This window comes from Agelaius phoeniceus, chromosome 34, assembly GCF_051311805.1.
Source record: "Agelaius phoeniceus isolate bAgePho1 chromosome 34, bAgePho1.hap1, whole genome shotgun sequence".
NCBI lineage: Eukaryota > Metazoa > Chordata > Aves > Passeriformes > Icteridae > Agelaius > Agelaius phoeniceus.
This window is the reverse complement of record NC_135298.1, coordinates 2,928,845-2,999,667: the sequence shown is the minus strand read 5'-3', so window position 1 is coordinate 2,999,667 and position 70,823 is coordinate 2,928,845. Positions and strand designations below refer to the sequence as shown.

The 70,823-nt window shown below is 50.0% G+C and overlaps 1 protein-coding gene and 1 long non-coding RNA gene across 2 annotated transcripts; one reads left to right on the top strand and one right to left on the bottom strand.

The window, feature by feature from the left end:
- Positions 1–40,538: 40,538 nt before the first annotated feature.
- On the top strand, positions 40,539–41,368 carry LOC143696372 (uncharacterized). Its single transcript, XR_013185816.1, has 3 exons — positions 40,539–40,701; positions 40,917–40,995; positions 41,182–41,368. It is a non-coding gene; the product is annotated as an uncharacterized LOC143696372 (long non-coding RNA).
- Positions 41,369–47,625: 6,257 nt separating this feature from the next.
- Positions 47,626–68,635, bottom strand: LOC143696361 (synaptonemal complex protein 1-like). The gene is given in 29 exon segments (XM_077192505.1): positions 47,626–48,970; positions 49,406–49,480; positions 50,386–50,480; positions 51,146–51,254; positions 51,831–51,947; positions 52,808–52,870; positions 53,536–53,600; positions 53,913–53,973; positions 54,437–54,518; positions 55,168–55,238; positions 55,495–55,612; positions 56,095–56,198; positions 56,555–56,587; positions 56,590–56,642; positions 57,234–57,314; positions 58,234–58,301; positions 58,748–58,932; positions 59,068–59,162; positions 59,683–59,768; positions 59,770–59,789; positions 60,204–60,277; positions 60,845–60,914; positions 61,304–61,362; positions 62,701–62,774; positions 62,941–63,008; positions 63,403–63,567; positions 66,530–66,576; positions 66,739–66,825; positions 68,495–68,635. Coding segments are annotated over 29 exon segments (2,400 nt in total). The 5' UTR covers positions 68,592–68,635; the 3' UTR covers positions 47,626–48,892.
- Positions 68,636–70,823: the final 2,188 nt, after the last annotated feature.

Genomic DNA, 70,823 nt, shown 5'->3' with positions numbered 1-70,823 from the left:
TGGGAGCTTCACCCCAGCATGCAAACCTGTCCTGGAGCATCTCTGAGTGATAAGATCCATGGGCAAAGGCAGAGGTGTTGTGACACTGAAAATGCTGCTGGGTTGGTGGGATGAGCAACGTGTGTCCTTGGCTACAGAAGTGGAGCTGGGCTCTGCTGGATCCATCTGCTCTCACAGTACCTGGGCGTTTGTAAGAGAAACATGGGAGTGTGAACATCCTCCAGCTGAGAAAAGTGAAAGCCCAGAGGAACTGCAAACAGAATGAAGTGACAGATCATCTGCCCCCAGTCTGCACTCATTATCTTGCCTCAGGAAAATCACTCTGTTCTACCAGAGGGCAGCAGAAATGCTCAGGGTTTCTGATATCCAGGAATACCAGGAAGTCCATGGAAGGAGCTTAAAAAGAAAACATCAGAACTCTGAAACACAAGAGCATGTCTGTGTGTGTTACAAAGGAGGGTGTGTGGGAAATGGCTTTGATTTTGGTTACAGGTATCTCCTCTAACCCTTCACTGTCCTTTTCTCCATGAACAGGTGCCCATGTGCAGCCACAGCAAATGTCCAACAGCAGCTGCATCAGCCACTTCCGCCTGCTGGCATTGGCAGAGCCGGGGCAGCTGCAGCTCCTGCACTTCTGCCTCTTGCTGGGCATCTCCCTGGCTGCCCTCCTGGGCAACGGCCTCATCATCAGCGCCGTAGCCTGCGGCCACCACCTGCACACGCCCATGTTCTTCTTCCTGCTCAGCCTGGCCCTCCCTGACCTGGGCTCCATCTGCACCACTGTGCCCAGAGCCATGCACAATTCCCTCTGGGACACCAGCACCATCTCCTACACTGGATGTGCTGCACAGGTCTTTTTCTTTTTGTTCTTTATCACAGCAGAGCTTTCATTCCTGACCCTCACGTGCTCCGACTGCTACGTGTCCATCTGCAAAGCCCTGCACCACGGGACCCTGCTGGGCAGCAGAGCTTGTGCCCACATGGCAGCAGCTGCCTGGGCCAGGGGCTTTCTCACTGCTCTGCTGCACATGGCCAATACATTTTGCCTGCCCCTGTGCCATGGCAATGCCCTGGGCCAGTTCTTCTGTGAAATCCCCCAGATCCTCAAACTTCCAACCCCAGGGACCTTGGGCTTCTTGCTGTTTGTGCCTGTTTATTATTTGGCTGTTCTGTGTTCCTTGTTTTCTCCTATGTGCAGACCTTCAGGCCATGCTGAGGATCCCCTCAGAGCAGGGACAGCACAAAGCCTTTTCCACCTGCCTCCCTCCCCTGGCTGTACCTCTGTTTATCAGTACTGCAGTGTTTGCCTGTTGTTGCAGGCTCCCAGCCAGGTCATAATTAGCATTGTCTCCATGATTGCAGAAGGCTGATCCATGGCTTTATTCTACTATATTATATCATATCCTACTGTACTTATTAAGGAACTCCTCCCCTTACAGACAGTGCGATACAGCTTTGCCCTAATTGCTCAATCCCTGCAAACACCATGCAGTGGCCAGGCAGAGCTGTCAGCAAAGGAAGGGCCCAGCCAGGTGGGGCAGCCGGGGGATGCCGACAGCCTGCAGGGACAGAGGCCAGGGCAGGGACACCGTGGGACAGCCTGGGCTGCACAGGGCACAGGGATGGGCAGCAGCTGCAAGACAGCCCTGCCAGAGCCAGCTTGGGCAGCACTTTGGCCATGGCTGCTGGGCCTGGGGCCAGGAGGGGACAAGTGACCCTTGCAGGCCTGGGGCCTCATGGCCTCCTTGTCCCTGCTCAGCAGCCTGGCAGGGGCCGCCCCACGCTCCTGCCCCTGGCATTGCACATCCCCACATTCCAGTGCCCATCCTGGGAAGAGCCCTGAGCAAGGAGGGAGGGACAGGATCTGCCTGGCCAGGCCCTGGGGCTCAGGCCTTGGCCCTTTGCATTCCTGAAACACATCCAGGTGTGCTCAGCATCAGAGACTCCTTTGCCTTGTTTGTGCCCACCTGGCATCACCGCCTGCAGTGTTCTGCTCTAGCTGGAACCTGGGGACACTTTCTCAGTTGTGTCCCTGACAGGGATCTCTTCAAAGTACAAGAAACTTCAGTGTTTATATAGAACTGAGTTCTTGAGTGTTTTGTGACATCACTGAGGGGATGGTGATATCACAGAACGGGCTGTGACATCACAGAGCTGGCTATGACATCACAGAGCAGGATATGAGGCCATAGAGCAGAGTCTGCCATCACAGAGGATGGCTCAATGGCATCAGAGAGTGGGTTGTGACATCACCTGGTGGCTAGTTGACATCATAGAGCAGGCTGTGACATCACAGAACAGACTGTGACATCACAGGGTGACTTTGTGACATCAGTCTTCTGTGACATCACAGCATAGCTGTATGACATCACAAGGTGACAGAGTTGGCTGTGTGACATCACGGGGGCAGTGTGACATCAGAGGGTTTGTATGACATCACAGGTGCTGTGTGAGGTCTCTGGGGAGGTCACTCTGCCCCGGCCCCCTCACAGTTCTCCCCAGAGCAGTCCAACCCTGCTCCTGCACAGCGGGGTCCCCTGTCCCCCGGGTCCCCCCGCCCCCGGCCCCACAGCCTCCCCCAGAGGATGTTCCACGAGATCGACCCCAGAGCCTGACACGGGGACGGGGGGCCAGGGCCCTGGGGGTGGCACAGGGGGACAGGGACCCCCCGGCAGCCTCCCCGTGTCCCCCAGGGCCAGAGCCTGGGCCAGGGCTCCTTCACCCTGCTACCAGCGAGGCCTTGAGAGCACTGAAAAAATCCCCAGCAAGGGAGCAGCAAAAACCAGATTTAATCTTAAGGGACAGCACCACAGAGTTCCTTGGCAAGAGTCACTCTGCTCCTTACTGGACACTTCAGGCACACCAGGGAAACAAAGCAACCAGAAAACCAAACAGAATCCAGGCAATCAAACCAGAAATTAACCGAGAACTGTCCCTGTGTGTGTGTGTGTGACACAAGGACAGTGAGGACAAGGATAAAAGGAATACGGCGTAAAAGCTTAACAGAGCTCAAACTTAACAGGACTTAACTTTAACTGATACTTTCAACCTCACAATTTAGCAAAAGAGCAGAGCGTAACAGCATTTAACCTAATTTAAATCTATGACTTTGCAATTTAACAGAGGAATAACGCTTTACAATATTTAACTTAGCTTATAATTATATTAAAGGTAACAACTTAGCAACTAAGAACAACTCTTAGCAGCAGGTAACTTCACTTAGACCTTGTGATTTAAGCTTCCCTACAGGCCTGACTGACTCAGCTATCCAAGGCACTCCAAGCCCTCAGAGAGCAGCATTTCTGCCACATTTCCCCAGCACAGGCACTCCTGTGTGCACACAGCCACAAAGAGTCAGTGCAAGGCACCTGGGAGCAATTCCCCAGAGGGCAGGGAATGCTCACTGCTGATGCTTTGGCATCTCCCCAGCAGGCAAAGGGTTGAGCCTGGAGGAGTGGGGGGATCGGCCCAGGCTCTGTGCTTGTTCAGGATCCCCGAGTGCAGCAAACGGGAGAGTTCCCGGCTGGGAGAGGCCCCGCTCAGAGGGAGTCGCTGGCCCAGGAGAGCTCCAAGGGCTCCTTTTGGAGCGCTGTTTGCAGGGCCCCAAGAGAGGGGCTTCAGTCCCAGCAATGGCTCATCCTGGCCGCACTGGGCACCAACAGCTTTCTTTGGCAGGGTGAGAACAGGGATCTTGTGCCACTGAGGGAACAAAACCAGTTCCCAGGGCTGCTGCTAAAGGAACCAGGAGCTGGTTGGGCAGCAGCAGTGCCTGGAGCAGACAGTGTTTGTGATGAGCTGCAGAGGAGCTGAGCCCAGGGGCTGTTGGCCAAGGCCGAGGCCCAAGGAGCATTTCTCAGCTGGCAGGGCGGCCTGAGAAGGGCAGGGGGGAATGCACCAGCACAGGGCCATGGAACCAAGGGACCATTGTGACACTGTGGGGCCCTGTGACACCAAGGCACCATTGTGACACTGTGGAGCCCTGTGACACCAATGGACCATTGTGACACTGTGGGGCCTCAAGGAACCAAGGGACCATTGTGACACGGGTGGGCCTAATGGAACCAAGGGGACGGTACTGACATTGTGTGGCTCCATGGAATGTAGGGATCATTGTGACACTGAGAGGCCTCATCGAACCAAGGGTCCATTGTGACATTGCAAGGCCTCATGGCACCATGGAGACCATTATGACACTTTGGGGTGTCATGGAACCAAGGGGCCATTGTGACACTGCAAGACTCCATGGAAGCAAAGGTTCATTGGGACATTGCAAGGCCTCATGGAACCATGAAAAGACAATTAAGACACTTTACAGCCTCATGGAACCAAGGGGCCATAGTGACACTGAGAGGCACCATGGAATCATGGAGACCATTGTGCCCCTGGGGGTCCCCACAGAACCAAGAGGACCATTGTGATATTGTGGGGCCTTGTGAAACCAAGAGGCCTTTGTGACACTGCAGGGCTGCATGGAACCAAAGGTCCATTGTGACACTGCAGGGCCTCATTTCATCAGTGGTCCATTGTGACACTGGGCAACCAAAGGAGACCATTGTGACACTGCAGGGCTGCATGGAACCAAAGCTCCAGGATGACACAGAGTGGCCTCCTGTCATCAATGGTCCATTGTGACACTGTGGAGCCAGAGGAGACCATTGTGACACAGCAAAGCCCCTGGGTCCAAAGGTCCATTGTGACATTGCAGGGCTCATGGAACAGAGGAGTCACACGACATTGTGGGGCCTGGGGAACCACGGAGACCATTGTGACACTGCAAGGCCTCATGGAATCCTTGGGACCATTGTGACACTGCAGGGCCTTATGACACCTGGGGGCCACTGTGACATTGTGGGACCCCATCGAACCTGGGGGCCAGTGTGACACTGCAGGTCTTCTTGTAATCAAGGGGCCACTGTGACACTGCTGGAACCCATGGAATCAAGTCACCATTATGACACTGCGGGGCCCCATGGGTCCAAGGCACCATTGTGACACTCTGGAGCCCCATAAAACCAAGGGAACACAGAACAGCTCTGGCTGGTTTGGCCTCCCATGGGCTGCCTGACTGGTCCAAGGGACCTTTGCATGTAGAGGGTCACTTCTCATCTGCTCCTGAAACACTGGGGGTCTGTCCTTTCCTTCCCAATAGATATGAACTGTCCTTCTGCTCCAGGCAGCCATGGCCAGAATTGGGATTTCACCTCCAAATTTCCTTCAGCCCAGGGATTGTTCCCATAGGAATATTGCCAGGACAAGTCTGTCTAGCAGTGGTTTCACAATGGTCACCTCTCATCTGTCTCCAAAACACTGGGGGAGGCTCCATGCTGTTCTTCCCATGGGAAAGAACTGTCCTGTTTCTCCAGGTGCCCATGGCCGAGATTGGGTTTCCACCTCCAAAATTCCCTAAATCCAAAATCTGCTATTACTGACAAGTCTGGCTGGCCTTGGCCTACTGAGGCTCTCACCTGCCTTCCAAACCGTGGAGCTCTGTGCTTTCCTTCCTATGGAAAAGAACTGTCCTTCTCAGCCAGGTGCCCATGGCCCCAATTGGGATTTCACCTCCAACACTGCCTGTTGTGACAGACTGGAGGAGATTGTTGGCTCCAAACATTTTGTGTGGGGGGGAGGAAGGGGCAGGTCCGGCCTTGCTCTGCCCTGTAAGCCCAGCCCTGCCCTGCCCTGTGACCCCAATGCCCCCAGGGGCCTCCAGTGGGTTTACGGTTTCTACCTGAACCGCGGCACACTGAACCCCCAGCACCGCCGTCCGAGCCTGGGCACTGGGGCCCTCTTGGCTCTACTCAGTGCTGCTGCTGTACTCGGGGCACCCCAAACCCTGGTAGGGACCCGTGTCCCCCCACTCCAGGGATTGTGCGCGACTCACACTGCCCCGATCCTCCCCGCAGCCGGAGCTCCGTTTGGGGTTTGCGTGCCAACTCACCAATTCGTCTGGCACCCTCAGCACGCCCTGAGGGCGCCTACCAAGCCTGAAGGGGGAAGGCCGACCCCTTGCGTGCCACTCACATTTCTATTCCTCCCACGCCCGGAGGGGGGCCCACCTTATCCCCCTGGGAGGCGTCTCACTCACTCAGGCTTCTCCTGCTTCCCTCCGTTTCTGGCCGGTCCCCTCGCAGGAGTCCGGAACCGCGGTACTCGGAGGCCCACAGCTGCTTCGGGGCTCCGAGCTGCCGGGCCCCGTCTCACACACACTTCTTTCGCTTGCCTCATACTCCTGACACCGCCTTTACTTACCCATGCTCCTCCACACTCTTTGCTCCTAGGCTGCTGCCGACCGCCCCAGATAGGGCCAGATATCCCGCAGGCCCTCAGTCCTCTTCGGGTGTGGCCTGTCCCGGACCAGTCCCCAAGACTGTTATGAATGGCCCGTGAGCAGCTCTTTAGTGATTTCAGCTTTACTGGAAACAGTCTAGGCAGGGGACCCATGGGGTGTGCGCACACCACCGCTCCTCCCCAGACGGCGTGGAGGAGGAGGAGGTCAGCTCCGTCCTCCAGCAGAGTTGGGTCTGCTTTCCTCACAAGAGTCTCTGAGTAGACACCTGTTGGTTTCAGGTTCATAATATTTATACTGCTCGTGTCTCGCTCTGGTTAGGTTGATGAAAGCAAAAAGTTGTGACCAGGGTCTTTGACATTGTCTTATGTTCTCTTTGTTTAGAGGTGGTATTTTGATTCTGTATTTGCATGGTGGTTGGTTGTTCTAGGGGTTTTTGTTATGTAATCCTTTTCTTCTAAGTCTTATTTTCATATTTGAGAGTTTCATATTTGCTTATTAGCTGACATAATCATCTTCTTTATGGTCTCGGGTGGTTTGCTATTTTAGATGAGAGTGGGAGCACTGGGGGTAACACCCAACAGTAAGGGGATTTACATGATTATAAAAACCTTAAAAAAAAAATTAAATCTAACACCGGCACTTTACATAACTAGAAATCATTAAACAAACAATCTATACCTATCATTGGAACTTTCTATTAACTCCTTTAACAATGTATTCTCTACAACACTCTGGGAGGTTGTGGAACCAAGGGGATCATTGTGGCACTGTTGGGGCCCATGGAACCAAGGGGCCAGTGTGCAAACAAGAGGCCATTGTGAGCCTGTGGGGTGTAACAGCCCAGAACACTGAAATGCTGCAGGTAACCAACTCCTTTACTCGAGTTTGGTGCACAGGAGGAACACCAGCCAGATATTCTCAAGAGGTCAAAATGACACAAAATTCTACTGGCAAAGTGCAAAAACACAAGAAACTTTGGAAGAAGATTTAATGCAACATCCAATTACACAGAAAACACTTATCATAGCAGTGACTTCATTAACTTAGCTCATTTAACCGAGAAATTATTGAACACGTAAGCTGCTGAGGTACCCAAAAAATGTTGCATATAAAGAGCATTAGAAGGAGAAGAGAGAGAGACAGAAAGACAGAAGCTCTATAGAAAGACACACATATGACTATCAGTTCCTAGGGTTCCAGTGTGGGTGAGACACAAACCCCAGGAGAAGGCAGAGTCCATACCAGGGGCTGACCTTGTGCTCCATGTTTTTAAGCCCCCGGGCCTTTGTGGGCCTCCCCCCAGGTGGGATTTCTGATGGCTCAGGCAATCAGGGCTGGGTTAGCACTGTCCCCACTGTGTGACTGATTGACAGCTCATCCCACGGTGTCTCAGGACATTGATCTCATCCAGCCTCTGACAGTGACCATGGTGACACCGCGGAACCTCATGGAACCATGGGTCGGTTGTGACCAGGTGGGTCCAAGGACACCACGGTGACACTGGGGAACCTCATGGGAACAAGTGGCCATTGTGACGCTGTGGGTCCCCATGGAACCAAGGGAACATGGAACAGGCTGATGCCTTCAGTTTTAGCTGTCATATCTCCAGATTCTGTACTGCATTAGTCTGTAACTCTGGACTTCATACAAAGTGTTAGCAAGTTCTCTTCACAGTGTAGTCAGACAAAACAATCCTTTTCCAGCCCCAGAACCAGATGCTGTTGCAGCTTCAGGCCCAAAAAGGGCACACAATAGCAAATTGAGGAGAGCAAACTGGGAGGATGGGACTGCATCACCTGAGGCTGGAATTGGACATTTAACCCCAATATTTAAATGGACCAAACCTTATAAAAGTGGGAAAACTCCTGACCAGTCATCCATTTTGAGTGCAGCCTTGGCTGGGCTCTTGTCCTGCTCAAGGGGAATCCTTAGAAGGCCTTTTAATAAATCCCTACTTTATTCCTTTAACTCTGCTCAGCCTCTGTTCCAGGGAGCCTCTCCAGGCATCAAGCTGATCAGTGCCCAGAGAGCAAAGGATTGCTCAGGAAGTCTCCCTCACCCTCGCACAGTCCCATCTGACCAGGGCAAAAATCCAGTGGGGAGGAGAACATTATCCTGGGCCCTGGAAGGTGTGTTCTGCCTTTGCTTTGCACTTCCTTTCCTTGGACATTTGTGACATCTCCTTTGAGGAACTGAGGCTCATGGAGTTGCCACCAAATCTCCCATGGGGCTCCTCAGAGTGCACAAAGCCCAAAGGAGCTGCACCTCGACCAGAATTAGCTTCAAGAATTAGTTTTGTCAGGAGTGGAATTAATGAAAAAGATTTCAATGAGCAATTACCTCAAATTATTTTTTTCCCCCATTTTCAAGATTTTCTCTCCTTAATTTTCTTTTCATAAGAAGCAAGATAACATTATTTTCTAATTGATATTGAAGCAGGGTGTTCCCTAAGGAAGTCTTGATTGGTAGGAAAGGTCTTCCTTGAGGTCAGGCACTGCCTCTATGGATAAAACTTTGCTTCTCACATTTTCAATATTGCCATTTCTCTGCTGGGCCTCCGGGCACCTGCATCCCTTTTCACTTTCTAGAAGGCAATGAGCTGCGTCTCAGCTGCTTTTATTTTTTGGGACAGGAATGATGTTTTCTGTGGTGGTGAAACAGCAGCCAAAGCCTGACAAACTGAATCCTGACCTGAGCCGACAGAAGCCATGAGAAAGCTGACAACTCTTTGTGAGAACAGAGTTGTGCAGCAGTGAAAAACAACTTGTTTTTCCTGAGAAAGAGCTCTAGGACTGTGCAAAACAACCGACTTTCCCTGAAAAAGAGCTCTAGGACTGTGATAAACGCTAGCCACCCGCATAAACTGTTTTTTCACTCTTAGATAGAAAAATGCAAACTATCTCTCACAAACAACTTTTCCTGCACTTACACACCAGGGGTTTGAGTGACCAATCAATCACCTGTGGGTAAACAATCTCCAAACACATTCTGCACATCAGCACAAGACAGGAGAAGCAAATGAGATAAGCATTGCTTTCCTTTTCCTCTGAGGCTTCTCAGCTTCCCAGGAGAAAAATCGTGGGCGGAGGGATTTTTTCAGAGAATGTGAATGCCCCAGTGTTAGAGATGAGTAATGAGATGGTTGGCTCTCCCAATTAAAGGGTGAACATGATCAGTATGTTAAGAGAAGTTGTACAGATGTAGAGTTCTGTTACTGCAATGTGTCCCCCCCCGCCCAGCATTGTTATCCCAGGATGATCTTGGTAGTGCGGGCATTTGGGGAGGGGCAGATTGTTCCTAAGAGGCACGGCTTAGCAACAGCTGAGCTCCAATCCAGTTCCAGGAAAGCAGTCTGCACCAATGGACAGCGACCAAGAGTCAAGAGACAGCCTTTGGGAGGAGCTAGGGCTGCCTGTTGCAACAGCAAGGATATAAAAGGGAGAGCAGCCCTTGTGTGGATGAGCCAGCCACGTGGTTACCAGCCACAAAGTGGGGGAGGCTCCCAGCACTGTCACTTTTTCCTTATTTAGTCCCTTTGTTGTAAGTTTTGTTAAGTTTTTAATAGACCTTTCAAAATTTTGAGACGTGAACAGTCATTTCTCACAGGGAGAAAAGGTTTTAAAAGAAAGGGGTTTTTTTTAATTATTTTTTTTCTTTAAAACCCAGGCCATGCCGACTTCTCTCACAGTGAACCACAGCCTTTCTCACCACCTGCACAGCCACCCCCTACTCAACCCATTCCCCCTGGACTCTGCACAACTCCCAACACACCATTTGTCTGGGGGAAGCACAGACTGTGTCAAGGCAGCAGAGCCCAGACCTGGCCTGACTTCCCCGGGTCACTGGAAAGGAGGAAATCCAGACCCACGGACACACACACAGACACAGAGCAAAGCTTTGCTCAAAGGGTTTATTGACTATTGATTGATTATTCTTCAGAGGAAATGGCCCAGGGCTCAAAGGGTTCAGGGGGTTCCTGCAGGGATGATCATCTCCTCATGCCACTGGAGAGGAAAAAGGACACTGGTCCTTGCAAGCCTAAAAGACAAAGCCCAGAAGGTGACCCCTGGAGCCCACTGGGCCATGGCTGGGCTTTGTCCCCAGCCCTGTCCCTGCAGGCACGGCTCACCTAGGCATCCAGAGAGGCAGCCAGGCGCTTCTGCCGCAGGAGAGCCCGCAGCTCTTCAGCCACAGGGGGCTGGGGACAAAGGCAGCGTTAGAGACACACTGGGGGCACTGGGCTGCACTGGGAGGCAGGGGAGAGCAGGGGCGCCTTGGGGAAGGGGCTGTGGGGGCAATGGGGTGCAGGAGCTGCTGTGCTGCTGCCCAGAAGCACTGGGCTCCTGGCCAAGAGGCACAGCTGGGGCAGGGGCTGCGTCCTGGCTCATCCAGGGGCTCCTGGGCTGACAGGGATGGGAATGCAGCAGGGCCCTGGGCAAAGGCTTCCCTGGGGAGCAGCCCTGGGGCAGGGCATTGTCTGGGCTGTCAGGAGGGGTGCACTGGGCTCTGCTGGGACAGACTGGGATGGCCTGGGCTGTGCTGGCCAGGCAAGGGGAGGCTCTGACAGCGGCAGAACTCGTGGTACCCACCAGAGGCGTCTCCAGGACCGCAACATTGTCTAAATCCAACTGCAGAGAGACCAGGAGACCTCGCTGGTCACTGGGATGTCCCCGGTGCCAGCAAGGAATGGGGGGACACCACTGCCCCCCAATGCCCTGAGGGGATGCCCTCCCATGCCAGCAGCCCACTCACCTCCCGCAGATCATCTTGGGTTCCCTCCAGGAGTGCCTGGAAAGGAGAACAAAGGCTGGGTCTGGACCGGACCTTGTGGGGCTGGGGGGGACACGGGTGCAGGGAGCAGGGCGCAGGCAGAGGGATGGGAATTCAGGGCCTCCAAGGAGATCTGTTTGAAGTGAGGGGAGGCCTAAAGACACTGATCTGGGGTCACTTGAGGGCCCAGGGGACAGGGCTGGGGCTGTGGAAGGAACAGGGTGTGAGGTACAGGGGGGGAGAAAGGAATTGAGGTGTAGGGACATGGGAGTGCAAGGGAGGGGCTTGGTGGGGACAGAAGAATGAGGACAGGTGGGGACAAAACCAACGGGACTGGGAGATCATTGGAGTATGGGGAGTGAGTCAGGGAATTCTATAGGAGGACCCTGCTGCAGTGGCCAGGAAGAAAGGCAAAGGATTTAGGGGGGACATGGAAGCAAAGGGCTCAGGAATGGTCAGTGGGAGGGCGTTTGGGGACTGTGAATAGGACACAGAGTAGGGACCAAAAGGGTGGGAAGGGAGGCCAGAAAGGAGGGCAGGATGGGGGGACAGCGTTTGGCTGGTGCCTCACCTTGGCCTGTGCCGGGGGGCACAGCAGGATGGAGAAGAGCAGGGCCACGCTGAGCACAGCCACCTTCATCTTCCTCTGGCTCTGGGCAGCGCTGCCTGAGGCTGCAGCAGGTGAGGAGCACCTTTATCCCTGCCGGGACTCCTCCCTGCACCCTCCCTGCCAGCCCCCAGGCCAAAGCCCGGCTTGGCACAGCCCCCAGCCCTGGCCACAAGCCCAGCCCTGGCACAAAGTCCACCCCACCCCACCTGTGGCACGGATCCAGCCCCCTTGCCCGGCATCCCTCCAGCTTCCTGCACGGGGCAGCTGCCCCTGGAAGGGCCCAGGCACCTGGGGGGCCAAGGGGGGCAGGCAGGGAGCCAAAGGCACCTGGGGACCCTGTGGGGACAGCCCCCAGTCCAACACAATCCATCCTCCAACAGCCCCCAGTGCCAGATCCCCCATCTCCTGCTGCCCCTCCCCTCCCAGAGTTTCCCTGGGGGACACCCCAGAGCTGAGCCCGGCCCCAAACCCAACATGTGGGAGAACAAGGGGAACAAGGGACATGGGATCAGGTGGCTGATTGGCATCTCAGTCACTGCAGACACTGGGGAGCACTGGGCAATGCTGAGCACCTGCAGACAAGGCTGAGGCCTGGGGAATGCCTCAGGAGTGACAATTCCCACATCCACCCAACCCGATAGCCCTTTCCCTGCAGATGCCAAACCCCACCAAGCTCCATGCCCACAGCCCTGTCCGAGGGGAATATGCCCTGCCCTGCCCCTCATCCTGTCACACCTGCAGCCACCGAGCCCTCCCAGAGCACCTGGGTCATGGCCCTGGCTCTGGGCCCAGGCCAGCACTGGCCCTGAGCAGGATGTGCCCATCCCAGGCACATGGGGAAGTGGGCACCTGTCCCCAGGCAGCCACTCGGAGCTAATTGGGGTAACAGAGGTGCCCTGTGAGGAGGAGGAGGGGTGTTGGTGCCCTGCCAGCCTCTCTGACAAGCCCTGTTTACCCAGGCCCTGAGGCACCAGGAGCACATTCAGACATCTTGGGCTTCCAGGAAGGAAAATCCACACTGAAGTGGTTCCTGAGAGCTGTCCATGGCTGTGATTCCTGTTTGACATTCCAGGGCATTAGTGAAGGGTTCTGCACATCTCTTTCCCCAGGGACAATGTGCATCCATCAGAGAAGTGTTATGGCCCAGCTGGGAAAACATTTCACGCCACTGCCTTGATTGTTTGCTCTGGAACTCACCCAAGGAGGCGCAGGGCCCATGGGGGAAAATTTTCCTCAGGGGTTTTGCTGCTTTGTGCCCTTGGACGAGAGACCAGAGTGTCCTCGTGGGGGATTCTTGACCAGATGGACAAGAGCTGTGATGTCATTGGTTTTCTGAGGTCACCTTGGAGACAAATGGAGGAAGTGTCTGCAGGACCCTCAACAGTGAATGAATGGATGAAGGAGATTCTCACTGTCCTGACCCACTATCCAGCAAAACCACAGCCAAGGGAAGCGGCCTGGTGGAATCAGGGGGGAAGGAGACCTTGTTGAGCCTGGTGCACACTGGGCACTGTGGGGTGATCTCCTGCTGGTGTCCCAGCTGTCAGTGCAATACCACTGCTCTGATAAGACTGGGTCCTTAAGAAACAAAAGAAGTGATCAAGCTCAGGGGAGGAGGGGATCTGGTCGCACTTCTCTTCTCTGGCAGTTTCTCTCCCAGGGGGGACATTACATGAGAATTGGGATGCGGTAAAGGACAGGGCTGAGGGCAGCTGCTCCCTCTCTCTCTGGGCTTCGCAGGAGGACGCTGGGAGCTGCTGCCTGGGAAAAGGAATTGGTTGCTGCGGGTGGCCAGAGCAGCTTCCCCAGGCAGGCGCTGTCAGGCGCCTGCAGCACCGAAAGCGTCTCCACTTGGGGCTGCCTTGACAACTGCCCCAGCCCAGCAGACGCCTGAGCCCGGATGGTGCAATCAAAGCCTCACCAGAGGGACGAGAGGACTCCTCGCAGAGCAGATCCAGCCGGGTTTATCAAGGGAAAATCCAAGGGCCCAGCTGAAGTGAGGGGGAAGAGGGAAACAGGAGCAAGCAGGAACACAACCTCTGCTGAAGGGAACCAGAGGCAAAGAGCCAGGAGCAGGGCAGGGGCCAGGGTATATAACTGGAGGAAGGCAGGAGGGCTCAGGGTACAAATTATCCAATGGGGAAGGGAGTCAGGGCTGGAGTTAAGGTGGGGTGACACGGGACGCACCAATGGGGGAGCAGAGTGGGAGGGGTCTCTCAGGGAAAGCCAATGGAGGAACGGGGAGTACAGAACATTCTGGAACTGGGGGACGAGCAGCAGTCAATTCATAAAAGCACATTCACATTAACAAGCAAAGAACCATGGGGAATTGCACCAGTCTCTCACCTTAACTTAAACAGTGGTGTTCTCCAATGACATCCCAGGTTCGTCTTCTCCATGCCAATGTCTCACATCTCCCCCTTTTTTATTTATTAAATAAACATTTCCCAGTCTTTTGTGAATTCTTTTCTTAAAACACATCAGTGCTGCTCAAACGATAACAACTATGAGAAGGACGCACAATAAACTTTTAAGAATGGGGGCACCCACACAGGGAGGCTCCAATGCATGAGCGTTTTGTCCATCATGTCCACAACTTTATTTTCAGTAAGAAGAGTCTTCATTTGCTCTTGCATTTGTTTGATGGTGGCCTGGATCGATGTGCTTTTCCATGACAGGTTAAAACAACAAAGTCCTTTGAAATCTTCACAACCATGGCCATGGGAGAGCAGCAGGAAGTCGATGGCCGCTCTGTTCTGAAGGGTGGCATGTCTGGTGGTTTCCTCGTCTGCTAGAAGGTCTGATAAGGCAGCGGATGTAGCCTTGGTCTGCTTACTAAGCCAGCACTCCAGGTGAGAAAGCTCACCGAGGGCCTTCGAGCTGCAACCCATGCTACAAAGATGGAAACAGTGACCCTCTTCATCTTGCCCGAATTATAAAGTTGGCCATCACAATTTTGATTGAATTGGGAGTACGATCTTTTCTGGGGCGCCAATTGAGTTTCTTGTTTCCAATTTTTAATTTGGGTAGTGTTTGGGGTGAGGGTAGTAAGCTGGCCAAGACTGCAGGGGCCCCCTTTGATCTTCGAGGGGATCCCTGCCCACACCCTGTCACCACAGATGAGAAACACTCCCTTGGGAAGCACTCTGGGAAACGGAGAGGACTTAGATAATGTTTTGGCAGTATAATTGCACCAGTCAACATCATTGTATCTCTTATCATTTGGTGATATATCTTTTCTCACTATCATCTGTGGTTTAGATTTCTCATGCCAATTTTGTTGGGGTGGCTTGTCGAAAAAGTTGACACAAGAAGTCGCTTTGAGGAGCCTGGTAGGTCTAGTTCTTGGAGGTCCTGTGGTGCATGGGGTAAGATCTTCATCCACTCGTCCCAGGTGTCTACCAGGGTGGGCTTCTTACCTGCACAGGCATATTCATTTGGTGACAGGGGGATTCCCACCAGACATGTAGACAGCGGGTCTTTTGCAGCTCCCATGGCCGTGCAAAAGTTATCCTGCTTGAGAGATTTCCCCAGTGTGACCCATAGGTTTTCTGTTGGTTGTGGCACGACCCATCCAACCGCTGTTTGGATGCACAGGAGCACAGTGACGGTGGCAGCAGCTGTTAAGGTATTTCGGGGTGTCCTGGGATTGGCCATCTGGTCCTCCAGTGAGTCAGGTATCGACTGTTCGAGCACTGATAGAAACATGAATGGTCAAGTTAGTTGTCACTGTAATTTTCTTCGTTTTGTCCCTATCGAAGGGAGGGCGAGGGATTGGCAATTGGGGCAGGTGGAGACAATTGCCTTGGCTTGGTCTCTGGAAATCTTAAATTGACCTACTAAAGCAGGAGCATTCTGAGGGAAGAATGCATGGCTTAGACGAGCCTGTTGAAAGACATGTGGTGCAGCGGGGGAAACGTGGGTGGCACTTGCTGCCATTGCTAACAAGTCTGCTCTCCGCTTGCCCTCAGTGATGTATCTTGGCAGCTCTGTGTGCGACCGGACGTGCAGGATGTGATAAGGTTGCTCTCTGTGGGAGATGAACCAAATTAATTCAGAGAGCAAGCTGTAGAATTTTTTATTTTGGACTTCCTTGATCAGGGCATGCTCTGCCCGCTCTGCTATCCCGGTGACATATGCAGAACCTGTGACTGAATTGAAGGGTTGTTGGAATGTTTGAAATGCCCTCACAGCTGCAGCAAGTTCTGCAGTCTGGGGGGAACCTTCAACAACCTGGATATCAGACTCCTACTTCTGAGTGCCCGGGTCCCTCCAGGTGAACACTGACTGGTGAGATTTGCCTGGACCATCAGTGAACTCTGTCATAGCATTTTTGAGTGGAGTTTTACTTTTATCTGATTTTGGGGCTAAATGCAGTGAATCTTTAAAAAGTCTGTGTTTAGGATAATGAATTGAAGTTTTTCCAGGATAGCTGTCTAATGGAATTTGCAGATGTTCATCTGTTTGTAATAGAGAATCCAGTTGTTCCAAAGTATAAGGGAGGTAAATGCACACCGGATCACAAGCTGTGAGGGTCTGGAGGTGATGTCGGCCTTTAATAATAAGTTTGGCTACAAGTTCTGGTGGGGTGGTAACTGTTTGAAGTGGTTGGTGTGGCAGAAAAAGCCACTCGGTGATGATGAGTGGGGTTTTTGAAGTATCATCCCACTGAAAGAGCAGCACATGGAAGTTTGGGCACTTACCAAAAATACCGAGGCTGAGGGGAAGGGACCGGTCTGTCCGATGTGCCTGGCGGTGTTTGATGGCGCTGGCGACTCTCTCCAAAGCCTCCCAGGCTTCTGGCGTTAGCGAGCGTGGGGAAGCCAGGTCGCCGTCTCCTCGTAGAAGGTCGAAGAGCGGTGCCAGTTCTTCTGTGGTGAGGCCCAGGAGAGGTCGGATCCACGTGATGACGCCGCACAGCTGTTGCGTGTCTCTTAATGTCTGGGGGTGCTCGTTGATGGACAGAGTTTGAGGCACGATGGTCCTTCCTGTGATTAAAAACCCGAGGTACTTCCATGGGCTCCATAGCTGGATTTTTTCCTGAGCTATCTGAAACCCCGCGCTTTCGACAGCTGTGACAGTCTTGGAAAGTTCTGCGTCTGAGTAAGACTTGGTGGAAGCACAGATTAGTACGTCGTCCATGTAATGTAGGTGTGAGACTCTGTCCAAAGTTTCTCTCATCTGCCTCACAATCGTCATTGGGGACCACTGAAGAAAAGCCCCTTGTCTGAAGTTTCTGGCCCTGGTGGAGAAAGTTACATGCCAAGGGCCCCGAGACCTGAGCACAGCTGCTGGCATTGCTAAGCTATTGTTCACAGGTGTGTTTGCTGTATGCTACACTGAACCCAATGAAAGGAAGAAGGGGCCCCTTGCCTTTTTGCAACAATAGCCTTGGAAGTTGTCCCACCTCTCAGCCTGGCTGGACTTCTCCTGAGTTTTGGGTGGTCCCCCACAGAAGACCCCTCACTTGTCTTACAATGGCCGTGACAGACAGACTGAGATGTACAAGGCCTCTCCATCCATGACCGAGACATGAAATCCCTATGTGAAAAGGCCCCCCCACACTCTTTCCAAGGACTGGGACTGAGACCCCTAACCTGGGGGAGGTGTGTGGGGGAGGCAAGCTAACCAAAGCAAGATGGATGTTGCAGGTGCGAGCAGTGGACCAAGAAGACAATGGCTCTCACCCACTGCAGAGAACATGGACTGTGTGTACCCTTCTCTAAATACCATTTTTTCCCCCAAAAATACAATAGACTACCTTTGATTCGGTTTCAAGTTTTACCCCTTCCCCCATCAACAAAAAGAGGACAATAAGAGTTCAGATGAACTGCAACCCTGAGATCTCCCCAGACGTGACCTGGTGAACTCCATTGGCTGGACATCAAAGGACTGCGCCTTTTCTATGTTTGGTAGCTCTATACCTTCCTTCCTCTTCCTCCCTCTTTTTCCCTTTTCCCCAATTCCTCCCCAATGCATTTTCTTGTGGTTATTCAATAAAGGTACATTTGTTTTGATTATCACTGCAACCCCCTGTACTGTGTCGGTGTTTTTTGCACTCTGAGATCAACCCATGAACCATCACGAAACCCGTTCGTAAGGATGGATTGTGACACTTGCATACATACTATAGAAACCTTCTATCAAACCTTAAAAATTCTCTACAAATTCATTTCCAACATTACTGGGTCTGGCACCGCCCAGATCTGGTGTTTGCTGCCACCTCCAGTGCCCAGATCTGGAAATTCCCTTGTTCTGGCAGAGCCAAGACCCGCAATTTTCTGGTAAAGAAAGCCAAAATCTGGCAATTACCCACTGATGGCACCGGCAATTCCAAGATCTGGTGTTTGCTGCCAGCGCCCGTACCCCAGTCTGGACATACTCGGTTCCAACACAGCCCAAGTGCAGCAGTTTTTTGGAAAAAGAAGACAAAACGCAGCAATTTCCTGGTGCCAAGACTGTCACCACTCAGACCTGGTGTTTGATGGCACTGCCCATGCCCAGATCTGAACATTTCCCTGTGCCACCACAGCCCAAGTCCAGCAATTTGCTGGCAAAGAAAGCCAAAACCAGGCAAATACCTGGTGCCTACACTACTCCGATCTCGTGTGTGCTGACACCGCCAGTGCCCCGATCCGGAATGTTTCAGATGCCAGCACAGCACAATTCCAGCAGTTTGCTGGCACAGAAAGGTCACATTTGGCAATTTTCCAGTGCCAGCACATTCCCCACCAAGATCTGGTGTGCGCTGGCACTGCCAGTGCCCACATCTGGCAATTTCCCAGTGCTGGCACAACCCAAATGCAGCAATTTTCTGGCAAAGAAAGCCCAAACCCGGCAGCTTCCCGGTGCTGCCACCAGCACCACTGTCTCTGTCTCTCTGGGAGCCTCTCAGGAACCCTGGGCCAGTCCCGAGTCGGCAGACACCGGGGGCAGCCCCGACACGGCCGACAGCGGGGAGACACTCTCTGTGCCCCGAGGGTACTGAGGGCACCTGGGCTGGCCGCCTTTGCAGCACAAGAGACACCAGAGACAGCGGTAGAAGAGAAAGGGCCCACTCTTAGCAGGGGTTAATCCAAGGTTTTATTCCAGGTGTCCCAAAGGAGCCCCTACACCTCAGGGGCCTCCTGCCCAGAGCCCGGGAGATGTGCCAAGGGTACATTTAAAGGGAGGTGGAAACCCAAAGTAGAGAACATTTGACTAACCAAGAAGTGACCCTAAGGGATGGGTACTGGGGGATGGACATTTAGGACAGCGTATGGGGCAAGGCTTGGGGGGCTGACCCCTGGCCTCTGGCTCATCACTCGACATCCTGGACCGAAGCTTCTAGAGGGAGGGGATGGGATGCTGAGTGATTGACAGAGAGCCAGGGTGGGGATTTGGGGATGATCTCAGCAAGGGCAAAGGATTACACAGGGAAAGGGAGGGGGGTACCATCTGGGATGAACCATTTGGGAAAAATACGGGGATACAAAACCAAAACTATCACAAAGTATATAAAAACACACTACAACACACCACCCAGATCTGGTGCTTGCTGCACAAGTGCCCAGATCCGGAAATTTCCCAGTGCTGGCACAGCCCAAGTCCAGCAATTTGCTGGTACAGAAAACCAAAATCCGGCAATTTCCTGATGCCAATACAGGCGCCCAGACCTGGTGTTTGCTGCCACTGCCAGTGCTCACATCTGGATATTTCCCCGTTCTGGCAGAGCCAAGTCCAGCAATTTTCTGGCAAAGAAAGCCAAACTCTGGCAATTCCCTGCTACCGTCATTGGCAAAGCCAAGATCCGGTGTTTGCTGGAACCACCAGTGCCCAGATGCGGGAATTTCCCGGTGCCGGCACAGCCCGAGTCGAGGAATTTTCTGGTAAAGAAAGCCAAAACCTTGCAAATACCTGGTGCTGGCCCCACCCAGATCTGGTGTTTGCTGGCACTGCCAGTGCTCAGATCCAGCAGTTTCCCAGTGGCAGCACAGCCCAAGTCCAGCAGTTTGCTGGCACAGAAAGACAAAACGTGGCAATTTTCTGGTGTCAGCACCGGCACCACCGAGATCTGCGGGGAGCTTGCACCACCAGTGCCCAGATCTGGCAATTTCCCTGTGCCAGCACAGCCCAAATGCAGCAATTGTCTGGCAAAGAAAGCCAAAACCCGGCACCACCCAGATCTGGTGTGTTGGGGATGGTTTAAAAGAAGAAGGAGACCTCAGCTTAAGGCTGTGGGAAAACCCTCTTTAGCTGGGGTCAGCAGGAGCTCCCGCCCATAATCCTCTTGTTCAATTATGCAGATTGTTACTAGAAAGTTCTGAGTTCTCTTTGCTACCGTTTATTACATTTTACTGCAAAAATTGTAATATTCATAATCCTTCCTTCCTCTTGGATCCTTCCCTCAGATCCCACCTTAACCCCTCTCCATATATAAATGGATAAATATCCCTGCTGGACCCTGGGCCCAGGCTTTTTTCTGCTTTGCTCTGTGTACTGTGCACGCCGTCCTGTTTGTTGTGTCTGCCTGCATTAAAGTTCTGTTTCCAGACAAGCAGATGAAAGCAGTCTCTGTCTGTAAAGTGGCCAGAGCTGGTTCTCAGGGAAACCACTGGCCAATGGTCCGGACGAGGACCAGAAGGTTTCACTGGTGTTTGCTGGCACCGCCAGTGCCCAGATCTGGAAATTTCCCTATTCTGACACAGCCCAAGGGCAGCAATTTGCTGGCACAGAATTCCAAAACCCGGAAACTTTCTGCTACTGGCTCTGGCACCGCCCACATCTTGTGTTTGCTGCGCCCGTACCCAGATTTGGAAATTTCCCGGTGCCAGCAGAGCCCAAATCCGGCAGATTTCTGTCGCTGCCAACGACACCACCCAGATCTGGTGTTTGCTGGCAGCGCCAGTGCCCAGATCTGAAAACTTCCTGGTGCCAGCACAGCCCAAGTCCAGTGATTTGCTGGCACAGAAAGCTAAAAGTTGGAAATTTCCAGGTTCTGGCTCCAGCACCATCCAGATCTGGTGTTTGCTGGGACCACCAGTGCCCAGATTTGGAAATTTCCCGGTACCTTCACAGCCCAGGTCCAGCAATTTGGTTTTAGCTAGCTTAGGCAGAGAAGTTCCTGGGACTGGGACTTTCCTTTTTCTTGGAACTGTTGAAACCTGCTCTGGACTGAAAACCCAGAAAAACACCTGCAGCTCACACCTGTAGCCCACTGAGGTCTGGGACGCTGCACTCCAGCACCAGAGGGACTTAGAAGAGACCGAGTGAGCCAACTACAACCCACAAAAAAGATTTTCTGAATTTGCCATCTCTTCAGCACTGTCAGAGGTTTGATTTAATATTATTCATTTTTCATGCTTGGGAATACTTTACTTGTTAAATAAACTGGTTTTCTCCACTTTTCTCCAGGGAAGTTTTTTCCAGAACTAGTAGGGGGAGGAGGTGCTTGAAGTTGCTTTCTAGAGGGACCCCTTTTGGAGGTTTCTTCCCAAAATTTGCCCTAAAGCAGCACAAACAGTCACAATGGAAACTTCACCAGTGGCATAATTTCTTGGGAGCAAATCCTGTGACAGAAGCTTGACCTTGTTCTCCAGGAGAGATTCTTGGCAAGAGCAGACAGGAGAAGATTCCTGGAAAACTGAAACAGCTTTCCAGAAGGGAAATGAAAATGAAAGAAACAATCCAAGATGTTTTCCTCTATTTATTTCTATGCTCCCCTTTTCCATGTTGCACTACTTCTCCATCCCAGTAATTCCAGATGCACTGCACCTCTAAGATCAGTGGCTTAGTGATTTTTAGGTCTAAAATACCATGAGCCACACACAGATTTCCTTCCCCTGTTTTTACTGGAAGGCAACACTGGAGATGTAAGTGCAGTGCTGGCTCAGGTAGGAATCCTAGCCCAAGGGAAGGTGTCCCGCCAGTGTTTGCCCCTCAGCCAGGCCAATGCAGAGCAGCAAGCGAGGGGATTGCTGTGCCAGTGTGCAGGAGTCAGGGCTCTGCACCTGGGCTCAAGGCTGCAAAGTTCCCGTGTTTGGACAGACTCAGGGGCTGTGCCCGGGGCGCGCGGGGCTCGAACGTGGGGCTCGTGGGGCGAGCGGGGAACGGACACGGGGACGAACGGCCCCGGTGCTTCAGTTGCAGCAGCGGCAGCGGCGGCAGCAGCAGCGGCAGAAGCAGCAGCGGCAACAGCGGCAAAAGCAGAAAACCAGATAATCTATAACGATCTTTCTCTTTCTCTCTTTCTTTCTCGTTCTCTCTTTCTTGGTCTTTCTCTCTTTCTGTCTCTGTGTCTCCCTTTCCCGCTGTCGGGCACCCTTCTCCCGGGGTCCCTTGCCCGGCGTCCCTCTCCTCTCCCCGCCTCCCTCTCGTGTCCCCGCCTCCCTCTCCCCCTGCCGGGCCGGGCCATGCCCCCGGCCCGCCCCCGGCCCCGGGCGGGGCTGCCCCGTGCCCGGCCCCGCCCGTCCCGCCGCGGTCTCGCCTCCGCCCGGCTCTGGCCCTACTGGCGGTGGCGCTGCTGGGCGGGCATCAGTGCCGTGTGCGGGGGCGGCATCGCCGCCCTTTGCCTCCGCCTGGCCCGAGCCCGGCCCCGGCCCCGAGGCAGGCTCCAGCCCCGAGCCCGGCCCCGGCCCCAGCTCCTGCCGGGGCCCGCGGAGGACACAGGCGGCGCGGCCGCTGCCGCCGCCTCCGCTGCGGCTTCCCCGGCCCGAGCTCCGCCGCTCGGCAGCGCGGCCGCCGGCCCCGAGCCTCCCGTGCCGCGTTGCGAGGAGCGAAGGCCTGGGCATGGCCGGCCCGGGGCGGCTGAGGGGCGCTCGGGGGCCGTTGCTGGCCCCGGGCCGAGCGCTGACAGCCGCGTCCCGCCCGCAGGGACGGCGCACGAGGCCCTGCAGGAGCGCTACCGCCTGGGTTCGCTGCTGGGGCGCGGAGGATTCGGCAGCGTCTTCGCGGCCACGCGGCTCTCGGACGGCGCCCCGGTGAGCGGCGGGGCCGGCGGCGGGCGCAGGAGGAGGGGGCGGAGGAGGAGGAGGAGGAGGATGGGGCTGGGCAGGGCGGGCGGCGAGCTGAGCCCGCTGCTGTCCTTGGCTTGCAGGTGGCCATCAAGAGGGTGCCACGGAACCGCGTCCGGCACTGGGGCGAGCTGGTGAGTGAGCGGGGCCAGTGGCAGCAGCCGGGGCTGCCGGGCGGGGATGAGCCGAGGCCCGGCACGGTGGAAGCCGCCAGGACGCCTCGAGGGGGAGCGGGCGTGGGCGCAGCGCAGGGCGCAGAGCGTCCCGGGCTGGCTCAGGGCTTCCCCAGGCCTGGCACGGCATCGGCCCCACTGAGGGCATCGTGCTCCTCCCGCAGCCCGACGGCAGCAGGGCCCCGCTGGAGATCGTGCTGCTAGCCAAGGTGTCCACTGGCTTCCCCGGCGTGGTGCAGCTCCTGGAGTGGTTCGAGCTGCCCAACCACATCGTGATGGTGATGGAGCGGCCAGAGCGGTGTCAGGACCTGCAGCGTGTCATTCGGGCACGGCGGTTCGTGCCCGAGGAGGTGGCGCGGGAGCTGTTCCGCCAGGTGCTGGAGGCCGTGTGGCACTGCACCAGCTGCGGGGTCCTGCACCGCGACATCAAGCCAGAGAACATCGTGCTTGACCTGGCCACCGGGCAGGCCAAACTGATTGACTTTGGCTGTGGCACCTACCTGCAAGAGACAGCCTACACCCACTTTGCAGGTGAGCCCACGTAAGGGTGTACTCCTGGTCCCGGGATCTCATGGCCCAACATCTCCCAGCCCAAGCTGGCTGTGGCAGCGGGGATTCTCCCTTTTGCTGCCAGTCAGGGGACTGAGTCTTCAGCTGAGTTGCTTTAGAGCGGGGCTGGGTGGGGAGCCATCTTCCAGCCCTGCTGGCAGCCTTTGCCAGCCACTCTGCCCAGGACTGGGGCTGGGCTGGGGCAGCCAGCCCGCCCAAAACCCCTGTGAGTAGGGGTAGCAGAGAGGGGGGTGGGACCTGTGCCCCCGCCAGTTTGGTGTGCAGGCGAGAGGAAGGGCTTGCACTGCTCAACTCGCCCTGTTTGCCTTGGCTTCCTAATATTTTTGGGGCAATGCAGACAGGGAGGATAAGGGCATGTTTTCCCCAGCACAGAGAGGGTTTTTCCTTTGCTTGTCATGGTCAGGCTTAGCCAGGGCTTCCTCTGCCCTCTTCTGACACCAGTGGCTTCTTTTCCAAGCCTAAGTTTGTGCACAAGTCCCAGGTGCTGGCGAGAGGGCAGTGGTCACCCTGTGTGCCACTGATGCAGCCCCCGCATGCCCAGGGATGCTGGGGCCAGGCTCTGGGAGCAGCAGCATCCCCCTGCTGAACTCCATCTGTATTCCATAGGAACACCGTCCTACAGCCCCCCGGAATGGACCCACTTTGGCTGGTACCATGGCGAGGCAGCAACGATCTGGTCCCTGGGCATCCTGCTGCACCAGATGGTCTGCGGGGAGCACCCTTTCAGGAGGGGCCGGAACCTCAGCTGGGGCCAGCTCCCGCTGCCACAAGGGCTCTCTCAAGGTGGATCCTCTTCTCTGGGCACGGGGGGAATCCCAGGGCTGGGAGCCAGCAGTGGGCTCGTGAGCATCCCGCTCTGGCAGCTGCTGAGGAGGTGGCACATGTCCTGCTCTCCTCCAAAACAGGGAATTGATGGGAAAGTTTAGGCCCAGCCCTGAGCGCATCCAGCAAGGCCTGGGCATGGCAATAGTGGGGCAAAGCAGACAGGAGCCTTCTCTGGCTGACTGGCACTTTCTGCTTTCTCTGCCCAGAGTGCAAAGATCTGATCAGGTGGTGTTTATCCGTGAACTCCTTGGAAAGACCCACATTAGAAGACCTGTTCTGTGATCCTTGGGTGCAGGATATTCCTCGGCCATAGAAGAAGGGAGAGAGCCACAGGCACACTTTGATGCAGGGCCCTGGTAAGTTGCAGCTCCACACATGCCTTGGCAATCAGAAGCAAAGGAACCCAGACCTTTTTGTGCTGCCTGTGTCACTGCACGGGGGTCATGGGATGGGCACACGCAGCCCTTGTGCTGCAGTTGAGCTGCTCTGCCCAGCACTGGTGGCCGCCATCCAAGCTGGTTTTGCTTGTGCTGGTTCCCTGACAGCTGGGGCCCTGGGCAGAGCCCTGAGAGCCTGGTCTGCCCCCAGGGAAGGAGCAGGAGCCCCTGGAGAAGCTGTACCGGGTGGGGATGCTGCTGCTGCTGCTGCTGCTGCTGCTGCTGCTGCTGGAGACAGCCAGGATGGCACCAAGGATGAGAAGCTCTTCGTCAGCCTGGCCACTGGAGGCTGAAGGTGATGGACTTTGATTCTGGCATCTTCTTCAAAGCTAAACTCCACAGGGAATTTGCAGATGAGTCCCCACTGGGGAAATGCTGCCAGATTTGGGCATGGCCCAGCCTGGTTAGGAAGCAAAGGTTCCCCCTGTGCTGGGGCAGATGCAACTCATTCTTCAGTCGCTGCCCAGCTTTTTTTGGCAGGGCTGGGGCATGGGCTGGGCTGGGTACAAATGGGAGTGGGCTCCTGGCCCTGCCAACAGCCCCCAGCAGCCACCTGGGCCTGGGCTGGGGCTGGGGCAGCCAGCCCGACACAAGCAAAGCCCCATGGTGGGAGCAGAGGTGGGACTCCAGAAGCTGTGCAGGGGCTGCTTTGCTCTGCAGGCAAGGAAGGGCTGGGCTGCTGCACTGCCCTTGTTTGCTTTGGGATCACCATGATTTTGGGGGGCAGTGCAGGGTGGAAGTGAGAAAGTGTGGGCTTCCCTCACCCATGGCTGGGTTTTTCCCTACCATGTAGGAGTTGGGCCTTCCTCAAGGCCCTGACAGAGATAAGATTTTTTCCTGTTTTTCTTGTTTTCCCTTTTTGTCTCTAATCTCTTTTCAAGAATGTGTTGTTTGTTTTTCCAGAGGAAGCGTTCCAGGTGGTCCAGTGCAGATTGGGAAGTGCTTGGGAGCAGCTGTGGTGTGGATGGGCGGTGGCCTTGGAGAAGGCTGAGGACATGGTTTGGGAGCAGCTTTTCTTGCAGCTGTGGCTGGCGTGAGGTGGGTCCCTGTGTGCTTGGCAGGGTGGGATCAGAGCTTTTGGGAGATGGCAGCGAGCACAGGAGCATCCTGCTCTGGGCAGCTGCTGAGGGCTGGATGTGCCGTGGCTGGCTGCAGGCTGGGCACATGTCCTGCCCTCCTGCTCTGCTGCCAAAGGCAGCAGGGATGGGCAGCTCTGGGCACAGCTCTGGGCACAGCCAGCATGGCCTGGGCACCGCAGGCCTTGGCACAAGGGCACAGGAGCCCTCAGCTGATGGGCACTTTCTGCTTTCTCTCCTTGCAGCCGGGCTCTGCGGCTGCTGAGGCTGCTCTGGGCTCTGCCAGGGCTCTGCTGGGCTCAGCCCTAGGCCCAGCTGGGCTGGCTCTGCCCTCCCATTGCTCTGACAGCTTTGCATCAGACGAGCCCCTTGCGAGCACAGCGCCTGAGCTTTCTGCTTTGGCAGCTGAGTGAGACTCTGCTGCAGGCCCAGAGATTGCAGCTGGGGACACACATCCAATTGGCAAGAACCCAAACTCTCCACAGTCCCAGCTGAACGCCTGGATCTGCACAGGGTGTTTGTCTGTCCCATTCTTCCTTCTTGATTGCCTGGAATTGTGCAATTGCACTTTCTTCCTCCTCTAGAAGTGCCTGAGTGGGCCAAAGCTGGCGAGTGGGCCGTGTTCCTGAGGCAGTGCAGTCTGGAGCTGATGGATGGAGAATTGCCCTTCTGCACTGCCAAACCAGAGCAAAAAGCCCTAAGTGGCACTTTGTGTCTCTAAGAAATCCCTGACAGTTTCAAAGGGAATGTGCAGCTCCTTGCCAGGCTGAGAAGGAAGGGCATCTTCTAAAGGATTTGGGCTTTGACAGAGTTTCCATTCCCAGTCCTGCTTGGAGCGGGAAGGGCACAAAGCAATTTCCTCTTGCTTTGAGCACAATTTCAAATGGCAATGTTGGAAACAAAGCCCAAAATCTTTTAAAAGGCTGCTGGGATAAGTAAGATGGATCCATGCCATCAGCACATTTACAATGTAAATAACTGAGTTCCCCTTTTAAAAAGATCATTTACCTCTTAATGCAAAGTTTCAGAACTTTTTCACTAACACTTGGGTTTTGTTTTCATCTTTCACATTTTATATAGTTTTTTTTCTTTTTCCTTTTTTTCCTTTAAATAGAAAACATGTCCTACAAAAGGAATGTCCTTTGCTCCTGGTTCCTGTGTGGAGCAGCTCCCTTGCTGCTGGCTGAGCTGCTCAGGCAGAGCCCGGCAGCTCCTGGCCCTGCAGGGCTGAGGCTTTTCCCCGTTGCTGGGCACAGACTGATGGAGCAGCACTGCTGAACACGGGCACACACAGAGGGCCCAGCAGCAGCTGCCTTTGGCCACCTGAGGCTCCAAGGCCCAACCTCTGAGCAGCCAGGGCTGGAAGAGACTGGCAGCATCTGATCCCTGACTCTGGGCCAGGGCTGCACAAATGACCCCACAGCAGCAGCAGCAGCAGCAGCAGCAGCAGCAGATGGAGCTGACTTTCAGCACAGCCCCTGGCCCTGTTCCCTCCCGTGTGCGGCGGTGTCAGAGCAGCCTGAGGCACCTGGGAGCCCCCAGTGCCAGCAGGGACTTGAGATGGCAGCCCTGGGCTCCTGGAGGCTGTGCAAGGAACGGAGCTGGGCACTCCCTGTCCATGGGGAGCTTGCAGATGGAAAAGGCTGCTGTGCCCAGGCAGCTCCAAGGGCACAGAAAGGAGGCTCTGGAGCACTGGATCTGTGCCAGTGCCACAGTCCTGGGCAGCAGCCAGGCAGCCCTGGGGGAACAGAGGGCACAGCACGAGGGACAGAAGCAGGCAAGGGCAGAGACTGGGAAGAGCCCGGCCCGCAAGCAGGAACAGCTGCTCCATTGCACTCTTGGAGAAAGCTCTTGGCTGCTTCAAAGCGCTGAAAGGCGTGAAGGGCAGAGAGGAGGCCACAGCAAACAATGCTCCTGTTTGCACAGCCTCCCCTCTGCGTGTCCCAGAAGGAATTGGATGGACTGGATTCGTCTCTCCGAGTGCTCTCGTTCAGCATGAGCAGCTCAGCACCAGGAGCTGAAGGAGCTGAAGCCTCAGGCCACAGGAGCTGGGCAAGAGGGAACTTCTGGAGCAAAGTAATGCTGCTAAAATAGCCCCAGCTGAATGCAGCGGATATCATCATGGAATCACAGAATCCTTTCTGTTGGAAAAGCCCTCTGAGCTCACCCAGTGCAGCCGCTCAGCCAGCAGTGCCAAGCCCAGCACTAAAGCACGTCCCTGAAGTGCCAAGGCCTGGACAGCAGCCCTGAGTGAGGCCTGGACAGCAGGCCCTGAGCCCAAGGTGGCCTCTGGAGGAACCTTCCAAGCAAAGGTTATCTTTGTATCTGCTCCCTGCTGAGATATGCATGGTCATTAGCACTGTGATAGATGTAGCCACTCCTTAGTGAAACATGGATGGACCTTTGTGTATTTAGAAGCCAGAGAAGGCCATGAAATCTGACATCTGGCCTTGTGTGGGGCTGAAGGATCAAAGTCAGCTGCCTTGGCTCCTCCTTGAGGCCTGGCCAGGCTTTGGGAGGGAGCCAAGGGGAGGATGAAAGCAGATGTTGGCACACTAGCAGTGCTGTCAGTTTGTTCATGCAGCACTGCCAGAGCTGGGCCCTCTCCCAGCGGGCTTGGAGCCTCAGCTGGGGCTGGAGGCACCTGCAGGAATTGCCAGTGCCCAGGAGTGGCTCTGCAGCCCTTGGCTGTGACAGCTTCCCCAGCTGCTGTGTGCATCTGGGGGATGGGAAAGGCTGAGGGGAAATGCTGCTGCATCTTTCCTAATCACTGCAGGCAATCTTTGGTGGGGATGATTGGGTGCATTGCTGAGCTGCTCCTTTTGTGATTCTTTGCTGCTCTGAACTGCAGGAAATGACACTGATTCCTTCAGCTGGAGTCTGTGTCTTTGGTGCTGACTTTGGCCACTGGTCAAACCAAACTGGCCCAGTCTGGCCAGATCCCAACCAAATGTCACTTGTTCAATGTCAATGTGAGGCATCAGTGCCATCAGAAATTCCCAGATGGGAAGCCCTTCCCTGGAGTTCCCTGGCTCTGGAGTGGGCTGAGGTGGGAGCCCCGTGGGAGCAGTGGGGCAGTCGGGTAAAAGAAGCTGCAGCCCTGGATGTCTTCAAATGCATCCAAAAACTGCACATGGAAAAGGAAAAGGACTTGTGGGTTTGGGCAGACAAAGATGAATTTGTTAAGAGTCCATTGGAAACAGCACCTTCAGAAGGAACAATTATTGTTGGAATGCTCCCACATGGAGCAAGAGCAGAAGGTTTTAATCTTGAGCTCAGCTGCATTTGTACCAGTGAAATATCAATATAATAACTAACTATATGTATTTTTTGTATATTAAGACCTTAATATATATATATATATATATCTGTATATTTATATATATCTATATTATATATATATGTCTGTATCTATCTGTCTATATGTATATCAATATGTATATCTATGTATGAAATAATAATAATGTGAAATAGTGCTGACAATACTAATTTGGTAGCTTTGGCTGCTCAGGGATGTAACTCTAAATACCCTACAGAACAGGATTGGCCAGGACCCTCATGTCAGTGGTCAACTTTGTGAGATTGTATACAATGTAAAAAGGAGGAAGGGAGGAAATTGGCTATTTTCCCAGGGTTTGCTGATACTGTGATGCAGAGGGGTTTGTCTGTTGCTGTGAAAAATACAGGGATGAAGCCTGCAGGGTTTTTCATGTCCCAGACTATGCACAAGCTGCAGGATTGGTTGAACGGGTGAAGGGGTTGTTAAAAGAGCAGTTGAAAAAATGAGGAGATGGGAACCTTTGCCCATGGAGAACCCATCTCCCAGATGTGCTCCATGCCCTGAACAATGGCCCACGGGGGAAATGGAAACCCCCTGGCTGTGCACGGCTGCCCCCAATTTGCAAATCCAACCATGGGCAGTGAGACTTGGACTGCCTGGGAAATTGTTGTGGCTGTGATGGCCCCTGGCAGGGCCAGCCCAGAGGCTGCAGGGCTGGGCCTTCATGCATTGGAATTCATGAGGATGAATTCAAAGCAAATGAGAGCTATCAATACTGAAACAGGAATTCAGATTCCTCCAGGACACTTTGCTTTGGTAACTGCTCCCTTGGAGCTTGGCCTTGCCAAGTGTTCATGTCACGGCAGGAGGAATTGATGGAGAATATCCAGGAGAAATTAGAGTAATTCTGTGAAACAATAGTGACCAGGATTGGATTATTCAACCCCATGGCAGGGTAGCACAATTATTGATATTGCAATTTTAGGAACGATTGTGAAAAAAGGAGCTCCAGCTCCAATCACCACCGTTTGTGGAGATAAAGGGTTTGGATGCAGCAGTCCTAATAATGGAGCCAGAGTGTGGGTCCGGAGGCCAAATGGCCCTCCCAAGGCAGCTGAAGGAACAGCTCCTGGGAAAGCCAACTCTGAGTCCTGAAAGCTGGGCAGGAACAATGGGAATGTGTCCCTGCAGCCAAGGACTGTGTGTGAGAGCAAGTAGATCTGACAGGATATTGTTTTACACATGCTGCCAGACCAAATCTCCCTGTTTGCCCCAAGGGCCCCTTTGGCAAATGCTCTGATCCACGGGGCTCCATGGGAAGGCTGCTGTGACACTGAGGGACTTGCACAGGAATTGCATCCAGGAGCCTGGGAGCCCCTCAGGGACTGGGACCCGGCCCCTTCCAGCCAGAGGGGAAAGGGCCCCCCAAGCCTTGTTAGCCCCAGACAACATGGTAAAGCTGAACAGCAAAGGGCCTGGGGGCATTATTCTGGAATTAAAAAGGCGCCAGCTCCATGGACAACAGAATTCTTGTTCCTAACTCCAAGGAGATTGAGAAAAAAGAATGAAGAATGGTGTCACTGAAGTACTACTGATGTCTGTAAGGTGTACCTTGATAGTCAGCCAGAATCTTTGTCTGCCACAAACACCTCTAGTGTTTGACCAAGGGGTTAGTCATCAAAATGTAATGATGAGTTCTGATGGATTGCTGAGCTTATCCTTTTGTAATTCTTTGCTAATGATGATGTGCTTTGCTGAGCTTATCCTTTTGTAATGCTTTGCAGCTGTGCATGATATAAATGCCACAATTCCTTCAGTTGGTGTCTGTGTCTTTGGTAGTGACCCTGCCCCTGCCCACTGGTGAAACAGGGCCCCCTCTTGCCTAAGTGTTAGCTGGGAAGGCAAAAAGCCTCCCTCCAAAATTCCCCTCTTGCTCCTTGTTCCCCCCCTTCATAGCCTGAGCATGATGTGCTCTGGTCTGGGCTGTGCCCGGGGTCAGTTGGGGTCACCTGTCCTGGCTGTGTCCCCTGCCAAGCTCCCCCGCAGCCCCAGCCCCTCCCCAGCGTGGCTGGACGAGGGGCAGGACAGGCCTTGGCTGTGCTGCAGCTCAGCAAGAACAAAACCATCTCTGCGTGCTCAGCGCTGTGCTCAGCACCCGGCCCAGCAGTGTCTCAGTGCCAGGGGCTGTGCCCTCAGTGCCTGCCAGGGCTTTCCATGGCAACTGCCAGGCCAGGTGCCCCAGGTGTCCCCCCCAGTGCCGGTTGCCATGGAAACAGTGCCCAGCCCTGCCCCTTTCTGTCTGGCTGACCTGGCCTTTGGCCCTGGCAGTGCCCTTGGCTGCTGGTTCCTGGTGCCTGAGCGGCCAGCGCGGCACAGGGCAGGTGGCCATGGCACAGCCCCCAGCAAGGGATCCCCTCTGGCTCTGGGCACTGACACCAGCCCTGAGCAAGGGGCCCAGGGCAGCTTTCCATGCCCACCAACCATCACAACGGCTCCGGGCATTGCTTGCCATGGCACCAAACCAAGGAACGGGTCCCCGTGGCCATTGCCATGGCACCTGCTGGCACCAACCAGTGTCACTGCAATTGTGCCTGGAACAGCCCTGGCACCGCTTTGTCCTCAGGGTGTCCATGGCAGCCCAGGGCAGCAGCAGCTCTGCAGGCAAGGGGCCATGGAACCTGGCTGCAGAAATGGCTCCTGGGGCTGCTTTCCAAGGAAACCTGAACTGATGGCGGTTGCCATGGCACCCTAACCCAGCACTGGGGTCCCTGCAGTGTCCATGGCAACAGCCCCTTGCAATGGCCCGCTGCCTGTTGGGATGATGATCCACCCTCACAGCTGGCCCAGGGCAGGGCTGGAGTGCTCTTGGTGCCACCTTGGGCTTGGCACACACTTGAGGAGGATGTCTGTTTGCAATGGGGAAACTCAGGAGTTTTAGATGGCTTCAAAACTCAAAGAAGGAAAATCCCTCTTTGCCTGAGTGCAGCCACTTCTCCAAGCAAAGCAGCTCCCAGGTGAGGGAGGAGAGACACCATGGGCTTGGGGAATGTGGAGCAAGGTTGTCCACACTGGCTCAGAGCTCAAGGCACAGCTTCTCTGAGCAGGCCAGACCTCCTTAGGACAGTCCCTGCATCAATAGCAGCCACTGAATGCTGCAGTCACCTCTTGTGTAATGGGAACAGCAATAAAAGACACCCTTTCAAATAGGAATACATATTTCCTAGAAGCTCTTTGAGCTATTTCTCTATAACTGTCAAAGGAAACCCTCCTAATGAACTGCACAGGAGCAGAGGGAAATCAAGGCAGAGCCATGGTTTGTCAGGACTTGCTTGATCCTCATGAGCCTCACTGGGCATTTGGAGCTGAGCCCTTGAACCTCAGGGCCTGGGAGGAGATTGCACAAACCTTGCCTGGAGTCAGAGTCAGAGGAAACACCCAAAGTGTCTCCAGGCATTCATGGCTCCCACTCAGGTCCCTGTCCAACACAGGCTCCTCAGGGACTCCTTGGAGGAGAGAATTGGTGGCCAGGATGGCACAAAAACCTCTCAGACACTCAGTGTGGAAAGGAAAATCCAAAGTACCTTCAAAACCTTGAGTGTCTCAGAGCATGAATGAGCCCCACTGAGTGTCAGTACAAAGCTCTCCAGGGACTCATTAACGCAGATAATTGGGGCCATGATTGCACAAAGCTCTCCCAGAGTCTGGATCCAAAGGGAAACACCAAGTACCTTAAAAGAACTGAAGTACCTTGAAGCATTCATGAGCCCCACTGAGTGGTGTTACTGACAGAGCCTCTGCAGGGACTAATTACAGCAGGTAATTGGAGGCCATGATTGCACAAAGCTCTCAGAGACTGCAAGGCCAAAGGCAAACCCCAAGTCCTTTGAAAAAGCTGCAGCCCCTGCAGGGAGCATTCAGGAGCCGCCAGGGCCATTGCTGAGCAAGGCTCCCCAGGGACTCCTTGCAGCAGATCCTTGAGGCCCCTGGGATGTGGGCTAGGGGGGGATGCAGAGGGCAGGACAAGGGGCTGGCAGTGCCCAGCCTGGCTGGGGCTGGGCCAGGAGGCCCCAGGGCCTCAGCACAAGGTGTTTCCTCCCAGCCCTTGCTGGCACAGACCCTGCTGTGCCCCAGGGCACCAAGCCTTGGCTTCTCTTTGTCCCCAGCTGCCATCAGTGCCTCCAGTTCTCTGCTCTGCCTGGGGCCTGGGGACACTTTCTCTGTCGTGTCCCTCAGTGGGAGCCACTACAAGTCCAAGAAACTTTGGAGTTGGATTGTGACTTGGAGTTCTGCAGAGGCTTCTTCAGCTCCCTCTCAGGGCCTGATGTTCAGGGCCTGAGCACAAAGGCCCAGAGGCTCCTAAAGTCCTTGTGCTGTGTCTGTGCTGCTGAGCTGGGCCGGGCTCCTGGCCCAGAGGCAGCTCCTGGCAAGGGCAGCAGAGCTGCAGAGAGACAGCTCTGGGCAGGAGCAGCTCCTGTGCACAGCCCAGCAGGGCTGGGGCACTGCCTGCAGCCAGCCCGGGCACAGCACAGAGGCACAGAGAGCTTCAAGCAGGCAGGGCTGGGAAGGGGCTGGGAAGGGCCTGGGGCACAATCACTGCCAGCCCTTGGCACAGCAACCTCTGGCTGCAGGACAATGCAGCTGCAGCTCCTGCACTGATCTCCTAAAGCTGCAACATCCCAATGCCTGCAGACTCTGGCAGTGCATCTCTGAGGATTTCTGCTGCAGGGGAGCTGAAATGCTCATGAAGCTCTCACATGCTGATCAGTCTCAGAATATTTCCAAGACAAGGATTTTGATTGAAATTAGGCAATTTCCTAAGACTTTCTCTTCAGATTCCTACTACTGGAGAGTGGCAGGGAGGGGGGATAATTATTAAAGGATGATTATGAATTATTAGTTCTGAATTTTGGCAAGTGGTGCCTGAGACCACCAAACTGTTCCTTCTAGTGACCAGCAGGTTCACAGGAGATCCCTAATGTGCCTTCAGCCACTGTGCCCATGGACAGCAGCAGCAGCAGCTTTGCTGGAGCCATCAGGCTCAGTCTGAGCTGTCCTTTCTGCAAGCTGCAAAGAGAAGCTGCCCCCAGGCAGTGCCCTGCAAACAGGCAGGGTTCTGTCAGGCCAAGGAGAGTGCACAGAGCTTTGGGCTCTGTGAGTGCTGGCACAGAGAGATCAGGCACAGGGAAACCCCTGCAGGAGGAAAATCTCCAGGAAGCAGAGAGAGGATCAGGGAAGGAGAGAAAACAGAACCCAGCAATGCTGTGGCAGGGAGAGTTGAGAGATGTGCACAGGATCCCCTGCAGTGCAGCCCCTGCCTCTGAAGAAGCCCCCTCCCTCCTGTGCCCCAGCCAAGCCTCTGCCCTCAGGCCCGGGGCTCCAAGGTGTGCAGCCCCTCCTGTGCAGGCAGAGCTGCAGCAGAGCCGTGGGGCAGCTCTGCAGCCCCGGGCCCAGTTCCCTCTGCAGAGCACAGGGCTGGGAGCAGCTGCCCGGCCCTGGGGGCTCTGGAGGGGCACAGCTGGCTCAGGGTGACGCTGTCCCCAGGGCCCGGCTCTGGGCAATGCTGTCAGGGCAGCCAGGGAAGGAGCTGCATCTCCCTTCAGCCAATGCCAGCAGAAGGACACTTGCAAGTCCCTCTGAGATTTCAGTCCAGGCTGGGAGCTTCACCCCAGCATGCAAACCTGTCCTGGAGCATCTCTGAGTGATAAGATCCATGGGCAAAGGCAGAGGTGTTGTGACACTGAAAATGCTGCTGGGTTGGTGGGATGAGCAACGTGAGTCCTTGGCTACAGAAGTGGAGCTGGGCTCTGCTGGATCCATCTGCTCTCACAGTACCTGGGGTTTGTAAGAGGAACGTGGGAGTGTGAACATCCTCCAGCTGAGAAAAGTGAAAGCCCAGAGGAACTGCAAACAGAATGAAGTGACAGATCATCTGCCCCCAGCCTCCACTCATTATCTTGCCTCAGGGAAATCACTCTGTTCTACCAGAGGGCAGCAGAAATGCTCAGGGTTTCTGATATCCAAGAGTACCAGGAAGTCCATGGAAGGAGCTTAAAAAGAAAACATCAGAACTCTGAAACACAAGAGCATGTCCGTGTGTGTTACAAAGGAGGGTGTGTGGGAAATGGCTTTGATTTTGGTTACAGGTATCTCCTCTAACCCTTCACTGTCCTTTTCTCCATGAACAGGTGCCCACGTGCAGCCACAGCAAATGTCCAACAGCAGCTGCATCAGCCACTTCCTCCTGCTGGCATTGGCAGAGCCGGGGCAGCTGCAGCTCCTGCACTTCTGCCTCTTGCTGGGCATCTCCCTGGCTGCCCTCCTGGGCAACGGCCTCATCATCAGCGCCGTAGCCTGCGGCCACCACCTGCACACACCCATGTTCTTCTTGCTGCTCAGCCTGGCCCTCACTGACCTGGGCTCCATCTGCACCACTGTGCCCAGAGCCATGCACAATTCCCTCTGGGACACCAGCACCATCTCCTACACTGGATGTGCTGCACAGGTCTTTTTCTTTTTGTTCTTTATCACAGCAGAGCTTTCATTCCTGACCCTCACGTGCTCCAACTGCTACGTGTCCATCTGCAAAGCCCTGCACCACGGGACCCTCCTGGGCAGCAGAGCTTGTGCCCACATGGCAGCAGCTGCCTGGGCCAGGGGCTTTCTCACTGCTCTGCTGCACATGGCCAATACATTTTGCCTGCCCCTGTGCCATGGCAATGCCCTGGGTCAGTTCTTCTGTGAAATCCCCCAGATCCTCAAACTTCCAACCCCAGGGAACCTGGGCTTCTTGCTGTTTGTGCCTGTTTATCATTTGGCTGTTCTGTGTTCATTGTTGTTTTCTCCTATATGCAGACCTTCAGGCCATGCTGAGCATCCCCTCAGAGCAGGGACTGCACAAAGCCTTTTCCACCTGCCTCCCTCCCCTGGCTGCACCTCTGTTTATCAGTACTGCAGTGTTTGCCTGTTGTTGCAGGCTCCCAGCCAGGTAATAATTAGCATTGTCTCCATGATTGCAGAAGGCTGATCCATGGCTTTATTCTACTATATTATATCATATCTTACTGTACTTATTAAGGAACTCCTCCCCTTACAGACAGTGCGATACAGCTTTGCCCTAATTGCTCAATCCCTGCAAACACCATGCAGTGGCCAGGCAGAGCTGTCAGCAAAGGAAGGGCCCAGCCAGGTGGGGCAGCCGGGGGATGCCGACAGCCTGCAGGGACAGAGGCGCAGGGCAGGGACACCGTGGGACAGCCTGGGCTGCACAGGGCACAGGGATGGGCAGCAGCTGCAAGACAGCCCTGCCAGAGCCAGCTTGGGCAGCACTTTGGCCATGGCTGCTGGGCCTGGGGCCAGGAGGGGACAAGTGACCCTTGCAGGCCTGGGGCCTCATGGCCTCCTTGTCCCTGCTCAGCAGCCTGGCAGGGGCCGCCCCACGCTCCTGGCCCTGGCATTGCACATCCCCACATGCCAGTGCCCATCCCGGGAAGAGCCCTGAGCCAGGAGGGAGGGACAGGATCTGCCTGGCCAGGCCCTGGGGTCAGGCCTTGGCCCTTTGCATTCCTCAAACACATCCAGGTGTGCTCAGCACCAGAGACACCTTTGCCTTGCTTGTGCCCACCTGGCATCACTGCCTGCAGTGTTCTGCTCTAGCTGGAACCTGGGGACACTTTCTCAGTCGTGTCCCTGACAGGGATCTCTTCAAAGTACAAGAAACTTCAGTGTTTTATTAGAACTGAGTTCTTGAGGGTTTTGTGACATCACAGAGCTGGCTGTGACATCACATAACTGGCTGTGACATCACAGAGCATATTATGAGGCCATAGAGAAGAGTCTGCCATCACAGAGGGTGGCTCTGTGTCATGAGAGAGTGGGTTGTGACATCACCTGGTGGCTGTGTGACATCATAGAGCAGGCTGTGACATCACAAAACAGATTGTGACATGACAGGATGACTTTGGGATATCAGTCTTCTGTGATTTCACAGCACTGCTGTATGACATCACAAGGTGACATAGAGTTGGCTCTGTGACATCACAGGGGCAGTGTGACATCACAGGCGCAATAATAGTGACAATAGCAAAAAGAAGAATTAATAATGGTAATAAAAACCCTACCATGCTTATACTTGGTTTGCATGGCCAGGTTTTGGTAAGGGGAGCTCGAGGAGCACCTTCTGTGAGAGGCTGCTGGAAGCAGCTGCTCCTCTGTGTCCCACAGAGTCAATTCCAGCCAGCTCCAGGATGCACCGGCCGCTGGCCAAGGCTGGGCCAGTTGGAAATGGTGGTAACACCTTTGGGGCAAGAGATTTAGGAAAATGGGTGATGGTGTAGGTGTAACTGTGAGCAGGGAAGAGCAGGGTGAGAACACGTGAGAGGAACAACTCTGCACACCCCAGGGCAGGGCAGGAGGAGGGGCAGGAGCTGCTCCAGGGGCTGGAGCTGATTGCCCTGAGATTCCCTGGGCAGCCCCTGGGGAGGCAGCTGGGCCCCTGCAGCCCATGGAGGGCCCGGAGAGCAGAGATGCACCTGCAGCGCCTGGAGGAGCCCGTGCTGGAGCAGGGGGTGCCTGAGCAGGGGCTGGGACCCCATGAGAAACCTGTGCTGGAGCAGGGACCCAGCAGGGACCTGCAAAGCTGTGGAGAGAGGAGCCCACGCTGGAGCAGGGTCCTGGCAGGACTTGTGAGCCCCTGGGAGAGTGAGGCAGCTGCAGCAGTTTGTGAAGAGCTGCTGTCCGTGAGATGAACTCACCCTGCAGAAGTTCATGGAGAAGTGTCTCAGGAGGGACCCCTGGCACAGCAGGGGAACGACTCCTCTCCCCGAGCAGCAGAGAAACAACGGGTGATGAACGGAGCAGAGCCCCCAGTGCCTGTCTGCCTGCACCACTGGGGGAGGAGCAGAGCTGGGAAGGAGGGAGGAACAGGCAGAAGGTGTTTGTGAAGCTTTATTTTACTTCTCACTATCCTGCCCTGATCTGGATAGAAAGAAATTCAATTAATACCTGTAATTTCAAAAATGTTTTGCCTATGATGGCATTTGCTGAATGATCTGTCCCAGTCCTGAACTCAAGCCATGAAGCCTTCATTCTGTTTTTTCTCCTGTCCATCTCTGGAGGGGAGTGAGAGAGCAGCTTTGGTGGGTGCCTGGCATCCAGGCAGGGCCAAATGGCTACAAGTTTCTCTTTTCTTTTTACTTTTTTTCCTTTCCTTTCCTTTCCTTTCCTTTCCTTTCCTTTCCTTTCCTTTCCTTTCCTTTCCTTTCCTTTCCTTTCCTTTCCTTTCCTTTCCTTTCCTTTCCTTTCCTTTCCTTTCCTTTCCTTTTCTCTCTCATTCTTTCTTTCCTGTTCTTTTGTTCTTTCCAGAGGTCACAGTGCAGAGGTTGAGTGGGGCTTTGATGGAGGGAGTGGAGGTAGAGGAGGCTAGATAGAGGAGCGGGGAGTAGCGGGGACAGGAGGCACAGGGCTGTGGCACAGGCACCCGAGGGGCCCGGGCAGCTGGCAGGGGGCAAGGCCTGTCCCCCTGGGCCAGCAGCAGCCCCGTGCCCTGCCCAAGGCGCTGCCAGCAGGGGCTGGGCCCCAGAGGCAGGGGCAGAGCCCAGCCCCGGGGGCGGCGTTTGTGCCCCGAGCCCCGTCCAGCCCAGCCTGCCCCAAGTGCGCAGCGAGCGCTGGCACGGCTGCCCTGGACAGCGTGGCCTGCTGGGGACACTGAGAGCTGCCCCGCTGTGACCCTGCCCAGGGCACTGCACAGGCACCAACCCAACCCCAGCCAGCAGCACCCCTGGGCACGGCCCAGGCACTGGAGAGCATCACAGCCAGCCCTGCTGCTGCTGGGGATGTCCCAGGCACCAGAGCCCATCCCAGCCCTGCTGCTGCTGCTGGGGATGTCCCAGGCACCAGCGCCCATCCCAGCCCTGCTGCTGCTGGGGATGTCCCAGGCACCAGAGCCCATCCCAGCCCTGCTGCTGCTGCTGGGCATGTCCCAGGCACCAGAGCCCATCCCAGCCCCGCTGCTGCTGGGCATGTCCCAGGCACCAGCGCCCATCCCAGCCCCGCTGCTGCTGGGGATGTCCCAGGCACCAGAGCCCATCCCAGCCCTGTTCCTGGGATGTCACAGCCCCTACAAGTGTACCAGGTGTGGGAAGAGCTTCTCCCAGAGGTCAGCCTTGACCCAACACCAACGCAGCCAGCACTGAGGGAAGCCCTGCCAGTGCCCCCAGTGTGGGAAGAGCTCCGTGCGCTGCTCCAGCTCCATCCCCACGGGAAGATCCGCGCTGGATGATCCCCAGTGACCCCGGTGGGCAGAGCCCCAGTGATCTGTGGTGCCGGTGATCCCTGGTGGGAAGACACCTGGCTGGGGGCTCCACATCCTCCTGGCTCCTCATGGCCTGGGTCTTCTTTTCACGTTTCTTCATTCTTTCCAAACACTCAAAACCTGGGTAAAAATAAAGATGTTGAACTAAGATGGGGCTTGAGAAGTGGGGGGCTGTTCCAGAGGTGTGGGGGATGCTGGGTCCAAGGGAGCTGAGAGTTCCTTGGAAGGACTTGGGGCTTGCTCAGGGCTTTGGGGACACGAGGCCGAGCGGCTCCGGGTGCTTTGGAAGATGCTGGTGGAGATTCTGGGGCTGCTGATCAAGGACCTCCCGGCCTGGAACTGTCCCTGTGTCCCCTTGTCCTGCTTCCTGGTGTCCCCTGTAGCGGATACCCCCCTCCCTGCTGTCACTCCCCTTTCCTCCGCCCATTCCCGTGTCACCCCACTCCCAGTCCCGTCCTGCTCCATTCCCAGTATGGACCCCATTCCCTGTCCCCACTCCCCATTCCCTATCCCCATCCCCCATTCCCATTCCTCATTCCCATTCCCTGTCCCTGTCCCCATTCCAATTCCCCATTCCCATTCCCTATCCCCATTCCCCATTCTCTGTCCCCATCCCCCATTCCCGGTCCCCATTCCCCATCTCCCATCCCCATTTCCATTCCCTGTCCCCATTCCCTGTCCCCATTCCCCATTCCCTGTCCCCATTCCCGGTTCCCTCTCCCCGGACGCCGCCGCCATCGCCCCGGCCCCCCTCGGCCCTCACGTGACCGTGCAAATCCCGCCCTGCTCCCGCCCACCAATCCCAGCGCGCGATCCCTCCCTGATTTGCATAACCACGCCCTCAGCTTCGGCCCCGCCCCCGCCGGCTGCAGCCGCGTCCGGGCGCTGTTTGCTCCCAGTTCCCTCCCAGTGCTCCCAGTAAGAGCGGGACCGGCAGGGAGAGCGCTCCCAGTTCCCGCCCGCTGCTCTCACCATCGTTCCCAGTGCTCCCAGTAAGAGCGGGACCGGCAGGGAGAGCGCTCCCAGGTCCCGCCCGCTGCTCTCACCATCGTTCCCAGTGCTCCCAGTATCGCTCCCAGTGCCGGGCGTGGCGGGGCCGCTTTGGAACCCCCCAGGGCAGAGCGCGGCTGCTTTTGGGTGCCGGCACTGCCCGGGCCGGGCTGGGAGCGGAGGAGGAGCGGGAGGGAGAGCAGGGACAGAGGAGGAGGAAAAGGAAAGGGAAAGAGAGAGAGAGGAGCGGGAAGAAGAGGAAGAGGAGGGCCAGAGGAGGAGGAAGAGGAGCAGCGGGAGGAGGAGCCGCAGCACCAACCCCACGCGGTTCCCCCGCTCGGGCCGCGGCTGCCCCGGTTCCGCCCCCTCCGGAAGCCGCAGGTGAGCGGGGAGGGGGAGTCGCCCCAAATCCATGGCGGAGAGGGGCGATCCCGGTGCAGAGGGACCCCCGGCAGCCTGGAGGGGTGGGGGAGGCTGGGGATGAGCGGGGTCCGGGCCCCCCGAGGCTGAAAGGGGCGCTGACTTCTCCAGCTGCACTTGGGCACCGGGACCATCAAACCCGACACGCTCAGCCCTTGTTTTGCCCCCCAAACCAGGATTTCCCATTCCCAAACCTTGGCCAGGTGGAGGAGGAGGCTGCGAGGAGGAAGAAGATGCCCCAGGACACCCAGGCAGGTGAGGAGGAAGTCAGTGCCCCTTTCCCCCTCTCTCCTGCTCCATCTCCCAGCCCAGCACGGCCCCCAGCTGCAGGACAGCCCCACTGCTGATGCTGCCCAGCCAGGGATGCACTGGGGGGATCTCCTTCCCCTTCCCTGTGGCACGGAGGCAAATCCCATCCTCTCCTTGTCCTTCCTCCCCCAGGGAAGGAGCTGAGCATGGAGAGCAGGGAGGACAAATCCCCACAGCAGAACCTGGTGGCTGAGGCCGTTTGGAGTGGCTCCAGGGCACAGGAATCCAACGGGGAGGAAAAGTCCCAGAGATCCCACACAAGGAGGGGCTGCAAACGCAGATCACGGGGATCCGAGGAGGAAAGACCCACCTTGGGCCGGGAAGGTGACCACAGGTCGGAGTTGGGGGTCCCTGAGCAGCTTCAGGATGGGGAGAAGCCCCACGAGTGCTTGGAATGTGGGAACAGCTTCAGGTGGAGATCGTCCCTGATCAACCATTGGAGAATCCACACAGAGGAATGGCCCTATGAGTGTGGGCAGTGTGGGAAGAGCTTCAGGTGGAGCTCCTGCCTGAACTCCCACATGGGAATCCACACCAGGGAGAGGCCCTATGAGTGTGGGCAGTGTGGGAAGAGCTTCAGCCACAACTCCAACCTGATCTGCCACCAGCGCGTCCACACCGGGAGAGGCCCTACGGATGTCCTGAGTGTGGGAAGAGCTTCAGAGCCAGATCCAGCCTGATTTTCCACCAGAGGAGCCACACGGGGAACGGCCCTACGAGTGTGATGAATGCAGCAAGAGGTTTCAGATCGGCTCCAATCTCCTCCATCACCAGCGCACTCACACAGAGGAGAGGCCCTTCCGCTGCCCCGACTGCAGAAAGGGCTTCAGGGACAAGTGCAGCCTCCTCAGGCACCAGCTCATCCACTCCGGGGAGAGGCCCTACGAGTGTCCCAGGTGTGGGAAGAGCTTCAAGACCAGCTATGAAGTGACTGCCCACCAGAGGAGCCACACAGGGGAACGGCCCTACGAGTGTGGGGGGTGTGGGAAGAGCTTCAGGACGAGCGCCCACCTGAGTGCCCACCAGCGCATCCACAGCGGGGAGAGGCCCTATGAGTGTGCCTGGTGTGGGAAGAGCTTCTCCCAGAGGTCAGCCTTGACCCAACACCAATGCATCCAGCTGTTGTGTTGTCTGTATAAGTTGGACTGTTCTGTTCCCCCTATCATGCAGTGGTTCTGCCCTGGTTCTCCCTTTCCTTCTTTTATGCTGCCAGTTATCCCAACTCCTCCCCAGTTGCCTTGGAGATTAATGTACCCTTTCTCAAATCCCTCCCCGGTGCCCTGTCCGTCACTCGGCGCTCCCACCCTTCTCTCTAGAACTCTCTAGAAACTTTCAGCTAGAGCATCGAGTGATTGGCTCAGGGGCCGGGGCCCCACCCTCAAGTTATCCCCATTGGGGTTTTCCCTAAGTCAATCTTTTGTATCCCACTCCCCTCTGAAACCCTATTCGTCCAAGGACTGACTCCTCCCCTGTGTCCCTCCCTCCTTATAAGCTGTTGCAACTTCCCCCTCGCTCTCTTCGGTTGTCTGTTTTCCCTGGGACCCAATAAACCTGGATTCACCACAGCTGGAGAGCGCTCTCTCATTTCTGCTGACTGTAGCCATAAGCCAAGCCACGTCCTGCCACAAGGTAACACTGCTGTCACGGCACAGAGCGTTTGCCTTAGGTGCTGTCCCGAACCACGGAGATCGGGATAGTGCCCCCCTACTGCTAGCGGTGCTGGACAGCCGGCCGGGACGTCCGAGAAGGACAATCAATCAATCTTTCTCCAGCTGGACCGCTTCATCCAGCACTGAGGGAAGCTGTGGGAGTGCTCCCAGGGCGGGAAGAGCTTTGTGTGCTGCTCCAGCTCCACAGCTCCATCCCTCATTGGAGGATCAGCACTGGATGATCCCCGGTGACCCCGTTGGGCAGAGCCCTGGTGATCCGTGGTGCTGCTGATTTGTGTTAGGAAGACACCTGGCTGGCTCCTGGCTCCCCGTGAGCACCTGGACACACCCACAGACCAACATCAGAAATCCATTGTGGAGAGCTGTCGCCCTGACTTTTGAAGATTTTTCTAGGCCTTCTGATGTTTACATTCTTGTAGCAAACTTTCTCACATACTTCCTGTAAATAACTTATTGTTTTGCATTCTTTTATGGAGGAGAAGAAATCTGATGGACTGTTGGTTTGTCCAGTGTCATTGGAGAGGTGGCACTGTCACCCTCCAATCCACTGTCACTTTTGGAAAACTATAAATGTTGGAGTCAGGAAATAAACTTCCCTTTTCTCACCTTGAGAACAGTGGTGTGTGCGCTCGTGTTGTTTCATGTCCTATAGCGATATGGAGCAGATTTGTCGACTTCTGACCCCAGAAAAATCTCACTTCTTGCATCTTCCTGGTGGCATCAAGCAACACTGGGTGGCCTTGGAGGTCTTCTCCAATACAAATCCATCATTTTAATTCTCTCTGCCCCACAGGCATCTTCTACAACCAAATCGGGTCAGACTGAGGCAAAACCCTATGATTTTGGAGACAGTGGGGTGGAAACCCCTCCAAAAAAGGTTCTTCTCACCCACCCAAGCACATGGATGCTCTTCTGGCAGGGACACATAAATCCTTTTGGTTTTGCCTTCAAACACAAAGGTTTCTGTTCATACCTTTGAAAGCCCTGAAATTGGGGTAAAAATCAAGACATTGAACTAAGGCTTGGATAGGAACACGTGGGGACACAGCCCTGGGTGGGGACCTGAGTTGGAAGTGGCCATGGACAGGAACATGGGGGGACACAGCCATGGATGGTGACATGGGAGGACATGATCATGGATGGGGACATGAACTGGGACAGCATCAAGGTCACCACCTGTGCCACCACAGTGCCACCAGCACCTTCACCTCAGCCATAGCGCTGCCTGATGCAGTTCCTGCCACCACGTCCCCCCTGCCACCATTGTGGTGTCCCAGCCAAATGTCACCACCCACCAGGGCAGGATGGGAACTTGTTCAGCTGGTGACAAGTGGCCCAGGAGTGAGTGACAGCCACCAGGGTGTCCCAGGGCCACTGTGCTCAGGGGACCCCAACCGCCCCTGGGGACAGGGCAAGGGTCAGTGTCACCCACAGGGGCCATGTGGGCCCATGCTGGGTGTCACTGGAGGCATCCTGGTGGCAGCGTCCCCACAGGTGTGGTGACATTGTCCCCTGGTGTGTGTCCTGGTGGCATCGTGTCCCTTACATGTTGATGACCCAAGTTCCATCATCCTTGTTCTCCTCCCCAGTTCTAGAATGTTCCCCACTCCCGCTTTCCTATTGGTTCCCGTTGCCTGCAGCTCCTCCCCTGAATCCCAGTTGGTTGCTGCCCTTTTGTCCCACCTTTGCACCACCCTTGTTCCCTCTGCCCATTGGCCCTCAGGCCCAAAGTGCGCTGGTGTTTGCAGGGGTCCCAGGACGAGGGAAGAGACGAGAATCTTGACTCCATGTTTCAGAAGGCTGATTTATTAGTGATGATATATATTATCTTAAAAGAAAATGATATATTAAAACTATACTAAAAGAATTGAAGAGAGGATTTCATCAGAAGGCAAGCAGGGAATAGAAAAGAATGATAACAAAAGCTCATGCCTCTCAGAGAGTCTGGGCCAGCTGACTGTGATTGGCCATTAATTAGAAACAACCAACATGGACCAATCAAAGATGCACCTGTTGCATTCCACAGCAGCAGATAATTCTTGTTTTTCTTTTCCTGTGAGGCTTCTCAGCTTCTCAGTTTCAGAAAATATCATGGCAACACCAAAGCTCCCCCTCCCTTGTCCCATATAAAAGCCTGGACCCTGCTTTGTTCTTGGTTCTTGGTGCCTGGACCCCTCGGGTGTGTTGGCCCATAAAGCACCCCTGGAACTCCAAGCAGGGATCCCCTCCCGCCTGTTTTCCCCCCGAGCTGCAATCGCCATCGGCCTGGTGCTCGCTGAGCCATCCCTTTCCTAGAGGAGACGCCCTGGGGAAGGCAGTGCCTGGTGCTGGGGATGGGCACTGGGGACTGCTTTGGGCTGGGGAGACTGAACTTCCTTCCAGGGGCTTCTCTGGGGCAGGGCTTGGATTTGGCCTGGAAACAGAGGGAAGGTTCCAGGAGGGTTTTGTTCCTGCCCAGAGCCGAGGCCTTTCCTGTTCCTCATCCTGCCCTGGCAGCGAGGGCTTGGGGAGCACCAGAAAGGGGCAGAGACGCAGCTGGGACAGTGACCTGACTTGACCCCAGGGCATTCCCAGACCATGTGGAAGAAGAATCAGTCTGGAAAGAGGGGGAAGAAGCAGAAAGGGGGGGATGCTGGCAGTGATGGCATTTGTGTCCCCAGGTCACCATTGCCTGGGCTGGAGCCCTGCTCACCTGGGCACGGATGAACACCCACCTGCCCGTGGGAAGCAGGGAATGAATTCCTGGTTTTGCTTCCTTGCACAGCTTTTCCTTCCCCCATGGACCTGTCTGAGTCTGAGCCCAGGAGTTTGGGCTCTTTGTCTCTTTCACTGCCTGGATTCTCCCCCATGGGGTGCTCCCAGGAACTGGGCCTGAGGCCAGAGAAGGAGACAGGAGAGATGGAGCTGTGCACTGTGGCCATGGCAGCAAGCAGGGCACCCTCAGTCCATAAATAAAATCAGGCACAGAAACGGGCAGATGGGATTTTACACCCTTCCCTGCTGTTTGCATTTCCTGCAAGCTTTCTGCAGTGTTGCTGGCAATATTTTTGTACTTTTTCAGGTGATTTACACAACACCTCACAGGACACACTCACAGGATCAGAATTCTGTGATATCCCATGGATTCATGTCCCTAGGAAATACCAAGGCTCTAGTTGATTAGTTACTGTTTGAGTCCAGAAGTGGGCAGTACAAACTTCCATTTTTCACTTTCAAGTGCTCATGGGGAAAGCACAGCAGATTCTTCCAGATCTCTGCACAATATTTGTTAGCTACATACAATAACAAATCTCATTTACATCGCTGCTCAACAGCTCAACATAAGGAACCCAAACTACTGGCCTATCCCTAAGACTACACAAAAAGAAGAAAACAAATCTATTTTGCTTCCCACTTCACCTGCATTTGGCATTTTTGATTTTGCATTATATTTTAACATGTACTTGTAGTTTTCTTGTTATGTCTAGGCTGTGAAGTAGGGTTTGTCGCTGTTGTGAAACCAAGATTAATCAAGGATTAATACAGAAATAGATGTTCTAATCTATCCCTGGACTTCTGCTGGTCCCTAGGAAGGCTGGTGGGTGATTTCTGTCTGTGTTCAAATATTTAAAGCAATAACAAATAGTCCCATACTTGATATTTCAGATAAACAATTTAATGGCATCTTAACGTTGTTTTCACAATCTTATACCGTGCATCTTTTACTCCTTATGAAGCTGAAATCTTTTTAAATACAAGCAATTCTACTGCAATTTTAGAAGTTTCAAAACCATTTTAACATACTGAAAACAAAACAGTCTAAAAAGGCAGGTCTAACAGCCATTAAAATGCAGGAAAAAGCAAGAGGACTTCAGGTAAAAGAACATACATTGAACAGCAACATTTCTTCCACTATGATTTATGTGTTAAGAAAAATGGAGTAAATTTAAAAGAACAGAAGTTCTTTAAAACCAGACTTTCTAATGCCAGAAACAGCTTTGAAACAACTTTCTATGCAGTTCTATTTATTTCAAAATTTAAAATTGGCCAATTTTTGTCCCAACATTTTGAAGCACAAGGGAGGAAAGGTGGAAAAGGCTCTGCAGGGGTTGCAGTTATAGATCTATAAAGTTCATATGTGTGAAGGAATGAACACAGTATTGAACACACTGAGTATGACAGAAAAATGCAACAAAGCACTAACTCTGAGAGAAAAACAACCCTGCAAGCAATGCCAGGGCACTGGGTATTTCTGCATTTCAAGCAAAGAACTTTACAACATCTTTAATTTTCCTTTTCCTGTCCATTTTGGAGAGCGCAGCCCAGCCCGCCTCGCGCATTCTCCTCATGGTTTTGAGTTTCAGAGCAGAGCCTGGAGATTTCACACTGGATGGAGCTGGGGTCCAGGAAGGAAAATAAAGCCATCCTTTAGTTTCTGTAAACAATCTGATTAACTGCTTGCTTTAATCTTAGGAAAGGCTAACATACCTTTTTTGGTGCTGTGGAATGTAATTGTGAAGCTTGTGGATAATCTTTGTACAAATTTTTAAACATTTCTTCTTCCGAGACTATGCTCTAATAAATGAAAAAGTTACTTACTCACACTATATTAAAAACTACTTTTTCTTTCCCCCTAAGGATATTAAACTATGAAAAATAAAAAAAATTAAGATGTCATTATGAGGCAAAACAGTTCAATAAAAAGCATGTTAATTATGTACATACAATTCCAGAAAGAACCAATCAATTAAAAATATACACATAAATATTGGCTTGAATGTGGAAGCCCAAACTGTTTGTTTTCATTCTCAGAGCCAGCAGTGAGCACAAAGAAGTGCTCAGCACATGATTTGCTCTCTGACTCTTACCGTGCTCAGAGCTGTCTGACTGAGTGTCCAGCTGCACAAGCACTTTCTGCTTTTTCCTGCTGCTCTGCTCTGAAGGCAGGTTTGTGCTTCTTCCACTGTGCATTTTATCCATTGGAGGAGTCTTTATAGCATATGTCTGGGAAAGAAAACGTTTCTATTTTTAGATTTTATTTTATGGGGCAAGAATGGAATCTAAAGCCAAACTCAGGAGCCAGTTTACAGTCTGAGTGTCCAAGAATTCACCTGAGAGAAATGGTGGAACTCTTCTCTTTCCATCCAAACACGAAGCAATGACCCAAACAAAGTGGGGTGGGGTGGAAATAGCATTTTTTATATTATTTTTGTTGCCAAATGAGGAGAATGAAGGGGAAGCTATGGAAGAGCTGAGTTTCATGGCACATTGTATTTCAGTTCTTCATGCTTATCTGCAGAAATTCAGGTTATTCTGAACTGTAGCCACTACATGTGGACCATATCAAACATCAAAGAAAATGGGAACAAACAAAACTGCAGGAAAAGGCTTTCAGAGAAAGATTGATAGCTATATCAAGATTGGTGTTACTTAAAATAGTCTTTTCACTAGAAGTTAAACTAAGAAGCCTTGAATGGTCCAGTGCAGTCCTTTTTCAGACAGATAACATCAAAGTGGTGCTGGATTCCATTGCTCCAATATGAAACCCACAAGTGAACTCCTGACAGGGAAGAAGGGTAAGTTCTGCAGTCAGGACTACTTTGACACTTTGACCATTTTTACAGCTAGATCAGCTTTGTTCTCTTCCATAGAGGAAAAGTGCCTTTACAAATGGACACTTTTAAGACTGAGTAAAACAATTCCAGAGACATAAAAAAATCAACAACGGAGCAAGAAAAATTACACAGTGGGAGCCCTTCCAGAAACTGCTGTCTAATATCTCCATGGAATGGTAGGACCCTTTAAAATCCCTTCTTATCCCAGGGAAAAAAAATCATCTACAGAGAAGTAAGAAATACAGGCAGAAAAATGCAACAAGAAAAATTCACTGTTAGGAGTTACAAAACTTCAGTGTTGGACTGCCCAAGGGGCTTCCTGCACTGAAGGAGATATTTTTTATTTTTATCTTTTTTATTTTAGGAATATAATTTGGAGACTTTCTATTTTTACATGAGTAGATTCACTGTATAGATTTAAACAAGGTTTAGGAGTCCCAGGAACATAAATTTTTATTTTCTATAATTTAAAAAGTTTGAAGTCCAAAGCATTCCAATGTCTTTTGTTGAATGCAAATAAATTATCATGGCACTTCAATTGATTCTACACATATAAACACTACCAAATTCTAAAAGCAATTAAAAAGTTGAAGTTACCTTGTGTTTCTTTTCACTTTCAGGAATCATACTGTGAGAGTGCTCTTTTACAAGATTCTCCTACAAAAGAGTTATGTGACAGCAAGGAAATATTTCTTTGAATTCAGTTGTTAAAAATCTTCTTGGTGTAATTACAGAGCACAGTCTATAATCACACACTGTTACAAAGCTCACACAAAAATAGGACCAGGTTTAGCACAGCCCCAGTATTCAAAAGTCACTGAAAAAACCCCTACAGTTTAGGGAACTTTTTTGCTTTAGCTAGTTAAAATTAACTAAAATAAAGGAGAGTTTTGTTTTGTTGTTAATTTATATATAATCTATAATCACAGACTGTTACAAAGTTCACACAAATATATGACCAGGTTTAGCACAACCCCAGCATTCAAAAGTCCCTGTTTTTCTGTTCAGTTTCATTTCTTATCCAACTCCTCCCACAGCACAAGCCCAGGCCACACCTCTCACCCCCACTGCTCAGTGAATAAAAAACTCCACCTTCTCTTCAATTTCTGCTTTCAGTTGTTCCTTAAGGGAGGCCAGTTCACTTTTCAAACATGACAGCTCATTTTCCTACAAACCATTAAATAAAGGACAGGGTTAACTATGCACAGCCCAGAAAAAAGAAAACAGTCCCAAGTGAGACAGTAATTAACAGGGACACTCATTAGATACACAAGAGAATTCTATTTGCTTTTCAGCCCTATACTTGAAGCTTTGCTTTAGCTTGTTTAAAAAGACTGAAGCACTATAAGAAACAGGAACTTGATCAGAAATGTTCAAGGTAAGACCTTAAAACACTTGGGAGAACAGGGCTGAGAGGGCACAATCGAAATATTTACAACAAAAGTTTCCTATTCCAAGTGGGAAGTCAGAGCATGACACACTATCTGCAAGAGCAGACACAAACACACTGCTACTCCAATTCATTTCTAGAAACATTTGGAGTTTTTAGTGCCCAGAATAAGATCTGCTGCAGCAGCTTGGGTGGGACTGCTACTGGTAAAAATTAAAACCACACTGGAAAAGTTCCCAGAGAACTGTCTCTGGTGGGAAAGACCCCAGAGCACAGCAGGAAATAGAAACTCTCTAAGCAAACTGAAAAAAGATTTTTAGAAGTCACAAACTGACTGAAGATCACATCTTTTGTCTCTCTGTGCTGTTGGTGGGCAAGAGGCAGGGATTGGGAAAAAAGGTGTTTTAAAGGTTTATTTTAATTCTCATTACCCATTTTTAATCCTATTAATAATAAAACTTTTGATGCTATTTAGGTTTGAATCTGCTTTACCCTCAAAGTGTTTTTCTCCTAATCCTTATCTCAACTTGAATTTTTCTTTCCCCTCCTCTGCTCAACTACAGCAGAGAAAAATGAGTGAATGTTTTTGTTGTGTGTGCCTGGCCCTTAGCCAGTATAAAACCACTCCACAAGGACATCAGCCCCTTCACTGAATTACTGAACATTGGAAAGTACTCCTTACCAGTGCTCTTGCTGATGAGAACTGCTTTTGCTGTTTCATTTTATAGACTTTTAACTCTGCATCTTTTTCTTCAACCATTTTATCATATTCATTCTGGGTTAAAAAAACCAAACCAACAACAAACTCAAAACATGTGACTAAATGTTACAATTAAAGAGTTATCCAGTCTTAAAACATCATTTTTTTCAAACCAGGCTCTTAAGATTCAGAAAGAAAAGATTCATTGATGCTTCTGCAGAAACTGTAAACCAGAAAATGCTCAATTCAAGTATTATTTTGTGGACTGGCAGAGAGTGCTTGATTTCTGTGCAGCAATATGTGCTCAGCACTAAGAGCCAGCTGTGCCATCTTTATTAATGTATCTGCTAAAGATATTGCAAAATAGAGGAATAGAAAGGAAAACTAAAATGTGTCAGCTAAACTGCTGACAGTCACTAAGGCATCTCAGAGAAAGAGCCAAACTGACACTGAAAAATATTGCACTCAGATGGTATCAAAGGAAGCCTGAACTGAAAAAAATCTAAAAATCCCAGAAGTTTGGATGAATGGAATTTATCTGCCCATAGGAATCTTTTGAAAATCTTCAAATGAATTTGATTTTAGATGATGCAAAGTCCAGCATGTGTTCAGCTTCCTTTTCCCAGATTCAGGCCTGTTTCTGCTTTGGAAAGGTCATGAACGTGGTATCACAAGTTATAAACATGCTGTTAACATGGTATCACACACTGCAAACCACAGCAAGCAGGAAAATCTCTTCCCTTGTGCTTTTCCATCAGTGCCATCATCTCAGTTATCTTGTGCTGACATCTGGCATCAGTTTCTCTCTGTATCATTGCTGTTTCATCACAAAGCAACCTCATCTTTTCTACCTGTCAGTAATAAATTGCATTTCATTCATCAACATAACCATATATTTCTTTTTAATCTCAATTTCTTCTTTCCCCTGTGGGTGCAAAGTTTGCAGTCCCACTTGGGCTTTATTTGCTTTTAAGATCCCTTTCAAATCCCTCATCTTTTCTGCAGATTGTTAAAATGGGCAGGATCAAAGGTACAGCCATGGCAGGCAAGTTCACTTCAAACCAAAAGGCCATTTCAAGCACCCTGCCCTAACATTTCTTAGCATTGCCATCAAAAAAAAAGTGTGGGCAGAAAAATACTAATATGGGAGAAGTTATAATCTAATTTAACTATGCTGACTTTATACCAAGGGTGGAATTTCTTTGAACTATATCTTGAAAGCAAGAAGTTTTAATGGAGTTCTTATTTTCAAAGACATTCTCAAATACGTCAGCCTAAGCACCTCATGTACTAAAGCTTTGCTCACAGGCATACACAAATTCCATTTATGTCTGAAATGGAAGAGCAAGGACTCTGGCCAATAAAGCTTCATAAAAACATTTTAAATTAAAAAAAATTAAATTGCAGTAAAAATTAACACCTCTCACCTCTTCACGAAGTTTATTTTCATTTCCTTTTCTTGTTTCTATGTCTTTTTGATAGATGTCAACTGCTTCCTTATGGTGCTTGTTCATATTTTCCATCTCTAACTGCAATTTATTCACCTTTTGAGAATGCAGAATTGCTGCTGTTATTTGTTTAGGAATTACTGTGTTAATGATTTTTTCTTACCTCTTGTTTTTGAGCACAAACACACTCTTACTGTTCAGGTATATGATTAAAGTGTTTCCTATTTAAAAGTTCAGCATTTTTTTTAATAAAGAGTTGAACTTTGGCCTGAAGTGAGTTGGAAAATACTCAAAGAAAGAATGGCAACAGCCCAGTGGGGAAGACTGCCCTAAGCAGTCACCCCAAATGCTGTGAATGCCTCAGAAAAAAACAAATACAGATGGAGATTTGATTCCCTCTCTTGTAAATCTGTATCAGATTTTCACAGCTTTTATGGTACATTTTTCTTCCAGCTGTGCATCTTGATTACAGTTTTTCCTTTTAAGGTTATCATATGAATATCCTCAAAGAAGTCCACTTTTCTTCAAGTGCAGTACCCAAAGCTGGACAGAATATTCCCATCAGAGGGATTGCCACTGCAGAGCACATTTAAAGAACAGCCTTAAAAAAGTAATATATATATATATATACATATATGTATATGTCTTTTAAATGCTTTTCTGTTACAATGAGGTTGCTGAACCCTGTTCAGTCCACTATCAATAAAAGGAAAAAAAAAAAGGAACAGATTAGAAACATCATTAATTGCAACGTGAATCCATCTCTTAAATGTCCAGCAGTCAGTGCCCAATGATTAAAAATGGAAGCATCTTCTAAAAACTGTGAGCTCATTCCTGCAAAGTCTGTATCCCAGATCCCAAACCAGCTCAGAACGTGTTTAACAAGTATTATCATTACTTACAGTGGCACTTAAAAACACTCACCTCATCTTCTACATGATGTTATTTAAACCTACCTTCCCTTCATAAGTATTGCTTTTCTTGCTTTCTGCAGTAAGTTTCTTTTTCAGCACCTTATTCTGGTGAAATAAAACAAAACAAGCACTGTACCTTAACAAGTTAATAGAATTATGTAATGGTTTAACTGCATCAAGAAATTCCAGCTCTCATCAGGCAAATAACTCTCTGTTGTGCAGCTCAGGTTCCAGAACAATTCTTCAAACAAATGAATGTTCAACTCATTTCTGTGATAATTACTGTTTCTTCATGACCTTAAGAAAGGCTCCTCCTGAGCAAGAGCAGGGAATAACAAATGAGGTGCAGAATGGGAATTAAAACTAAGGTGCTGCTGACAGAAGGTGTGAAGATGTCATGACAAAAAATACAAGTTCTTTATTTTTACAGTGAAGTTACTACAGTTTGTGCCAGTGCAGAATTATTTTCTACAAGTGGTAACTGAGATACTTATTACAAGTACAAAAATAACACCATGCACTAAATGAAAAAGAGTAGAAGTTCATTAAAGGTATTATTTTTGTAATTGCTCTTTTCAAATCAAGGCACATTTAACAAATCAAGTGATTCCTGAGATGACTCCCTAATTTGCTCAGGGTTAGGATAAGAAAGGAGAATTTTTAAATTACATACATGTATCTAAAGATATCACAGCAGACACAAACCTGCTGAAAAGGCAGCCCAAAATATAATGTGTTTATGTATTTGTGAAATGAAAATCTCTACCCACCTCCTGCTGCAACTCTTCAATGCATTTGGTTTTATTTTCCACCTGCTGCTTTAAATTGTTCATCTGAAAGAGAGATTTCAGACATTCATTAGTAAGTTCTACAAATGACTCCCTGTGTGAGCAATTCCTGTAAATGTTCTCAAACCTGCACTTGCACCAGTCTGGTTTGTTCCAATGGGACTGCAACACCAGCTGACATGTTAGAATAATCAGAGTTTTAGCCATAAAGTACCACAAGATGTTAATCAATAGCAGTGAACCAGTTCCTTAGTTGTTAGAGACTTAAGAAAGAAGAAAAAAATCCCCAATATCTTCACAATTTAAAAATACACTTGTAGGAAGTTCCCTACATCCATGAAAAAATAAATTGTTCCAATTATTTTCTAGAATCTTCAATGGCTTTTCCTTTCTTGAAATTTCATTTTCAGTACTCTTTACCTGAAATGACAATTGTAAATCTTTGACTGTTACAATGAAATTTTGAAATTTTCTAAAAACCCCAGCTGGCTTTGAACCAATAGAAAGAAAAGTAGAAATGTTTGGATCTATTTAAGCTAAAACTCACACTACATATAAAAAGCTAATCCAGAGCCCATCCATCACTGTGTGGGTATATGAAAAATCAGAAAAGCAGGTTCTCTGTTTGCCTGAAAAGAACCAAATCTTTAATATGAAACTTGCAGCAAAGAGTGAACATCCCAGTGACTGTGCTTGTCTTTTGAAATACCAGGGCTCAGCATGGGCACACACAATGGCACAGCTGGCAGCAGCTGAGAGAGAAGAAACCTCTGGCAGAGATCACATCCCCCAGGCAGAGCTTTGCAGAAAAATCCCAACACAGATTTTACATTTAATGCTCTCCTACAGGTTCTGTAAGATATTTTCATGACACAGGACATACATTTTCTTCTCTTTCATCCAGGGTATTTCTCATCTCTTCACCTGTCTTTGCCATTTTCTCCTTCCAAGACTCCAGTTCATTTCTAAGTGCCAAATTAACAAGCATTAGTAAATATTTCCTTCTTGCCTTTCACTTATTTTCAGTACTTCTAAGAAACCCTTTTTTTATTTTCTAAAAAGAGCTGCTAATGTTGATGGGAACTTCATAAGCTGCACAATGAAAATGTTCTTAAAATGCAGCAACATGCCCAGTAAGTCAATATGTGAACTGTCCATTCTTTTTTGAAGTAGGAAAAGATGTTCCAGCTAAGCCAAGGAAAATACATCCTCACCTGGACTATTGCAATGCAGCTGTGAAACATGGGAGCTGCCTGTCTATTGAACTGGTGATACAGAGAGTAACTCTTACCCAGTTTTGCCTTGTCACATTTAATCCATAACCTTCACCTTCCATTTTCATTGCCTTCTCACCTGAGGTGTCTAATGCACAACAAGACAGCTCCTACTATGTAATACAAAATGATGGCAAACACTGTTCCTGCAGGAATTGGTATTTCTCATCTGAGAAAATTTCTACTTGGCCAACAGCAATTCTGAATAGTTTCTGTTTAGCTATATAATCCAGAAAAAACATTAATCAAAAAAATCCCAGAAAGCAGCATTTGAACACAACTAACTATTTGAGTCTACTTCCTTTCACAATATCAGTAATTAATATTTGTTTTTACTTGCCTTAGCTGGCTATTTGCCTCTTCTAGATTTTCAACTAACTGCTTTGTATTTTCTTCTTTTTTCTTACTATCCTAAGTAAAGACCCATGTGTCAGCAAAGAAATAAAATTCAAAGTGACTTCTTAAAAAAATTCAAAGACATCCAAAGCACACTGAGCTGCCTTGCTCACAAGTGTAAATACACTTCCTTTCCAACTCAAACACAAAAACCAGCTCAGGTACTCTACAGACCCAAGTCATGTTGCAGCTCATCATCTAATTTGTAAAACTGAGTAATTTGTCAAATTGAGTATTGTCCTTTCATGAAACCTGGAAGTTTACAACTTGCCTCTTGTTGTTCTTGCAGTTTCTTGACTTCTGCAGCCACAGCATTTTTCTCTTGTGCTGTTTGTTCTTTCTCTAGTGAAAGCTTACTGAGATACACTGTTAGTTGTTCATTCCTTAACCTAATTTCAAACAAATGGCCAAGAGGAATAAGAAGATGTATTTTGAAATCTCCTTTTAAATTAAACATACCCATTATCAAGTCTTATTCCATGCTGAAAGAAGTCCAGGCCTTTATCTACAAATATAAGCTTTGCAGCAGAGTCAGAGAGATGTCAAAAGGTGACAGAAGAAGGAAAGAAAATCAGAGTCAACTTTTATATAAATCTAATGGTTAATGAAGATGATGTAGTTCAAAGCAAGATTAACCATGAATTCAGAAACTTTCTCTTCTTGTTAAATAAGTCAAAGAGATATGGAACAACTACATATGCCATAGAATACATACAAATAGAGAAAGTGGAATTTAGAAATGTAAGTCTAGAATTAATGGCATATATGTGGTTCAAAACTTTCATTAGAAAACAATCCTAGTTCATTTCACTGTGGATTAAAGCAGCTCCACCAAAACGAATTAAATATTATATTTTCAAAATGGTCATACGCCTCTTGTTCAAGATCTGTTTTCAGAGTCACAAGCTGCTTTAAATAATCTTGTTCCTTCTCAGCTGTACTTGTCAGCTGTGCTTTCAAATCCTGGAATTCTTTCTGCAAAATGAAAAGGAAGAGTTTTGAGTATCCATGTGCAAACTCCAACTGCTGGAGGTTATCAGACATGAACTAAGAGCATGAGGCTTTCAGAAGAACCCAACAACATCCATGGCATGGATTATCCAGGTTGGATCTTTCCAGTCTCTGCTGGGATCTGGAAGTGCTGTGAGACAGTGAACTGTGACACCAGTGCTGTTCATGTCTGTCCCCTGCTGTGAGTTCAATTACCTGGGCTGCAAAATTAGGGTGGGACACTGCTCTGGGTGCTGTTTCTTATGCATAAACTTGTGTCCAAGTCATGATGTGTAACTTCACTATTTCTAAAAACATGTTACTATTGCCCTACTTCAGACCTCTCTCATCTGGAGAGCATTTTCATTGCTCTCTCCACATTTTTCTCTCTCTGCATATTTTCTACAGTAGCCTCAAGACTCTTCTTCAGTCAAAGGCCTCCAATTTGCCCATTTTAGAAAATGAGTGAAACTCAGTTCAGAACACTCAATGCACAGATTAGAACAACAAGCAAACACAGTGAAATGCACACCTGATTTCCCACTATCTTAACTTGAGTTGATATGGATTCTTGTTAGGCTTGTAAATCTAAAATCATAATGAAAAGAAACCTCTGTTAAGAGTGTATTTCATATAGCTGAGACTTCTGTGACAGAAAATGGGCCTGTGTCACAGTACAGCAGGGTTCACAGAGGCCAGAGCTAATTACCTGCCTGTAAGGAAGAACAAATGGGAAAACTTTATATCCACAGGGAGTGGCATTTGAATGGGCATGAACAAAGAAGGAAATAACCAAAAACCTTGAGAAGGAAAACCAAAAACATGGGAGACAAGAAAAACCAAAAGCACAGGAGACAAGAAAAACAGTGGCAATAAAAAAGTTCTTCAAAGAAAACACTGAAATTGTGTGTGAGAAAGTTTAGTAGAAATGTCAAGGTAGACTAGATGGTGTTTATTTATGACATTTAAGATACTTACAAAGCAAGAGGAATTTCATATGAAGAGCAAATGCCATGAGATTAATAAAATGAATATTTACCAGAGTTTCTGACAGCTCTTCAAGGTGCACTTCTTTATCACATTTTACTTTAGTCATCGCTTCTACAGCACATGGAATGTAAAATTAATGGAACAGAAATGATTTTTCAGATTTAGCAGGCAGTATAAAACATTTACCCCTTTGCAATACCCAGTTCTCAAAACTTGTTGGATTAAGTTAAGAAGCTGAAAAGCTAATTTATGACTTAATCTAAATGTAGACTTGAAAAATGAGTCAGACATTAGCAAATCTCTATCTGAAGAGAAACTAAATATTTATCTTAAATAAAATTTAGGGCCTTTCTATGTTGTCCACAATTATAACTTCAAATAACCATGGACTGTTAGACTAGAGTATTCTGCAAGTATTGATGCACCTGCATTGTTCCAGAAAAAAATCTGAACTGCTGAAGGTACCACATGGATATGCTGAGAAAGGAAACCAGTTATAACTGACTTCCAAATGGTTTCTCTGTGCACATTGACAGTGCTGGTATTTTTTGCAAGTTCTCAGCAGCAAGGCAGAGTTCTCACTCTGGGGACTAAGGAGCACATCCCTAGAAAGCACAGGATATCACATTGATGATATTTAAAGACAACCCCTGCCAGCATCATTCCACTTCCAGCACGGGGAGGGTCCCAGAAACCTCAATGGGAGGGTTTCATCTCTGCTACAGAAGTCACTCCTGGCACCTGCAGTGCTGCTGCTCTTAGCTGGAAACCAAAATTACCTCCAGAAGAATTCATGCAGGAATGGTCTCACTATTGGAGCTCTGCACAGCACTGCCCTTTGGCTGCTGCCAGTACCAATGACCCCCAAAGAAAAGGGATCAGCTGAGTCAAAATAAATTCAGGCATTCCTGATAGGTACAGGTACTGTAAAATCATTTCTCCACCTACTAGAGACAGTCCATTTCCAGACAACAGCAGAAAGCATTTTTATTACTGCCTGGCTCATTTTCTGCCTTTCTACAAGCCTTACCCAGTTCAGCAGATTTCTTTTGGAGCTCCAAGGTAAGCAGCTTTGAATCATCTTCATATTTCTTTAATCTAAGAAAATGGTAAATTAAAAACCCCAAATGTAGGGTACAAAGCACTCACTGCATTTGAAACTTCAAGGACAATAAGACAAAGTCTTAGCACAAGCACTTTAAGAACATTTACCTTTCAACAGGCAGATGATCTATCTGCCTGCAGCACATATCAAATTACACTTTTACAACCTCAGAACAGTAGACATAAAAGTAAACAAATATATACCTACAGAAATCTCTATTTCTTAAAGACAGAGTTATGAAAGTTGGAGGGGGCAAAAATTTACTTTTTATAGACCAGTATCAACTATCACCAACAAAAAAATTTACATTCAATTCTCTGCATTTAGACCACTGTGTGGAAAAAACCTCCAAATTTCAGCTTCATTTCCAATTGTTCTTGATTTTGTCATAGACTGCAACCTGTAAGATCACTCTTGGAATTGAAACTCATTAATTTACCTATTTTGCTCTTCTTGCAGCAAGCTTTTCAAATTGGCAACAGAAGTCTCAAACTCCTCTGTCAGGGCTGCAAGCAAAGCCTTCATTTTTTTACATTCTTCCTCCTGCTCTTCCTTTTCTCCAGTAACCTGAATTAATGTTTTCACTCTAGTCTGGAGCTCAGTTTCCAAGTTCTTTTGAGTAACCTTCAAGACATGATATCATTTCTAAACATGTTTTGCACAAACAGCTATAGCTGTTTCATGTCTAAAGTATCCATAATTATTTATGCAAATACTCCTCTAGTCTATTTCTACTGTAAAACTATAAGCAAGGGGTACCTCTGCCTTTTGCAATGACATTTTAGCCTCTTCCAGCTCTGCCCTCAAATGTTCTTTACTGACCTGGGATTCCTTTAACATTTCTTCATGATGTACTAAACAAAAAAAGATGTTAATATTTTTAAAAATAGGATATTTACTAAAAAGTACTGCTAAAAATGGAAAATTACATACATTTAAAGAATTTAATAAAGAGCAATGGTACTAACATCATATAGTATAAAATAATAGATAAAATTTGAATATAGATGGCTTAAAAATATTGAAAATCAAGTTCTGAAAAGTAAGTTTCCTCAGTGACATCTGCCTGACTGTAAATTTGCAAAACTGAAGCAACATATTTTCCCCTTGCAATCTTCCAAAGCTCTCAGTGCTTGACTCACCCTAAAAACGGCCCTGCCAGTCCTGCTCCCACAGGAGCAGCTCCTGCTCCAAACAAAAATAAGGCCTTCAAGGCCCCAAAATTCTGCTGCCAACCAGCAACAGAATAAAACCATCATGACCCTGTTTCCTATGCTTCTATAAACAATTACATATCATAAATAAACAATCATAAACAATTACATTTAAATTCTATAAACAATTACATTTAAACACAGCAGGCAGAACTCTTACATTTTGCTTCCATTAAGTCAGCAATCTTATTTTGTGACGTCTGCAGCTGAGCCTTGATGTCTTTTATGACATCATCTTTTTCATCTCTCTATGGTGAGAGCTGAAATCTAGAAAAATGCAAGAAATATCATCATGAAGTCTGGAAAAGGGACAGATGCTAATTTTCATTTGTACCCCAGGTATGATAAGCAGACATTTTGCTGTCATTCAAGTTAGATTAGATAAGATAGATAGAGAGATAGATAGATAGATAGAAAATATTTGGCTAGATATAATCTTAGCCAAATATTGATCAAGTCACATTACTCTAAAGAAAAAAGTTCTCCAATTCAAAATCAAACCATAAATTCCAGTAGACTAAAGGTACTGAAAGATCACTAAACTTAGCAGAATTTGACTTTAATGCAGCTTCAGGTGTTATTTTGTCTTTTTTACTAATACCCAGAAACACTTCTTGGCTCTTGCATTGCCCCTTTAGTCACAAACAAAGCTCTACATATGAGATGGTAAAATGAGCAAACCTGCTTTTCCTTTTGACTGACTTCCAGTTTGCATTCTTTTTCAAACTTGTCCACTTTTTCTGCTTCTTCTTTTACTTTTGAGATACAGTAACATCCACAGTTAACATTCTAGCTGAAATATACTCCAAGTTCAATACAACTTCCACTTTAAGACTGCTTGGAATTGTACAGCTGTACCATTTGTTTCCCAAGAGTAATTGTTGAGGCAATGTTTGGTTTTATAATCAAAATACAAACAGAAAAGAGCATGTGAAAATGAAACAGGAACACACCAGGCTATACATACAGAGAGAGAGCATTTAGCTAAAGTTTCTGTAGCTATACACTAGTGCATTATCATTTAAATAAACCAACTATGTGAAATAAGCACTGATCTCTAGACTGTACTTCACAGACAAAACTTCAATGTTGAGTGACAGTTTGAAAAATAAAGTTCCAAATTTGGCCCAGTGGAACAGCAACAGAAGGGGCCAGGCAGTGAACAAAGGCTGCATGAATAAAAGAAGGGTCCCAGTGTCTCAGGGTGACCTGCTCACCATTCCAGCCCTTCACATCTGTCTGCCCTGGGCCTGCATGTGGAACACAAGCTATGAAGTACAAAATTGAGCCAGCTGCATAAAAACAATAAACTGAATTCTCACATTTGAAACTCATTTCCGATCTGTCGTTCTCTGCTTGCACACGAAGCTCTTCAAATGCCGCTGTCATTCTCTAAAAACAAAATTTAATATCTGAAGTTCAATCCTGGAAACCCTGGAACTTCTCCAGGGGCTGCTGCCCACCTCAGCCATTCTGAGGAACCAGCAGGTGGGTGAAACAGAGCCCAGAAAGAAGCCAGAAGTTGTGGCAGTGACCCAGCACTAAGCACCCATCCCACAGATCACAGGGATCCACACCCCACACACTGCTGCACTTTCTCCATTGAATGTGTTTTATGGAACACAAAAATCATTCTTGAAAAGGGATTGAAAACCCAACTTCCTGCATCACACACGACATGATACCCACACATGATGGATACAAACAGTATCCCAACATAAACATGGAACTCAGCTCAGCTCACATAACTCACATTCCTTTCATCAAGCCTGGTCACTTACTTCTATGTTGCTATGAAGTTCCTCATACAATTGTATTGTTTCTGCCTTTTCCTGTTCATCTATCAAAGGAAGAACATATGAGAAAGTTTTTCTTTTGAACAAGAATGCCAGCTGTCCAAGTCATTATACTTAATCAGCAAAATGAATTAAGAAAGGAATTACCAGCTCCATTCTTATTAAATAAGTCCTTATGAAACATGGTGCCAAAAGTTACAGAATTTAGGGAAAATGTGTATTTCATTGAAACATTAAGCAAGCTCAGCTTTTAAATTTCCTTCCTAAGATATTTTTTTCTGTGAAAAGTGTAATTCTGGATCAGTTGATGTGACCATATTAATTATTATAGTATTAATGCTGTTGAATAATAATGTATCAACACTGTTAGTATTTCTAAACTGTAATCTAGGGTTTAGCACTGAATTTCTTCCTATCAGCAGATACCTATAAACACAGAGCTGTCATTAGAAAATTGCAACACTCCATGTCCATATTTTCCTTCTTCCACTTTTGTAATTGATACTATTTTTTCCTAAGAAAACAATTAAAAAGAGAACAGTAAAAGAAACAGCTATCAAAAAAGAACAGTACATCCATATACAAGTGTTTGTAGAATTAAGGCTAAAAAGAAATCAACACTTCTTAAGTATCCAGGATCAAGTTAGTAAAATTCTAATGATTAGAATAACAATTCTAAATTGCATATAAAGTAGAACTTCCAATCAAGAACATCTTTTAAAACCTCAAGAATTTAAACTTCATTAAGTTATCCAACTGTCTTGGCTTCTTCAGTTTCATGAGAAGAATTCCAGTTACTCATTGTACCTTGGGGTTAAGACCTTTTCTCCCCATAAATGTGTGATGGCTGAAAACAGGAAATGTCAGCTCTGGAAATTTGTTAGAGAGTGCTGGGAATTTAGAGTAGATTCTACTGCCTAAAAACAGGCATGAAGGGTCACTTCTTATGTCTTAATATATTCCCAGTGTGTGGATGGCCCTGCAAACCTTCAATGGGCTGAGCAGCCTTGAGGAGCCCTGCCCTGCTCTGGAGCGGCTGCCAGGGCCAGTCAGGGCTGTGGGCACTGCCTCAACCCTGGGTCACTGTTTGGGCACCCAAAGAGCTCCCAGGCTGGCACCTTTCAGCAAACAATTTCACTGGCTTCAAAAGCCCTCTGCATTCAGCATTACAAACCAAAAGTCTGTTAGACCTGGGGCTTCACTTCCAATTTTGTGAGCCACTTAAAATTCACTTTTCACTCTGAGAGCCACATCCAGTCGATCCCAACTGGAGAACTTCTCTGAACAGCACGAGAAATTTCTTCTTCTTTCTTCTGTTTGTGAATTTAGAGCAAGCTAGAAGTACATTTACTCTGATCAATAAAAGCTAAAAAAGCATTTACGTTTGCTGGTCTTCTCTGTGAAGCGAGTGCAGGTTTCCTTGAGCACATTACACAGATGCCTCGAAGCAGCAGCTCTAAAGGAGGGAAAAAATATCCTGTTTGCACAGGAGTGCACAGTACTTTGTGTGCCTAAGGAGTAACAATGGAAATGACCTTCAAAATTTAACAGCTACATAAAACTGCCCACATGGAAACTGATTCTTTCCACCACAAGAATATATACTTGGTTCTATTACTTACTCTTTCAAGAGATCTTTATTTTCACATATCTCATCTTCCAGTTTCAAATGGAGTTTTTCATTTTCAAACTAATTTCATAGGGAACAAATGCAAAAAGACACTGTTATTGAAAAATAGATTAGAAATGCACTTTGACTTCTCAAATCCCTCATGAAAAAGTAATTTGGGGCATCAGTAGACAGAAGTCTGTTTTAGCTGGTATTACATGCTGAGTCATCTTTTGCATGAAAGATGCAATCATTAATGAACAATAATTTAGCAGCAAATGAGACACTTACAGGTATATTCTTCAGACAAACACTCACACGGGACAGGTGCCTGCAACTTCTCAAAATAATCATTTTCTCAAGGCACAAACCAAACTGCAACAGTCTTTACGATTTAATTGTATCAATAATAGTGTCATACTGAATCAGGAAGCACTTAACTTTGTTTATTTAATGTACACTATACAATACTGGCCTGCAGTTCTTGAATGGCTTTATTCTGTGCTTCAATAGTCTTTTTATTTTCCTGGAGCTTTCTTTCTTTCTGGTTTAATTCAGTTTCCACAGTCAGTTTCCACTGCTTGATCTTCTCAGCCTCTTTGTAGAGTTTTGAGAACAATTCATTCATTGTTTCTGTATTCTATTGAAACAGGTTCCACAATTTGATCTCAAATACTATCTAATTAATAGTACATAATATCTAATTCCTACTGTTGGAGATAATGTATTTATCTCTTAGAAACATCACAAGAGTAATATTTTTCTACAGATGGTGATATAAGTTGATATATGATCAGGAGCCCAAGTTTATGCACAGGATGCACAAATCTTTGTGCATCCTCTATGTATGTATCAAAAGGCTTTACAGAGCACACAGGAGAAACAAATACAATGAAATATCCCAAACCCCCTTCAGACATCACCAAATAGATGGGCTTAAAGACATGGATAACTGCAGTCCACCAAAATCAATAAATTTTTGTCAGAATTATCAGTGAAGCCAAAATTCCTTCTAGCAGGTTCTTCACACCATTTCTGTCCTCTCCTTCTGACAGACACTGCTGAGTTAAGTAAAAGCAGCTTCAGAGACTTTGCCCAAGAGTACCTGTGATCTTGCCATGAACACACACAGAATCACAGAGTCACAGAATAATGAGGTTGGAAGAGACCTCTCAGATCATCGAGTCCAACCTCTGCCCCAACACCTGGGCTATAGCACCAAGTGCCATGTCCAGTCTTTTTATAAACACATCCAGAGATGGTGATTCTACCACCTCCCTGGGAAGAGCATTCCAGTGCTTCATTATTCTTTTGGTGAAAAATTTCCTCCAAATATCCAACCTATCCCTCCCCTGCTGTAGCCTGAGACTGTGTCCTCTGGTTCTGTCAGTGCTGCCCGGTGGAAGAGACCGACCCCACCTGGCTACAACCTCCCTTCAGGCAGTTGGAGAGAGCAATAAGGTCACCCCTAAGCCTCCTCTTCTCCAGGCTAAACAAGCCCAGCTCCTTCAAACGTTCCTCACAGGGCTTGTGCTCCAAACCCCTCAGCAGCCTTGTTGCCCTCCTCTGGATGTGCTCAAGCACCTCAACATCCTTCCTAAACTGAGGGCCCAGAACTGGACCCAGCACTCAAGGTGCAGCCTCACCAGTGCCCAGCACAGGGGCAGAATGACCTCCCTGCTCCTGCTGCCCACACCATTCCTGATGCAGGCCAGGAGCCATTGGCCTTCTTGGCCACCAGGGCACATTGCTGGCTCATATTCAACCGGCTGTCAGCAGCACCCCCAGGGCCCTTTCTGCCTCAACACTGTCCAGCCACACTGTCCCCAGCTTGGAACGTTGTGGGGGATTTCTGTGGCCAAAATGTGGAACTCAGCACTTGGACTTATTGAACTTCATGCTGCTGCACTCTGCCCATCCATCCAACTGATCTAAGTCTCTCTGCAGAGCCTTCCTTCCTTCCTTCCTTCCTTCTTTCCAATAGATCAACACAAGCTCCCAGCTTAGTGCCCTCTGCAAATTTACTCATGAAGGACTCGATGCCCTCATCCCCGTCGTCTATAAAAACATTGAACAGAACTGGTCCCAGTACAGAGCCCTGAGGGACAGCACTGGTGCCTGGCTGCCAGCTGCATGCAGCACCATTCACCATCACTCTCTGGCCCGGCCATGCAGCCAGTTCTGAGCCCAGCACAGAGTGCTCCTGTCCAAGCCATGGGCTGCAGCTTCTCCAGGAGTGTGCTGGGGGAGACAGTGCCAAAGGCCCTGCTGGAGTCCAGATACACAACATCCACAGCCTTTCCTGCATGCACCAGGCGGTCACCTGGTCACAGAAGGAGACCAGGTTGGTCAGACATGCCCCACCCTTCGTAGAGCCACGCTGGCTGGGTCTGATAGCCTGGCCATCCTGTGAGTGCTGTGGGATAGCACTCAGTATGAACTGCTCCATTATCTCACCTGGCACTGAGGCCAGGCTAACTGGCCTGTGATTACCAGCATCCTCCTTCCTACCTTTTGTGTAAATGGGTGTCACACTGGCCAGTGTCCAATCATCTGGAACCTCAGCAGTGAGCCACAACTCTTGATAAATGATGGAGAGAGGCTTGGCAAGCTCATCTGCCAGCTCCCTCCTCACTCTGGCATGGATCCCATCTGCACCCAGGGATTTACAAATACCCAAGTGTCCCAGCAGTTCTCTGCTCACACACAGAGCAGGAAGGAAAACCACCACCCTTGTGCCCTTAGAACACCTTGAAAGTGTCCTACAAGCAGTGCTGGGCCAGTGGTCGAGGCAGGGAGAGCAACACACGAGCCCAAAGGGCCCTTTGGTTCACTTACAACACCCCCAAACACCATCCTTGTTTTGGCTGCATCACAGTTTTGTTACAGTCCTGATGGTGCTTTAATAGCTTAGGATTAAAAAAGTCTAAAAAGTTGTCAGGGATATGAAAATCAGCAGGGAGAGTGCAAGAAATGGGTTTTATTTTGTGGTAGCAAAGAGTGTTTTGTAGCTGCAAAGTACAGAAGCTATTGCAAAAAAAATGAGCTGGACTGAGTTGTGCTAAAGCAGAGATCTGCTGGTAAAGACACTGTCAAAAGAATCCAGTGCTTGAGGAAACCACTGAATTCATTGTTTTACAGATAAAACAAAGCCAGACAAGGCTGGAAACCACTGAATTCATTGTTTTACAGATAAAACAAAGCCAGACAAGGCAATGGGGATAATCTACTTCAGTTTTCCAAAGAATACTCTGACTTCAACCCTTCTGCCCCTCAACAGAATATTCAGAACCAGTTCCACAAGGATACTTAAGTGTTTAAATCTTACTCTAATTAAAGCTCATGGACAAAGAAACAAAGAAAGAACAACAGCAATATTGCAATCACCTTAATTTTTAAAGATTTGTTTCCAGGCATGTTCACTAAATCACAAATATCTCCTCTAAGTGATTCAGCTTTAAACAGGAGACAGAAAACATTATTCCCTTTTAACTACTTCCTTTAGCCCTGAAATATCTACTGAATAATGCTTTAGGCACTGTTTGGGAACAAATTCAAAAGACCCCAAGGAATTAGATGTGCAGAGTTGATACTTAGCTGACCTCTTCATCTACTTCAGAGCAAAGTTTCACTTGCTGTGAAATTGTATCTGAAACATGAAGAGATTTTGATCAATGTCTTTCTAAAAAAAGTAACAGTGAAACTGTATTTAACAGTTACAGATATGAAACTGTGAGACTACTCATGAAAATTAAACCTTGACAATATATAAAAATCTGAAGAAGGTGCATGGCAAATGTTCCAATCGTACCTGAATCAGTGATTTCGCCACGGTTCAACACATCAAATGGCAGCTTAAAGTCATCATCTGAGCATCTGTTCAAACCCTGCACAAATTTAAACATTAGTTCCTTATGGATAGATTTGTAAAGAAAGAATTATAAAAAATCCCTACAGATGATGTGAAAATAGAATTTGTCATTAATAAACCAGCTGCCTACAAATTTCAAAGCCCAAGGTATTGGTAATGGCTTTGGAACTCACTTCTTCCTGCCCAGTGGTTTATCAAACTGTTGGTGTCCTGCAGTTTGATTTATAGACTGTGGCCAAAGGGGAGCTTTCAATGCAGGGAACTCAGCAGCTCCTGCCTGTCTGGGCCCTGGTGCATGGCAAAGGACTCAAGGAGACAAATTACTTTTTTGAAAACCAGTAGTTGATATTTCTTTTTTGCTTTGCTTCCAAGGGCACTTCTAGACCATATTTGATTAAGTTTCAGCATGAAAATACCCTTTCACAAGGTTTTTAAGTCACAGAAGTTCATCCTGTAAACAGCTAACTCATCTGCTGTCAGAATATCCTGTTGAATCTCAACATATTTCATAAGGATCTTCGACATGAAAAAATAACTTGTTGAATTCCCATAACTCAGTGTGGGGACAGAACATTTTCCCTGCACACCTGATCTGGTGAGACCAAGACACCAACACCAGTGCGAGCATCTGAGTGGGGCCTGTGGGAATCCATCAAATCAGAGGGGTTTGGGAAAGCTGCAAAAGGCAGCCTCAGAGGCAGCAGAACTGTGATTAGAGCCAAGCAGGAGCCATGAGATAGGTCAGCAGAAAAATTATTTAAAAAGTAGAAAAGTAAGGGCAAATAGAACAATGGTCTGTGTATTAACGCTTGTCTAGAATAACTCCCTAAGTTACAGAAAAGTTTATCTAGGGAGATATTAGGAAGTTCTAAGCTTAATAATGGAGCTCTGTGCATTGTGTTTTAAGGCTAACAAGCAGCAGGTATTGTATTCAAAAAAGGCAAGCATTGTTTGAACCAAAGGTACCTGTGCTTACAGTGGTTGGATAGAACTACTGTCAATATGCTTTTGCTTTGTGTGATTGGTCAAAAAACTTTGAAAGTAAGTTGTAACATTAAGTTCTTGGTCTGCTGCCTGGGATGTGAGCTGCTGACATCTTCCCATTGTCATCACCATGTAATGAGACTGATGCTGGAAAAGAGAACAGCTCAAGGCAGTTCCTCAGCAGTCCCGTCCCGTTTGTGATTTGTACACAGAGCCCGGCCGGCGATAGAGCCCTGCTCGCTCTCTGGGCTCAATTACCCACATCAAACGCGGACTTACAGCACAGAGCGGATGCTCGAGAAGATGATTCCCTTCAGTTTTGATGGAAAACAACAACAAAAGTCTTTGAAATTCAAACCGAAGATGTCTGTGCATATGCCACTCCAGGCATACACACAGAAACGAGTCCAGTGCAGGAGCCGTCCCGGCCCATGCAGGGGCAGGTGTGTGTGTGCTCCAGGCCGGGGCTGTGCCGGGGCAAGGGGCAGGTGTGTGTGTGCTCCAGGCCGGGGCTGTGCCGGGGCAAGGGGCAGGTGTGTGTGTGCTCCAGCCCGGGGGTCTGCCGGGCACTCCCCGGGCCCAGCACTGTCCCCGTGTCCCCGGGGAAGGGCCCCTGCGCTTTCCCCCCGTCCCCTCCTCAGCCGCGGCCTCCAGAGCAGCACAGCCCGAGGGGGCGGCCGGGGAGGGGGGCTTTGGGGCCGTCCTCAGCGGCCCCGTGGCCGAGCGCTCACCTGGGATCTGCCCGCAGACACCTGCCCAGCGCTCAGGCGCGGCGGCATGAACAATTTAAAGCGGTTTTCCTTCTCCATGGCTCCGATAAAAGGGCGGGCGGAGCGGCCCCAGCTGCCGGCGGCCGCTGAGGGCGGGCGCGAAGGGCGGGAAGCGGCAGCGGCCCCTCAGCGCGGGGGCGGGGGCGCCGCCTAGCGGAGCTCGCGGGGCACGGCCCGGGCACGGCTCGGCCGGACAGAGCGGCGGCCGCGGGGCCATCGGCGGGGCCATCGGCGGGGCCATCGGCGGGGCCATCGGCGGGGCCAACGGCACCATCGGGGCCATCGGCACCATCGGCGGGGCCATCGGGGCCATTGGCGGGGCCATCGGCGGAGCCAGCGGCGGGGCCATCGGCACCATCGGGGCCATCGGCGGGGCTTGCTCGTCGCCCGTGGACGCCAGAGAGGTCTCGGGGCAGCCCGGGGCCCGGGCGGGTTGGCGATGTCGCCGTGGTCGAAGGCCGGGGGCAGCACAGCGGGACTTTGGCCGTCGTGGGGAAGGCGGGAGAGGTCTGAGGGGAAGGGGGGGTCCCGCCTGTACAGGGAATAACTGGGGGAGCTCAGTCCTCCTGTGTGAAAAATGCGTATTTTATGATTGGCTTTTCGCAAATATTCAAATGATTATTATATGTGTTTATGTCAGAAAGTTATGCTGTATTAATTAAGTAGTGTGTTAAATCTAGTTTTAGGGTATAACATAATGTTAAAATAAAAACTATGCTATGTGAGATACTTTTTTTTTTAAAGAAAGGACTTGCAGCAAGATAGCAGCCACAGGACACCTAAATCTTTCAGAGAAAGAGAATTTATTGCTTTCCTAGCAGAGGAAACGAACTTCTTCCTGCCTGCTCAGCCCTGAAGACGCCGTCAGGATTCAGAGGAAGAAGTTGACACTGAACAGACTCCTTGATTTGAATGGAATTTATGCATCATGTATGAGGTGTATGAATATGCAACAGGTTATTGTTTTTAAGGGTTAATCCTCTCTTAAAGTGTGTCTTTTTTCAGGCTTCGTTTGCCCAGAAAAGGTACCCAGATGTCCATAACTCTTTGTTTTTATTGTCTCATATTGTCCTAATCCAAATTATCCAAGTTGTTATTACTCTAATTATATTGCTCTTTTTCTAACCGTTTTATTACTATGAAACTTTTAAAAATTTAAAAAACAAGTGATTGGCGATTTCACATCCTGTGACCCCGCGGTGTTGTAAATGGCTCCCCCAGAATTATCAGTACATGGGATGTTGTGTGTTGGGCACTGTGTGAAAAACACCAATCACTTGTTTTTAAACTTTTTAAAAATTGCTATAAAACAATTAAATTGTTATAAAAACAGTAATATAATTAAAGTAATAAAAATTTGGACAATTAGGATTTAGGAGAATCCGAGACAATAAGAACAAAGAGTTACGGATGTCCAAGTACCTTTTTCTGGGCAAAAGCATTGTGATGGTTGGTGGGCATGGAAAGCTGCCCTGGGCCCCTTGCTCAGGGCTGGTGTCAGTGCCCAGAGCCAGAGGGGATCCCTTGCTGGGGGCTGTGCCATGGCCACCTGCCCCGTGCCGCGCTGGCCGCTCAGGCACCAGGAACCAGCAGCCAAGGGCACTGCCAGGGCCAAAGGCCAGGTCAGCCAGACAGAAAGGGGCAGGGCTGGGCACTGTTTCCATGGCAACCGGCACTGGGGGGGACACCTGGGGCACCTGGCCTGGCAGTTGCCATGGAGAGCCCTGGCAGGCACTGAGGGCACAGCCCCTGGCACTGAGACACTGCTGGGCCGGGTGCTGAGCACAGCGCTGAGCACGCAGAGATGGTTTTGTTCTTGCTGAGCTGCAGCACAGCCAAGGCCTGTCCTGCCCCTCGTCCAGCCACGCTGGGGAGGGGCTGGGGCTGCGGGGGAGCTTGGCAGGGGACACAGCCAGGACAGGTGACCCCAGCTGACCCCGGGCACAGCCCAGACCAGAGCACATCATGCTCAGGGTATGAAGGGGGGAACAAGGAGGAAGGGGGCAATTTTGGAGGGAGGCTTTTTGCCTTCCCAGCTAACACTTAGGCAAGAGGGGGCCCTGTTTCACCAGTGGGCAGGGTCACTACCAAAGACACAGACACCAACTGAAGGAATTGTGGCATTTATATCATGCACAGCTGCAAAGCATTACAAAAGGATAAGCTCAGCAAAGCACATCATCATTAGCAAAGAATTACAAAAGAAGCTCAGCAATCCATCAGAACTCATCATTACATTATGATGACTAACCCCTTGGTCAAACACTAGAG